This window comes from Dendropsophus ebraccatus, chromosome 10 (genome assembly GCF_027789765.1).
Source record: "Dendropsophus ebraccatus isolate aDenEbr1 chromosome 10, aDenEbr1.pat, whole genome shotgun sequence".
NCBI classification, from domain to species: Eukaryota; Metazoa; Chordata; class Amphibia; order Anura; family Hylidae; genus Dendropsophus; species Dendropsophus ebraccatus.
This window is the reverse complement of record NC_091463.1, coordinates 39,806,529-39,878,617: the sequence shown is the minus strand read 5'-3', so window position 1 is coordinate 39,878,617 and position 72,089 is coordinate 39,806,529. Positions and strand designations below refer to the sequence as shown.

At 44.5% G+C, this 72,089-nt stretch overlaps 1 protein-coding gene across 5 annotated transcripts; it reads right to left on the bottom strand.

Moving 5' to 3' along the window:
- Nucleotides 1-21,746: 21,746 nt before the first annotated feature.
- KIF4A (kinesin family member 4A) lies at nucleotides 21,747-59,179 on the bottom strand. 5 transcript variants are annotated; one of them, XM_069985865.1, is made up of 31 exons: nucleotides 58,849-59,179; nucleotides 57,057-57,186; nucleotides 56,864-56,978; nucleotides 55,603-55,793; nucleotides 53,734-53,826; nucleotides 53,492-53,658; nucleotides 52,691-52,785; nucleotides 51,099-51,218; nucleotides 49,999-50,174; nucleotides 49,847-49,908; nucleotides 49,356-49,488; nucleotides 48,737-48,795; nucleotides 48,546-48,651; nucleotides 48,134-48,205; nucleotides 47,378-47,557; nucleotides 47,017-47,120; nucleotides 44,690-44,834; nucleotides 40,474-40,584; nucleotides 40,312-40,395; nucleotides 40,118-40,231; nucleotides 39,219-39,374; nucleotides 38,862-38,956; nucleotides 38,640-38,772; nucleotides 38,137-38,307; nucleotides 37,840-37,959; nucleotides 35,425-35,502; nucleotides 34,421-34,525; nucleotides 34,189-34,338; nucleotides 33,911-34,027; nucleotides 26,739-26,861; nucleotides 21,747-22,967 (listed from the first exon to the last, which is right to left on the bottom strand). In XM_069985865.1, exons 2-31 carry the CDS (start codon nucleotides 57,171-57,173, stop codon nucleotides 22,776-22,778), a joined length of 3,684 nt encoding a protein of 1,227 aa, XP_069841966.1. In that variant the 5' UTR covers nucleotides 57,174-57,186; nucleotides 58,849-59,179; the 3' UTR covers nucleotides 21,747-22,775. The 5 variants fall into 5 exon arrangements, with proteins under 5 accessions (XP_069841966.1, XP_069841964.1, XP_069841963.1 ...); XM_069985863.1 differs by having other exon boundaries at nucleotides 58,853-59,179; XM_069985862.1 differs by lacking the exon at nucleotides 58,849-59,179 and adding an exon at nucleotides 58,644-58,840.
- Nucleotides 59,180-72,089: the final 12,910 nt, after the last annotated feature.

Genomic DNA, 72,089 nt, shown 5'->3' with positions numbered 1-72,089 from the left:
TGTGAAACTAGCCTTAAAGGGGTACTCTAGGCTGGGGTCATTTTCAGTGTACGGGGGAGGGGGTGGATAAAGAAGCCGACAGTCACTTACCTCTCCGGTTTCAGTGCCGGGTTCCCAATCGCGTAGGCACTGCCTACTTAACCTAGCAGCTGCCGGGCTTTACAAGCAGACACATTACCTGGCCATGCTCCGGCCTACTTTTCTGCCTCCCTGATGTCCTGTCTTGTTGCAGTAATTACACTTTAAGCTAGTTTCTTATACCTTTAAATAAACACTACAAAAAATAGAAAAAAAATTATCTTTTTCTATAGTCTTTTCTTTGCCTTTGATCCTATCTTGTCCCACATTGACATTAAAACCAAGAAAAATTTCCCAGGAAATTAGTGTCTGATACTTGGGTATACTCTGGTGTATACTGTGACACAGCCACGTGCAGCCATACGCTTTAATAGCCGGCCATACTACTACTACCAAACATCTACTGTGATTAGTTTATCATGAGTATATATTATTTATTTGGCTAGCATACTTATGAGTCCGCAATTAGAGGCACAATTGTGGACATGTGAATAAGGCCTAAGGAACACTGCTCTAATAGAACAAACTGCAAGATGCCTAGGACTTATACATTAGGGAAGCCTAAACGATTGACTTTTTTGTGTTTAGTTTTTTTGTTCTGGCCTGAAAAATACATGACACCATAGGATTTTGTATGTAGATAAGAATTTTAAAATGTAAGATACATTTTACCTCTGTCTTTTTAGTACATGGTGACATTCGATCTCCTAAAATGTAATCTAATCCTTCTATTGTATCACAATGCTGACTGCTTAGACTGTGCTTAAAACCACAATTGGCATAAATAACAGCATAAAATGAAACTCAGATGCTTTGTTTTTATATAATAGTCATTTTTATGGACAAACACTGGTAAAACTATAAATCAGTGTAATGATCTAGGATTCCAAAAAGGCAACTTTTTATTATGAGACTAGATGGACTTATTACTTCACTATTAGATAAGCTTGCTATAAGCTTCAGTAACACGCAAAGTAACAGCGAAACAACTATGCATATGTGGGTTTCTTCTGATACTTAACTATACTGGCACAAACATGTAAAGAGAGGAATCAATTATATAGCTGGCAATACTACAATGCATTCAAAAAAGTTAACTGGAAAGTAAGTGTAATGCCCCTATTCCACGAGTCGTTTGGAGGAGCAAACGAGCGCTATTAGCGCTCGTTTGCTCCTCGTTCCCCGCTCGCTGCCGCCACTATTCTACGCGGCTGCAGCGAGCGGGTGAGTGCGGGAGGGGCGGCGGGGAGCTGCGGGGGGGCTGCCCGGGGGATCGCTGATCGTCCGGGCAGCCCATAGGATATAGCAGCGTCTGCTGCCGATGCTCCTATTCAACGGAGCAACGGCAGCAGATCGCTGCTATATCAGTCGCTTGTTTTTCAACATGTTGAAAAACAAACGACTGCAACGATCAGCCGACATGAATGATGTCGGCTGATCGTTGCACTCTATTCCACGGGACGAATATCGTTCGTAGCGGCCGATATCGGCCGAATACGAACGATATTGCTCCTCTAAACGACCCGTGGAATAGGGCCTTAAGTGTGTGTGTTGTGTGTGTGTGTTGTGTGTGTCCATGTAAGAATTGGCCCGGATATAGCAATCTGTGTCAAACAAAAATATTTTCTCTATTATAGCCCTATGTTATACAGAGGCAGAATGGAGCTGTCATATGGGTGCATGTACATGTAATACGGCCATTAGTCAGAGGTTCTGTCCAATAAATATCATACACAAACTAGGCACCAAACTAACCACAATGGTTCATGTTTGATACATTTGCATCGGACTTCTCCCCCACCCGGGCAGCATCTGTGATAAGATGCTGGGAGCGAAGGAACTGTATTCATATGTGCCGTGCTGTAATGAAAGCGCCATGCGGCTGATTCATTACAGCGCAGCGCATATGCATACAGATCCCCTCTCCCAGCATCTTATCACAGATGCTGCCCGCGTGGGGGAGAAGTCTGTTACATGCATTTCACGTCCGTGGTTTGTGCAGAACACGGAATGTGTGAATGCGGCCTAAGAGCCCTATTACACAGAGCGATAATCGGCTGAATTGGTGCACCTGGTACTTAAGAAAGGCTCTTTAGCAATTAAAGGGGAAGTCCGGGCACAATTATTTTAACATATGTTATTGCCCAAAAAAAGTTATGAAAATTACTTATAGACACTTATTATGGGAAACACACCTGTAGTGTATTTTCCCTGCACTTAGTACACTATGGCGTGTTCAGGTCTCTGAAAAGTTGGTGATGTCACGTCATATAAACTGCCAACTCCTCCTGCTCAAGTCTGTCCCACCGCAGCAGCAGGTGTTGGCAGTTTATGTGACGTGACTTCACCAACTTTATAGAGACCTGAACATGCCATGGTGTACTAAGTGCAGAGGAATTGCACTACAGGTGTGTTTCCCATAATAAGTGTCTATTACTAATTTTTATAACTTTTGTTGGGCAATAACATGTTAAAATTATTTTGCCCGGACTTCCCTTTTAAGAGCTGAAACGCCTTGCCACAACAAAATTCTTTTTTTTTTTTTTTTGCACACCTATGCTGTGTTATATAGCGGTTTACATGCTTTTTTTTATGTAAAATCCTTTCACCTGCACTTTCCTGCGAAGAGGGTTCTCCCTGTCCTGCTTGTCTGAGTAGAATATTACTGGTTCTACGTGTGCTGATGCTAGAAGCTGTTTTTTTTTTTTTGTGAATCAGTGTGTTTTTTTTGTCCATGAGATTATTTAAAAACACCTGCAAAAACCACATTGCAAAACCAGATGATTTAACTGTAAAACCGCATGTTCTTGTGGCCTCACCTGATCTGCCTGTGCTGGGGGCACTCCTTCCCTGGCACTTTTACCCTTGGCACACATACATGAACTGCTGTGCTTGTGTGCCTACTTCAGTGTGAGCTCATTCATTGATACATGTTAAATCTTGTAGCACATGAAGCTTAATAAAAAGTATTTTACATATGTTGCTCAATTTTAATACACAAAGCGAATCATTGCTTTAGTTCACACACCCACACTCCACTCCCTCCGTGTTTATAAGCAATGGTTTTATAACTGCAATTTACTGTAAGGCTAAGTTCACGTATAGAGCACATTACTGAGAACTGGGAATTGAATAAATATGAAGCTTTTATAAGATATTTTTTTAAATCTACAAACATGTATTAAAACATAGGAGAGATTCTGCAATGACTATAACATGCACTTGGTGTGTTCACATGTTCAACAGTACTCACAACCCTCCTATACTGCTATATATCCCTTCATATAGGCAGGGCCGTATTTACCACTAGGCACCCGTGGTCCGGTGCCTAGGGCAGCACCTTGCAGGGGGGCAGTGCAGTGTCCCAGAACAGCCCTTCTTATGCTCACACTTTTATTATAACCAGTTCTGTTCTGGAAAGCTATGGTCCACTGCAAACTGCGTTTATTGTGTCACCCCTGCAGTATTCAGGTCTGCTATTTCATTCATTTATTGCATGTATATTCAGGTATCAGTGCCTAATGGTATTATGTCGCCTCCCAGTGTTCAAGTATGGTACTTCTCATGTATATTTCTCTGTATATGCCTAATGGTGTGATGATGCAATGGCTGGATGTCACGTGACTGTGCCCTGCTTCCATAGTAACTCCAATGGTCATCGAGCTTTTGGCTGGGGTTACCATGTGACTTCCTGTTCTACCTCAGTCTATCTCCTATCCCATAGGGAATAGGTTGTGTGTGTTTGTCCTCTCTCCCTGCTAAGAGAGAGGCCTGCGTGTGCTCTGCTGCTCCAGTCCACTGGCTGTGTTCCTGTCTCAAGTCTCAAGATTCTCATTTGGGTGTCGATTCTTCAGTCATTCTTCTCATCATCTTCTCTAATCATCAACAGCAAGTATTTCATTCAAGTCTCATTCCACCCAGCATCCCAACTTCAGTATCACTACTACTCCCATCATCCAGCACGCTACTCTCACAGCCTATTGCAGCATCACCCATTACTCTGCTTTATTCAAGATTGCCTTATTCCCGGTTGCAACCGGAGAGACTGTTGCTACTAGTTACCACCGTTACAATAAATATACAACTACCATTGTTTCTGAACCTTGGCATTGGTGTGATAATTGGTGCCCTGACTAAGGACAACGAAGAATCGCATGTCCAGTATTCCCGCATGGTCAGGAGCCCGGTTTCCAGCTGTATCACCCTCGTGCCTACACCGTGACCACATTATCCTACAGCTGCCCCAGGTCCTGCCTGTTAGCACCATCTATACTGCGGAGTGGCCCCTAGGGGCCAGGGCATCGCAGCAGCACCAGGGAGCAGGGGGACAGAAAAAAATAAAAAAAATTTAGTTTTTATTTTTTTAGTTTCCCTCCTCCCGTTCAGACTTGCCAGTAAATCTGGTGTCTTTTCCTGGGGGGTATGGTGGTATTGGTCAGGTCTGGTATCGCCAATAGGTGCGTGAAGATGGGGCGTCTTCAGGTTCAGTGCCTAGGGCAGCAGCAGCTGTTAATACAGCCCTGCATATAGGAGATACATAAAATAATGGAATCTAGTTCGCAGCTGCCAATATAAGTCTATGAAAAGAGGAAGGAAATGAGGGGGAGGATAGCTGTAGAGAGGCAGAAGCACTTGGGGAGGCTTCAGTGGATTGGTGTGTTATATTGTATTGACAAATTACACTGCTCATTGCTGCTCCATTATGTCCTTCATGCTACTGCTTCTAAGTGTAATGTTCTAAAATAATAGGGGAGCAGAATCCCTTCTTCAGTGTGAATTTATAGAACATATCCGACAATCTCACCACTTGCCAGCTCTTAGAAAACTAAAAATTTAAAATGTAACCCACAGATGTTAACATTTATTATGTTAATGTGTTTTTTGTGAGTCCTATTGGCAGCACAACAGATGGGGTGTCTCCACCCCTGTGTACCTATGGACAAGGGAATATTTTAATGAGGCAAAAATATAACTTCACCCCCTTTGCTATAATAGGCCCTCTAAGGCCCCCTCCCCCTGAGTAAATTCTAAAGTACATAATAGGGTGGGACTCTTGTGCTGCCAATAGGACTCAGGGAAAACACATTAACATAATAAATGTTAACTTCCCTATCGTCCATATTGGCAGCACAACAGATGGGGATGTAGCAAGCAAACACCCCTATAGGGAAGGCTCTTATGCTGTGACAGAACTTAATATTGCTCTAGCAAATATCGTTTGCCTAGAGAGTAGAGAGTCAACTCTATAATGTTTCACAAAGGTGAGTGGATTGGACCAAGTAGCCGAGTTGCATATGTGGTCCAAAGGAACAGAGCATCTTTCCGCCAAGATAGTGGAAACGGCTCTGGTCGAGTGCGCTTTAGTGAAGTCTGGAGCTTCTCTTCCTGCCAAGGTGTAAGACAAGTTAATGCAGTCGCAGATCCACCACGAAATGGATGGCTTAGATGCCTTCCTGCCCCTGTTCTTTCCATGAAACAGGACTAGTAAGTTCTCTTCTATCCTGAACGCAGAAGTTCTCTGAAGGTATATCTTTAATGCTCTGACCACATCCAGTGTGGAATAGTCCTCTCCTTCCTCCAGACCCTCTGGAGCAAAACCAGAAGCAGGATGGAGTGCTTTATATTTGCAAAAGAAGAAACCTTGGTTTGGAAACCTGGTAAGTACCTTAGTATGACTTTGTCCTCCAGGAAAGTAGCATAAGGTTCACCAGCTGCCAGGGCCTGAAGTTCACCTACCCTCTTGGCTGTAGTGACAGCCAAAAGAAAAGCCACCTTAAGAGTGAGAAACTTGGTTTCCACTGAATCTAGAGGCTCAAAGGGCTGTTTACAAATCTGTTTAAGGACCAAGGATAGGTCCCAGGGCGGTACAGGTTTAACAACCGTAGGTCTTAACCTATCAATAGCTCTAGTGAAATCCTTCACCTCCTTTTCTTGTAGGAGTCTTCTGTTTAGAAAAGAAGACAAGGCCGCAATCTGAACCCTGATTGAACTGGGCTTTAGGCCTTTGTCAAAACCTTTCTGTAGGAAGTCCAAAATCTGCGCCACAGATCTACTTTGTGGATTGATCTTGTGAGCAGTCGCCCAGGTCTGGAAGATCTTACCAATCCTATTATAAGAGCGATTGGTTGCAACACTCCTTGAGTGAGACAACGTCTCCAACACCTTTTGAGAGAGACCCCTATTGTTTAATATGGGCTGATCAGTCTCCAGTCTGTCAAGTTGAAGGCCTTGAGACTCCGACAGAGTTGATTGTCCTGAGACACCAGGTCTTTCAACATTGGTAATCTCCAATACATTCCCCTGCTCATGTTCAGCAGTTGTGAGAACCAACACCTCTTTGGCCAGAAGGGAACAATGGCTATTACATTCGCCTGGTCCTGTCGGATCTTTGCTAATACCCTCGGTATTAGAGGGACCGGTGGAAAAACATATGCCAGCTGGAAGTGCCACTTGATGGACAGGGCATCCACTGCTAGGGGATTGTCTTCCCTGTAAAGGGAACAAAAATTGGCCAGCTTGGCATTCTGTCTGGTTGCCATCAGATCCACCTGAGGAAGTCCCCAGCGATCTACTACCTGTTTGAACACCTCCTCGTTCAGTTTCCATTCTCCTGGGACCGTGAGTCCTCGACTCAACCGGTCTGCCATCACATTGTGGGTGCCCTTGATGTGAACAGCAGATAACTTTGTTATCCTCCCTTCTGCCCACAAAAAGATCCTCTCCACTTCTCTCAGAAGGGTCTGGGGCCTTGTACCTCCTTGTTTGTTGATGTAACAAAGGCACGCGATATTGTCTGTTTGGACCTTCACCGCCTTGCAGTAAAGTTCTCGCTCGAAGTGTTTTAGTGCCAGGAACACCGCTCTTAGCTCTTTTACGTTGGATGACAGATTTTCTTCTTCTTCGGTCCATAATCCTGAAACTTTCATCTGATGAAGATGGGCTCCCCAGCCTGTCCCTGAGGCATCTGTGGTAAACACCTCCCAGACTGGTTCTACAAGATCCATCCCGTCCTTCACTTCCTGCCACCATCTGAGAGATAGTCTGGTGTTTACAGACAGGACATGAGTATGGTCCAGGGTTGCTAGATCTCGGTTCCAAACCCTGAGAGTCTCTTGTTGTAGATGCCTGAGGTGCCACAGAGCCCATGGAACTGCTTCCGAGGTTGATGAAAGGTGCCCCAAGAACTTCATCAGAGTCCTCAATGAAACCTGTCGTGGCTTCATTAAGAACTGACATCCCATCTGAATCCTGTTCTTCCTCTGAGCGGATAGATAGAGTCTCATCTGGAGCGTGTCCAAGATGAATCCCAGGAAAGCTTTGGTTGTTGACGGCTCCAAGTCTGACTTTCCCTGATTCACCACCCAGCCTAGCTGATGTAGGAAATCTAGGACAATCCTGGTCTGCGTGCAAAGGAGGTCTGCTGTAGGCGACATGATTAACCAGTCGTCCAGATAAGGTACTATCCTTATCCCTTGTAGTCTCAACACAACTACCACTGCTGAGACTATTTTGGTGAAGACGAATGGCGCCGTACTTATGCCAAAAGGCAGCACCTTGAATTGGAGATGCCTGACTTCTCCCCCTAGAGGTACTGCTACCGTTAGATACTTCCTGTGGCAGGGATTGATTGGCACATGAAAATATGCGTCCTGGAGATCCAGGGACGCCATGAAGTCTCCAGGCAGGATTATTGATTTGACAGATTTTATTGTCTCCATGCGAAACCTTTTAGTGAGTATACATTTGTTCAAATATCTGAGATCTATTGTTAACCTCCATTTGCCAGACGTTTTTGGAACCAAAAAAATCGGGGAATAAACTCCTTTCCCTTTTTCTGCTGGAGGGACTTCCTCCAAGGCTGCGATTTTTTACTAGATGCAAGACCTGTTGCTCTAGAATGTTTCCTTTCTGGCTTTCTAACCCTTTTGAAATTAAAAACCTTTCTAAAGGAAGAGGGTTTAAAGGAAGAGAATAACCAAAACGGATGGTGTTTACGACCTAGGAGTCTTGAACTGCAGACGCCCAGGTCTCCCAAAAAGCGGTCAATCGACCGGCAAAACTGAGGAGTCAAAAATCATGCTTATTTCCTTCTTTGGCTACCTGTCTAGAGGTGCCTCTTCTACGGGAAAAGGTCCCCCTACCCCTGTTAGAGTATCTGGACTGCCTCCCTCTTGGTGGTGATCTTTGTTTCCTAAACTGTCTTCTGGCTGGAGGAATCTGAGGAAGGGACTTTCCCTTTTTATCAGATAGCTCTACCATTAGGTTATCTAACTCCGCACCAAACAACCTTCCGGGTTTATATTCCAGCTTGCAGAGATGATACTTGGACGGATTATCCCCTGTCCAAGGCTTCAGCCAGAGCACCCTTCTACTTGCAGTAGAAAGGGCCATTGTTTTGGATGCCAGTCTAATCTGCTGCGAAGAAGCATCGCACAGATAGTCAATAGCTAAGTTTATTTTCTTAAATTGGGCGAGTATATCATCCCTCTTTTCTCCTTTTTCTAGGTCATCCTGAGACTTCGCCAGCCACCTCCTAAGTGATCTGGCCACTCCGAAAGCAGAGACTGACACTGAAGTCTGAGCAGCAGCAGCAGCTGAGTAGGATCGTTTAAGGGCTACCTCTACCCTACGATCCATTGGGTCCTTCAGACTGGACCCATCCTCTGCTGGTACCAGAGTGCGTTTAGAAAGTTTGGCTATAGCCACATCTACTCTCGGTGGTACTATCCATTCTTTAGACTGATCCTCTCTTATGTTGTACATAAGTTTAAATCTCTTACTGAGAACAGCAGACTTCTCAGGTTTCTTCCATTCCTCCTTGATCATATCCAAAACCTTATCCTCCAGGTAAAAGGTTCTCCCCCTAGAGGTGGATGGACCTGAATCAGGAGCATCAGGAGGATGTAACTCTGACAGGACTGCCTTTACTAATTTTTGGATTCTGTCCACTGGGAAGTAACCTTTCTCTGGTCTTACTTCCTCTTCAGAAGAGGACGCTGAGGATGAGTGTGTTGCATTAGCCTCATCTATCACAGTAAATTCTTGATCAGAGTGGGAACCCAGTAGGGAAGATTGACTTCTCCTAGCCCTCTTCCTTGATTTATTTTTAATAGATTCCTTAAGTTCTCCAATGGACTGCTGCACAAAGTCTTTCACCCAGACTACAACGTCCTGGATGGAAGGTTCATCCCTATTCGGTAAGGAACTGCGACAGTCCTGACATAACATAGATTCACTTGCTTCGGCCAAAGATTTATCTGTAAACAAATGCAAGCAATCAAGACCCCTTAGGTCCAAAATAGAAAAAAAGAGTGCGAGGAACTATCCTCGACTTACCACACCGGATACAAGACAGGTTGTTTTGTTTAGAAGTGCTTTTGCGTCCGCGGGACCCCCTGCTGGAATCCATAGAAGACATCTGAAATAGACCATATATTAAAATATGCTAGCAAGCAATACTTCCTTATGTATACATGGAACAATACAGCTACCTTGAGCTGCAAACAGTCCTGTAACAGATAATCCACCTGGCAAACGTAACTCAGCTGGTTGCCTGAGAGATTCCCACCATGTGCTGTCCTGAACGCCAAACAGCACTGTGATGATGGTCTGGGTGTTTTAAATAGGCACCCTTGGCACCAAACATTAAGCCCCGCCTCCTAATTCATCTGGCTGTGGGTCCTACGGGCGATCCTAGATGCTGCCCATACTCCCCCTTCTAAGCCCGATAGGAGAGGTGTATCGTTAACAGGCGACTAAGCCTGTATCCTACCTTCAATCCGCCCGTTGCTGCCCCGCCATGAGCGTTCTCACCGCAGTGTCCGGGAACCCGGAAGTGACCTTCAGAGCTCTACGTCACTTCCGCCCCTTCCAAGATGGCGCCTCGGCGTCCTCCGCTCCACGGGAGTACACTAACAACAAAAAGGCGCCTCCGACTTCAAAACCGGACAAGAGATACCTCTGTCCGGTGTCACCTCCACCTCCGGTCGTGGATCAGAATCCTCCGGTACGTCTGCAGCCCGAGTCTTCTGTCCGGGAGTCACACAGGCTGACGGTGGGGGTAAGATGAAACTATGGTACAAAGAGTACTCAAAGAGCAAAAAAATGCCTCAAAGATTTATAACACAGCTAACAGGAACGCTAGCTGTGAGATCTCTATCCCATAGATAACAGGGACAAGAGAAAAAAACTCAAGGGGCCTTAGAGGGCCTATTATAGCAAAGGGGGTGGAGTTATATTTTCGCCTCATTAAAATATTCCCTTGTCCATAGGTACACAGGGGTGGAGACACCCCATTTGTTGTGCTGCCAATATGGACGATAGGGAAATACAAGTTATAAAATACCCAGAGATAGTGCTGATCCACACATAGATGGATGTTGGCATATCCTGATCATACATATCCGCATTACAGATTTTGAGATATATCTAGTTTTAGGGTAGCTTCACACTTACCGGTTTTGCAGCAGTATTCACACTGCGAGTTTGCAGCGAAATCCACTGTGAATCCTGGTAGTCACTTTAATGGGGTAACATACTCACAGCAGAATTTTCATTCCGTTGCGAGTATGTAACCCAGCCCCTTTAACCCCTTGCAGCATACATTACCTGCTTGGCGCTGCTGCATGCGAGGCTTCCGGCAGCCCCACCACAGTCACAGTCGCTGAGCAGCACGATTGGGAGCCGCGGCACAGAGCAGGTAATGTATGCTGCGTGCTGTGGGGAGGTTAAAGGGGCCGGGTTACATACTTGCTGTGGAATGAAAATTACGCTGTGGGTATGTAACCCCATTGAAGTGACAGCACCAGGTTACACTGGATTTCGCTGCAAACTCACAGCGTAAGCTACCCCTTAGGGTAGCTTCACACACACCGAATTACAGCGGATTTTATGCTGTGGATCTGCAACAGATTTGATCTAAATAACTAAACAGCATCAAATCTGCTGCAGATTCTGTACATGTGAATGCACCCTTAGGTAAATTAATTTTTCAGTGTTACGCTCTAAGTAGGATTGTTACATGTGATTTTTCCAGTGATAAGTCCACACAATGCATGGATGTAACTAGAATTGGAACTGGATTGAAAACTGTCTTAATAATCGTACCCAGAAAGTAGCGATCAATGATTCCTACTCTGAATAGTACCCAGTCATAAGTGGTGTACCCCAAGGGTCAGTAAAGGATCCCCTTCTGTTTAACTTGTTTATTAATGATAGTGAAGATGGAATTATGAGCAACGTTTCTATCTTTGCAGATGACACCAAGCTTTGTAGTACAGTACAGTCTATGGAGTATGTTACAGGCTGACTTAGTCACAATGGGGAGATTTATTAAACATGGTGTAAAGTGAAACTGGCTCAGTTGTCCCTAGCAACCAATCAGATTCCACCTTTTATTCCTCACATACTCTTTAGAAAATGAAAGGTGGAATCTAATTGGTTGCTAGGGGCAACTGGGCCAGTTTCACTTTACATCATGTTTGATAAATCTCCCCCATTGAGTGTTTGGGTGTCCATTTGTCAAATGAGGTTTAATGTGGATAAATGAAAAGTTATGCACCTGGGTACTAATAACCCGCATGCATCGTATGTCCTGGGGGGAGTTACACTGGAAGAGTCGCTGATAGAGAAGGATCTGGGTGTACTTGTAGATAATAGACTACAGAACAGCACACAATGTCAGTTAGCTGCTTCTAAGGCCAGCAGATAGTCATGCATTAAAACAGGGAAATATTACCGCTTTAGGGTAGCTTCACACACACACCTTATCGCAGCGGATTTTCTGCTGCAGATCTGCAGCAGATTTGATCTAAATAACTGAACACCGCATCAAATCTGCTGCGGATGCTGTGTGTGTGAAGGCACCCTTATAAAGCTTTGGTGAGATCTCATCTGGAGCATGCTGTTCAGTTCTGGGCACTGATTCATAGAAAGGATGTCCTACAGCTGGAAAAGTTACAAAGACAGGCAACTAAACTAATAAGGGAAATGGAGCATCTTAGTTATGAGGATAGATAAATAGAATTAAATTTGTTTAGTCTGAAGAAGAGACGCTTAAGGGGAGATATGATTCATTTATTTATTTAAATATACAAATGGCCCCTACAATATTGGGGGGAAAAAAATCTTCCAGGTAAAGCCCCCTTGAAAGACAAGGGAGCACTGCCTCCGCCTGGGGGAAAAAAAAACGTTTCAGTCTCCGGAGGCAACAAACTTTCTTTACCATGACAACAGTAAATCTGTGGAACAGTCTACCCCAGGATCTGGTCACAGCAAAATCAGTGGAAGGCTTCAAAACAGGCTTAGGGTACAAACCCACTTGACGTATTTGCTGCGTGAATCAGTCTTAAAAATAAGCAGGCAAAATGCAGGTTGGCTTTATACAAGCGCGAAGCTTGTTGTTAGCAAAGCATCAGTTGTTAACAACCTGTGCGAAAAACGCATGTAGCTTCACGCTTCAAAAATACGCAATTGCGTATTTTAACGCAGCACAATTGTATAAAGCCAACCTGCATTTTGCCTGCTTATTTTTAAGACTGATTCACGCAGCAAATACGTCAAGTGGGTTTGTACTCTTATGGTGCGTTTACACAGACAGATTTATCTGTCAGATTTTGGATGCCAAAGCCAGGAATGGATTTGAAGAGGAAAAAATCTTAGTCTTTCCTTTATGACATGTTCTCTGTTTATAGTCTGTTCCTGGCTTTGGCTTCAAAAATCTGTCAGATAAATCTCTCTGTGTAAACACACCATTAGACAAGTTCTTAGAACAAAATAATATTAATGCATATGTATAGAATCTTCCCAATCATCCCTCCCCATTCCCTCCTTGGTTCAAATTTATGGGCATGTGTCTTATTTTCAACCGTACTATGTAATTATGTAGGAATGACTGGGCCCCAACGGCCAACCAACCACTAAACTGTCAAGTTTAGACATGACCTTATATGATTATGAATAATGTTTAATAAATACATTATGAAGCAGAGGTTTCAGTGCCATTACACACATTTATATATATATATATATATATATATATATATATATATATATATATATATATATATATATATATATATAATTAATTGAACCTGAACTTTTGGCATTTGATTAGCGGTGGCTGCTGAAGTTGGATAAAGCCCTAAGGCTATGTGGAAAACATGGATATAGTCATTGGCTGTATCCAAGTTTTCCAGACAACCTTAGGGCTTTATCCAAGTTTAGCAGCCCCAGCTAATTAAATACCGAACGTTCGGGTTCGGATGGACTGTAACCCAATTCACTCACCTCTAATAAATTATATATATATATATATATATATATATATATATATATATATATATATATATACATATACATATATATATATATATATATATATATATATACATATATTTACATATATATATATATATATATATACACACACACACATTTTTCCGTATGTAGGCAACCAAACCTGTGGAAGGGAGACTGGAGCATGCATACACACAAGATCCCTCCAACTCCATAGGTGCTGTATACAGTGTGTGAAATATAGATAATTAATAAGCTGCATGTTTAGCACGCACACCGATATCCAATAATCACCCCTTCTTCCACCCTCTTCTCTGGGCAAGGACAACTCCAGGCAAAACATTTTTAATAAGTTATTACTTATGGAAAGTTCCACAAATTCCGAATGTACATTAATTATGGGAAATGCACATATAGTGCTATTTCCCTTAATTTAGTAGATCAGGGAGTCTTCAAATTCTCTCAAAAAACGTGACATCACAAATCAGTTGTAATTCCTATGGAGTGTCCAGAAGGTGGCACACTATATATGGACATCAATGGTACTGTATTGTTTTTATGGATGTGTATGTAAAAAGTAAATGTAATGTACAGTATGTTTTGATTGAATACATTTATGGAATACTTTGGGGAGCAAGTGTCCTTGCTCCCCAAAGTATTCCATACATGTATTCAATCAATACATTTGGAGGACACCGAGCAGGGAGGGAGAGAGGTGCCTGTGCACCTAACTACCTCCCCGCTTGGTGCTGGACACACATACACGGTACTACTCCTCCCATCATGTGCTCATGGTATGAGCAGATAAGGGAGTTGTACCAGGGCTAACCCCATCATCTGCACATCCCGGATGCACTGCCGTTCACATGCCCAGCTGGGGACTGACTGTAGAGCTCACCGGCGCATCAGCCTCGTGCTGACTAGTTTCCTGATGTCACCCGAGCTTCTGGGGGTGACATCAGGGAACGAGTTGGCAGGAGCGGCGGAGACCTCTGCAGTCAGTCCCAGACAGGGCATGTGAACAGAAGTGCATCAGCGGTGGCAATGTCGGCGGCAGGAATGTGCAGGTGATGGGGATAGCCCTGGTACTACTCCCCCATCATCTGCACATACCATGAGCACATAAGAGTAGTACAGTGTATATGTGGTGGCAGCAAAGGGGGGACTGTTTGATTGGGATGGCCCTGGTGCTGCTCCCCCCATCATCTGCTCATACTATGAGCAGATGATGGGAGGAGTAGTACAGTGTATGTGTCCAGCACTGAGCAGGGAGGGAGGGGGAGGTAGATGCACAGGCACGTCTCTCCCTCCCTGCTCGGTGCCAACAAATGTATTGATTGAATACCTTTATGGAATACTTTGGGGAGCAAGGACACTTGCTCCCCAAAGTATTCCATAAATGTATTCAATCAATGAAACATACTGTACACTACATTACTTTTTACATAGACATCCATAAAGACAATACAGTACCACCTGACGTCACAGATTCGTGAAGTCACAGTTTGAGAGAATTTGAAGATTCCCTGATCTACTAAATTTAGGGAAATAGCAGTATATGTGCATTTACCATAATTAAAGTTCATTAAGAATTTGTCTATTAGTAATAACATATTTAAAAAAAAAAACACTTTTGGCCTAACATCTCCTTTAAGTAGCCAACCACCCATAATGGTGTCTGTCCCCCAAGAAATTCAGACACAAAACATTGTCAACAGTGGACCTAGTTGGACTAGAGTACCTCGGAATACAATTTTTGGGGCCCACCACAGTTCTCTACATAGACAGACAATTTTTCATGCATGAATACAATAGGGATCCAGATGACAAATAATCACCACTATACATATTACCACCATACGGTTACTGACCAAATCCTGTATACTAAGGCAATTACCAATACCAGTATACAAGGGGCAACTATTACCACCATACTGTTGGTCTTCCTGTCTAAATCCAGTATACTAACTATTGATGAGAAAACTTGAACCACCAATTGAGTTCGTGCATGAACCCACGTGTTTGTGCACACTAATCAGAACAAACAAAACCCAAAAAAAAAACAACATTACAGAATCAAGACATCTGTTTTAAACCCAGGTCACAATGAAGCCTCCTCCTCACTGTGCGGGAAAAATATTTTGATATTTTAATAGATCAGACAGTTCTGCACTCTACAATGTTTTTTTGTTTTTTTTTTATAAATGGGCAAGGAGGTCATTTAAACTTTTATTGGGGATTTAAAAAGTGTTTAATATCGTTAACGTTTTAATTTTTTACACTTTTCCTTTTACAGTTAAAACGTGCAGTCATTAGATTGCATATACTGAACTATGCTATGCCATAGCATAGCAAAGATTAGTACTATGGGTAATCTGTACATAGTCTGCTCTGAGGCAGACTCTCTACAGACCTGTCAATCTGACAGGACGAAGGTAAGTTGCATAAGTAAGGTGCTTAACCTGTCACGGACTTCCTTAAAAGGGAATCTGTCAGCACCCAGGCCTACCTAAGGTGCTGACAGTGAACTATAGCTGGCAGTCGCCTAGCGAGTATGGTGCCTTTTGGTAATTTGTCTGTGCAGTGAATTATGCACAATCTTACTGTAATGAAGTGTTTGTGCCACACCATGTGCAGTAGGAATATTATATTACCGAGGTGAAGGTAGGGCTTGGCAATAGACAAAAAATTAAATTTCTTTTTTTAAACTTTGAACAATTCACAATTTTAATTTAGATTTTTTCTTTTTGCTAAATAAAAACCATTTTTCGCGAGATACTATTCTAATGACATTTAAGACAACTGTATTGCTTTCCACTGTAACAGTGCTCCCATGTAGTAAACAAGCCCCCTCTGGCACATATTTGGCAAACCTACTTATATGGGGCACACTCTGTGCCCCCATATAGTACAGGTTATTTTCTTAGTGCCTCCATCTAGGTAGAGAGAAGGAGGAAAAAAAGAGGCAAGAGGCAGCGCCTCGTGTGATACCGTAAGGAGTGGTGTCGTGGGCGAAGGATAGTGATTAAAGGCTCACCTTTTCGCCCCTTGGGCTTTGTGCATATCACCCCTTGTGTGGGGTATTCGATGGTTTTTTGGACGGTGATACTGTATTCTTTGCCGGAGCTGCAAGCTAGTCCTAGGATAGGTTCACCGGGATACTCCCAAAGAAAATGGGGCCCGTGGGAAGAATGCAAGTGGAGGAGGAAAAATACCAAAAAGTCCTTTTGGGGACCAGCGCTGTTCCGGAGAATTCACAGCCACGATGCAGATGTAGGAAAAGTGGAGTTTATTGCAAAAGCACAGGTATTACGCGTTTCAGAAGACACAGCTTCCTTCATCAGAAAAAGTGCATACAGATAAGAGACAAACAATGCGGTTTATAAAGGGTACATAGTATCAAAAAAACAGTCAGAAAAGGCGCCAGGACTGCCCACATAGGTTGCTGGGCGGCGCTATCAGAGACATGTAAACAACCACATGATTCAGACTAGGATCGATGTTGGTTTGATAGCTTGTATCTATCAAAAGGGGTATATAGTGTGCAGAGCGTACGTGGTTCTGTTAGGGGGAATGCCGATCGCTGCAAGCGATCGCTGCGGTTGCCGGCAGAGAAAAGAAAAGTGTTATGTAGCTCAGGCCGCCGGAGCCAGACCCGGTCACGTGGGGACGCGCGGGCCAATCGGATTGGAGGTGTGGTGCCGCTGGGCCAATGGGAGAGCGGCAGTGACACAGGAGTAGCCGGCAGCAGGAGTGATAATGGGTGACTCGGAGCGCCGGAGCTGGACCCGATCACGTGGGGACGTGCGGGCCAATCGGAGTGGAGGTGTGGCGCTGTTGGGCCAATGAGCGAGCGGCAAACTCACTGGAGGTATTTGGTCAGGACTCGCATACAGCTGTCATACTGTGCGGTGTAGGATGAAGACTTGAGTCGTTCCTTATGTGTTACGGTAAGGGAATCGCTCGATTGACATATTACGTTGGGGGAGAAGGAGTTTGGGACATGGCTGACAGATATTATAAGAAAGACTGTGTGCACATAGTGACAATCCTAATATAACTAGGTGTGTAAGTAAGTAAATAGATGCGCAGATAGGAAAATGTATGGGATACCAATACTTTTTCCTGGGACATACCATCATGTCAACAGGAGCAAGCCCCATCCACCAGCCATATTGCCCCCTCCTCAGGTTCCAACAAACCTACACCTCCTATCCCCCAAGAACTACTGGATGCCCTACCAGAATTAAATACCTCCTCCCCCCCACTCTCCCTTCTGGAAGGTTCAGTGAGACCTCCAACTCAGACGACTCACTTATCACCATACACCCCGCTACCCTTACCCCTATCCACAAACCGCCTTCCCCTGAGCCAGTCTTCTATACCCCTCTCAATATCTCAACTCACAGTACACTCGATCCATCACCTGACCACCCTGACCAGGAGTCTTTTTTAGGGCTTCCTCCACAGTTCCACCCCACTCCCCCACTTCCTCCAGTGGTGAAACTGCTCACCTCCGAGCGGGTCCATCTAGCACCACCACTAGGCCAAAAAAGAAAAGGAAGAGAGGGTCCAGAGGAGGCCGACTCGCCAAACGGATACGACAAAAGAAACAAAATCACCCCGGTAAGCCCTCCAACACCAAGGCAGTAGAAAAAGTCAAAATCTTCAACCTTTCCACCTACAAACTCAACCATATAGAAGAAAGCATCCTAGAAAGAGGACTCACATTCTGCCCCACAAGTAGAAGTAAAGACTTTGAACTATTTCTTGATCTGAACTCCTTCATTCGCAAACTTACCCTCAAACGGCATTTCAATATAAAGGACTCTGATCCATCCCACTCCAAAATCCCCGACGCGGTCACATCGGACATCATCCCACCACCTATCAACAGCGGTCTTAAACCAAAGTCCGTCTTCTACCCGATCCAGAGCAGAGGTAACTATCTAGAGACCTTTTGTACTCTAGTTTCAGCTGATTTTGAACACCTCACTTCCAGGCCGCCCCAACATAAACCAAATCTGTCAACCACAGAAAGGAACACCTTACAGACCCTTTCCAACAACACTTCCATTGTCATCAAACCAGCGGACAAGGGTGGGGGGATAGTCATTCTGGACAGAGCAGACTACATCACAGAAGCCCACCGTCTACTCTCTGATAATAAATTCTACCTACCCCTTTCATCCAACCCCCTCGCTGTCTACCAAACCGAGTACCATCAGCTTATTACTAAAGGCCATGCCTCGGGAATCCTCAGCAAACAAGAATTCAACTATCTTACCATTACCGAACCATCCATGTCTCTCTTCTACTATCTGCCTAAGGTTCACAAAAACCTTCAAAAACCCCCGGGTAGACCCATCATCTCTGGGATCAACTCTCTAACAAGCAATCTCTCACATTATGTGGACACACATTTACAAAAACATGTGAGATCTCTAACATCCTTTACCAGAGATACAGCACATTTCATTGACATTATCACAGCTATTCCATGGGAGAACCACTACACCTTCCTCACCATGGACATCTCTTCCCTCTATACTGTGATTGACCACGATCTGGGCATCAACGCCACCTCCCATTTCCTTCATAGAGACACAGAAATGCCAAGCTTACAAGCGGATTTCCTTCTGGAAAGCATCGCCTTCATATTAAAACACAATGCTTTCCAATTTAACGATTGCATCTTCAAACAGCAATGCGGGACCGCTATGGGCAGTAAATTCGCACCTAGCTTCGCTAATCTCTTCGTTGGCCTCTTTGAGCTACAAATTATCTACAAGCACCCCCTCTTCTGCAAATGCATCACATATCTGAGATACATCGATGACATCTTCATCATCTGGAGCGGAACAAGCCAGGAGCTCAGTCAGTTTCTTCAGGACCTCAACACCAATACCTGGGGCTTGGACTTCACTCATAACATTTTCCCAAACCACGCAGAATTCCTGGATATTGTCGTGTTCCACGAAAATGGAAATATCCTAACCAAGACTTTTTTCAAAACCGTCGATAGCAATAGTTATCTACATTTCCATAGTGCTCACTACAAAAAATGGATTACGAACATTCCTTTCGGGCAATTCAGACGCATCCGACGCAACTGCTCACACACAATCGACTATAAACGTCAAAGTAAGGTTCTGACTAAAAGATTCCTGGCCAAGAAATATCCACCATCTCTAGTCAAACAGTCAGCTCTAAGAGCCGAGACTCTAAGCCAGAGAGAATGCCTCCAGCCAGGCAAACCTAAGGACAACCTGTCAGCGTTTGGCCTTAATTTTATCACCACCTACACCTCAGACCATAAAGCCATCAGGAATATCCTAAACCAACATTGGAATATCCTCAGACAGGATCCGTTTCTCTGTGACACAGTACCACAGAGACCTCTGGTTACTTATAGAAGAGCATGTTCCCTTAAAAATATCCTCGCCCCTAGCAAATTGAGGAAAATCAAACCTACCAACTCAAATGGAAACTCCACCAGCTCTTTCCTACCCCCGCTACTGGGCAGCTACAGATGCGGAACAAAAACTTGCAAATGCTGCCAGAATATCACCAATAGAACCACACATTTCAAGTCCCGTACTACAGGTGAAACCTTTCCCATTAAGTCCTTTCTCAACTGTGGGTCCTCATACGTCATCTATCTACTGGAATGTGGCTGTGGGGTACAATACGTTGGTCGTACCACTCGAAACCTCCGCACCAGGATGAACCAACACAGAGCAAACGTGGAAAAAGGTTTCATCCTACATAGTGTGTCTAGACATGCGACCGAATGCACCAAATCAAGCTTCAGCCCCTTCCGCATTACACCAATCGAACAAATCCCTGCGGGCGGCCAGCGTTTCCAATCGCTGCGCAAGAGAGAGAACTTTTGGATCTACAAACTGAAAACCTTAGTACCAAAAGGGCTTAACGAATATATTGAGAATGTCTACTAGCTTCGTCCCTTTCTTTATTCTCTCAACCATACGAGCTCCCACCAAACCTAACCCCCCCCCCCCCCCGATACACCCCAGCCCATCATCATTCACATCCTTCATTACCACCATATTTATATCCTTCATAACTACCTTATGTACATCTTTGCATATATATATATGTATATATTTTTTTATTATGTTCATTTTTTTTATTATGTTCATCCGAATCTATCATTATTACTATTGTCCTTCATTTTTCTCTGTTCCTCACTGACATGCTTGCCCATTAATGTCTCTATATAGTTTACTCTATACATAAACTATATGTATTTTAATATGTATTTTAATTTGTATGTGATTTTACCCATATACATCATTCACTTTATGTTTCCTGTAAAATCAGTTATCCCATACATTTTCCTATCTGCGCATCTATTTACTTACTTACACACCTAGTTATATTAGGATTGTCACTATGTGCACAGTCTTTCTTATAATATCTGTCAGCCATGTCCCAAACTCCTTCTCCCCCAACGTAATATGTCAATCGAGCGATTCCCTTACCGTAACACATAAGGAACGACTCAAGTCTTCATCCTACACCGCACAGTATGACAGCTGTATGCGAGTCCTGACCAAATACCTCCAGTGAGTTTGCCGCTCGCTCATTGGCCCAACAGCGCCACACCTCCACTCCGATTGGCCCGCACGTCCCCACGTGATCGGGTCCAGCTCCGGCGCTCCGAGTCACCCATTATCACTCCTGCTGCCGGCTACTCCTGTGTCACTGCCGCTCTCCCATTGGCCCAGCGGCACCACACCTCCAATCCGATTGGCCCGCGCGTCCCCACGTGACCGGGTCTGGCTCCGGCGGCCTGAGCTACATAACACTTTTCTTTTCTCTGCCGGCAACCGCAGCGATCGCTTGCAGCGATCGGCATTCCCCCTAACAGAACCACGTACGCTCTGCACACTATATACCCCTTTTGATAGATACAAGCTATCAAACCAACATCGATCCTAGTCTGAATCATGTGGTTGTTTACATGTCTCTGATAGCGCCGCCCAGCAACCTATGTGGGCAGTCCTGGCGCCTCTTCTGACTGTTTTTTTGATACTATGTACCCTTTATAAACCGCATTGTTTGTCTCTTATCTGTATGCACTTTTTCTGATGAAGGAAGCTGTGTCTTCTGAAACGCGTAATACCTGTGCTTTTGCAATAAACTCCACTTTTCCTACATCTGCATCGTGGCTGTGAATTCTCCGGAACAGCGCTGGTCCCCAAAAGGACTTTTTGGTATTTTTCCTCCTCCACTTCCATCTAGGTAGGGTGTATAAATTCCGCCTATCATTTACCATACACCTACAAACATTTGTAAATAGTCTTTATTAAATACTACATGTAAACAGAATTTCTATTTAACAGGAAGTTTATTAAAATTCATAGCAGGAAGTTAGGAATAACAAATTAAAACTATTTTGCATAAAAATTGGGGCATCAGAAAAGATTAGAAAGCAGTAAAATACATAGCTTCAACACTGTAGAATCTAAAAAAGGCTTAGCATTACAGAATATGCATAAACAGTCATGCTGATAGTATAAGACTTCAATAGCTTAACACAGTTTTCTGCTAGTAACCTTCCATGCATGTGAATTAGGTTACAGTGTCTGCAAGGAGCCCATCAATCAGAATCCAGAGGGGTCAGGATAATATATTAACGCAGCATGGCCCCTATACACTGTATGGACATGACCGCTTCCAGCTCCTCTCTGTATACAAGTGCCATGGCTCATGCAAAACATCCGATTGGCAGAGTGCTTAGTGTAAGTACACCACTGATCAGATACCATTTAAAGGGGTTATCTGGAACTAGGACATTTATATAATGTTGCCCTGTCGCAAGTGGCAGTGGCGGCAGTCAGAGGGGGAGACCAGAGACACCGCAGCATGACACTTGGGGAGCACAGAGAAGCATAAGAGGTTTATATTCACCAACAGGGCAGCATTATATAAAAGAAATGTTCCTAACGCCGGATAGCCCCTTTAATTGTCCAAGAGAACCAGACCCACACTGATCACATACCCAACTTGCATAGAGGAGTCTTAGAGAAAAATCTTTAAATAACCTAATAGCTACCAGCAATACACGTTATTTTGCACATTAGATGTCACTGCTGGCCAATGCCACCATTGCATCGTGTGAAGTTGCAGAATGACTATACAGCCACAGAAACTAACAGGTTTTGGCATTTAAAATTTCTGTGCCCCACTATTACGCCCGTACAGACAAACAGATACAAACAAATATTTACAAGTTTTGTTGCTCGACTCAGTTATCCATAAAATTAATGTTAAGAGTCCACCTTTATCTAAAGCTACTGATTTTATTCTACACAAAGGATTCATCTATAGAACTGTACAGACTGCTGTATAGGGCGGGACGGAATCAAGTTTCTTCACTCATCCTCTGCGATTGGAGCGTATCCAGAGAAGAAGCTGGTATTACTGTTACAAAGTGCTTTCTTCTTTTTTTTCAGTATGGACACTTGACTGTCCTGTGAGTCGGTGGGCTGCAGAGTTCCAGTGCTTGGTTTGCGCTGAAGCTTCATGGATAGCACTTGGCCTATGTCACTGATTTCCCGCAGAACCTGTGGAAGCAGGCAATATGTTACCACCATTATAATAACTACACAATCCTGCCAAGGATGTAATACAGAGGCACTTTATGGCCAAGAATGTATCATATGTCTAGCTCAAGCTAGATTGCAGCAAGTCTGGGCTGGACTTTGTTAAAGTGCATATACAGGAAATCATGTACAGATTAGCAAATAACCTCGACAACCTGGATCCTGACTTTGTTGCCAGATAATTTGCACCAAAACCCAGTAAAAACGTTTACATTTTGCACTGTCGTTCCCAGTGGTAGTTGGTGCATTCCTGTGTGTTAGAAGTTTGGCACTCATCCGTGAGCAGAGATAATGTGGTATGTATGAATATCAGTGTTTTGTACTGTACTTTTGCCTCAGTTATGAGCAAAAATTGCACTTGTAACCAATACACGGTGCAAATCCTTACTGAAGGTGGAGATTCATATAAATTTGTACTTTTAGGGTACATTCACATATATTATTTCTATAGCTCCAACAGATGCAACATCACCTTAATCAGGGCTCCAGACTAAAAAATTTACCTAGGAGCCATTGGCTCCTAACCTGAAAAATTTAGGCGCCAAATAGAATATTTGGTCGCCAACATTTGAAACCATGTAAAATTAATGTTATGGTAAATGGGACTTACTGTGTGCAGAGGCCGCGGCAGCCTCCTCCTCCCTTACTGTGTGCAGAGGCCGCAGCAGCCTCCTCCTCCTCCTCCTTTAGATTCTCTCTTTTCTTAGTTTGAAAACGTTCAACATGGAAACTTGCAACTTGACAACCATATCCAGTCTGACAACCATATCCAGTCTGACTCAGTACTTCAGCTTCACTTGGCTAGCCTATTAATGAGGCTTACTCTTCTGAACTTGAACTTAAAGGGAACCTGTCGACCCCCGTGCCGGGGTGACAGGCTCCCAACCCCCCGTTAGAGACCCCTATACTCACCTCATCGCGCCGGGTCCCGCTTCTGAAGATGGTCGGGTCACGGAGATCTCAGCCGCTGCAGCCTGACGCGCACACTGAGAGATGAGTCCAACCCTCATAGAGAATGATGGAGCGCTGGACTCTCCCGTCATTCTCTATGAGCGTTGGACTCATCTCTCAGCGCGCGCCGGGCTGCAGCGGCTGAGATCTCCGTGACCCGACCATCTTCAGAAGCGGGACCCGGCGCGATGAGGTGAGTATAGGGGGTTCTAACGGGGTGTTGGGAGCCTGTCACCCCGGCACCGGGGGTGACAGGTTCCCTTTAAAAGCTTGCAACAGTCTATACATACTGAGCTAGACTTCTGACTGCAGCCATAGTGACCCCCCACAAGATGTGTATATAGATAGATATATCTCTCACCTAGTGACTAATGCAAGTGACCCCCTACAATACAGACACCTGAGGGGCCCTGATAATAATAATTGTGCATATATCTATCTCCCAGTGTCTGCAGCCAGTTTGCCCTACACTTATAGATGGCCCCCTCCCCTTATAGATGACCCCCTCTACCCCCATTATAGATGCCCCCTCCTCCCATTATAGATACCCCCTCTTCTCCCCCCCTTATAGATGCCCCCTCTTCTCCCCCCCATTATAGATGCCCCCTCTTCTCCCCCCCCATTATAGATGCCCCCTCTTCTCCCCCCCATTATAGATGGCCCCCTGTCCTTATAGATGACCCCCTCTACCCCCATTATAGATGCCCCCTCCTCCCCCCATTATAGATACCCCCTCTTCTCCCCCCCATTATAGATGCCCCCTCTTCTCCCCCCCATTATAGATGCCCCCTCTTCTCCCCCCCATTATAGATGCCCCCTCTTCTCCCCCCCATTATAGATGCCCCCTCTTCTCCCCCCCATTATAGATGCCCCCTCTTCTCCCCCCCATTATAGATGCCCCCTCTTCTCCCCCCCCCATTATAGATGCCCCCTCTTCTCCCCCCCCATTATAGATGCCCCCTCTTCTCCCCCCCCCATTATAGATGCCCCCTCTTCTCCCCCCCCCATTATAGATGCCCCCTCTTCTCCCCCCCCCATTATAGATGCCCCCTCTTCTCCCCCCCCCCATTATAGATGCCCCCTCTTCTCCCCCCCATTATAGATGCCCCCTTTCCCCCCCATTATAGATGCCCCCTCTTCTCCCCCCCTTCCCTTATAGATGCCCCCTCTTCTCCCCCCCATTATAGATGCCCCCTCTTCTCCCCCCCATTATAGATGCCCCCTTTCCCCCCCATTATAGATGCCCCCTCCTCCCCCCCATTATAGATGCCCCCTCTCCCCCCATTATAGATGCCCCCCTTCTCTTCCCCCCATTATAGATGCCCCCCCCTTCTCTTCCCCCCATTATAGATGCCCCCCTTCTCTTCCCCCCATTATAGATGCCCCCCCTTCTCTTCTCCCCCCCATTATAGATGCCCCCCCCCCTTTCCTCTATGCTAAGCAATATTTAAAAAAAACAAACACACAAACTCACCTGACAACCCGCTCCCCCGGCGATCCTCTTCTTCTTCAGCCGCTGTTCCCGGCTGATGCGCGGCTGCCGGGGGTGTCCCGTCCTATCCCCGGCAGCGCGGCGCGTCAGTGAGCTCCCTGTACGCCGGGGCTGTGACTTCTGACACAGGAAGCGTCTCTGACGTGCGCTTCCTGTGCCGGAAGTCAGGGCCCCAGGCAGCTCACTGATGCGCCGCGCTGCCGGGGATAGGACGGGACACCCCCGGCAGCCGCGCATCAGCCGGGGATACTTAAAGAGACAGCGCGCCGCCGCCAGGGCCAGTCGCAAATGGCGCCCAGATTAATAAATCTGGTCGCCATTTGCAAAATGTCGGTCGCATTGGCGACCATTTTGGTCGCCATCTGGAGCCCTGACCTTAATTCTGTGTTTTCAGCATGAAGCATACAAAGCGTACAGCAATAAAAGCCAAAAACATGCAGCACACAGTAAGAATCTTCGTTTATATGACATTGTGCGCCCTCTGCTCTGCTGAATGATGCCCGTTTATATGACATTGTGCGCCCTCTGCTCTGCTGAATGATGCCCGCTTAGCTATCACTTCACTGTCCCACCGCAGTGATTGGCTGAGAGAGCTGTCATTCATCAGGGAACCTGGAGACACAAGAAGAAACTCACTGGGGATGGGCTAATATTTTTAGCACCACAACAGCTAAGTAGTTAAAAGGTGGTTATGGCACTATATCTAGCAGCAGAATGAAAATCTCCTGGGAAAATGGGGTGCCATAGACTTTAATGGTACTCTGTATTGTAACGTTAAATTCATTCAAATTAGTTAGAGTGAATCCACACTTAGGGTGCGTGCACGCTACAGATTGGCGACGGAAAATACGTTGCGCATTCTGAAGCTCACACCCGCCAGCGGATTATTGCAGGCGCGCACGTCTTTGCCCGTGTCATAGACTCCATTCTATGCACGGGCGGATTTCCTTCAACTGTCCAAAGAATGAACACGTTGGATGAGGGAATCCGCCCGTGCATAAAATGGAGTCTATGACACTGGCAGAGACATGCGCGCCCGCATTAATCTGCCGGCGGGTGTGAACTTCGGAATGTGCAACGGATTTTCCTTAGCCATTCTGTAGTGTGCACGCACCCTTAGGGTAGCTTCACACGTAAAGGATCCGCAGCAGATTTGATGGTGCAGATCCACAGCAGATCTGACTAAATAACTGAACACATCATCAAATCTGCTGCGGATAGTGTACGTGTGAACACACCCTGTACGTGTAATTTAAAAGCATCAGAAGAACACCAAGACACTGTCATACCTTTTTGGTGGGTGTGACGCAAGGTGGTGTAAAAAATGAGCCTCCAGCTGTTACATCTCCAACATAGTCAATCTTCATTGAGTTTTCAGACTCCAGTGATTGATCCTCACTATTGACATCATCCTGTTTGTGAAATAAAGTTTTTGAATAGGTGTGTTGAGTGACAAAAAGGGAGAAAAATAAAATTATACAAAGAAAATAGGTTTCTTAAATGCCGTACAAAACAAAAATACACATCAAACCAAGAACAAAACAAGAACTGTAGTACATAACTTCTTGCAAATTCCAACAAGTAAATGTTGAGGCAAACAGTCAAGCATTTAGGTGGCTGAAAGGAGGACCCCCAACATAATTTAAAGGTGTTATTTAGGATAAAAAACCACAGCTACTGCTTGCAAAAACAGCTATATACCTGTCCATAGGTTGTGTGCGGTAACACAAATAGCTCCATTCACTTTTATGGAACAGAGCTGCAAAACTCAAAACTGTGGACAGGAGTGGTAAGGTTTCTGGAAGAGAGCCTAGATAACACCTTTAAGGGTCTATTTACACACAGGATGGGAAGCAAATTTGAGGCTGCAGACAGTGTAACTTAGGGTCCTATTCCACGGGCCGAGGAGGGCCCGATCAATGATGTAAACGAGCGGCGATCTGCTAGATCGGCGCTCGTTTACTGGGCCTATTCCACGGCCCGATGATCGTTGAGCGAGGGCTGCAAGGACATAGTTACCGATGTCCTTGCAGCATCATACATTACCTGCCCAGGCTTCTTCTCCGCGCTGTTTTCATCCCCCATGATTGGCCGGTCAGCTGACGGAGCGCTCAGCCAATCATAGGCCGGGACCGCCGCGGCCTGTGACTGGCTGAGTGTGGCCTGTCAGCTGACCGGCCATTCAGAAGATAGAGCGCGCGGGACCCGGGGATGAAGACAGCGCGGAGAAGAAGCCTGGACAGATAATGTTTGACAAGCCGCAGCATCATCAAATAGTCGCCTGCCGCGCACCACTATTCAACCGTAGCGATGCGCAGTGGGGAAACGATGATTTTAGGTCTGGCCCTAAGGGCCCTATTCCACAGTAACGATAGTCGGCTGGATTGGCCCGATTCGGCCGATTATCGTTCGGTGAAATAGAGATCACGATCAGCCGATGGTCATCGGCTGATCGTTCATTTAGGGCCATACCTAAAATAATCATTCCCCCACCGCGCATCGATACGGTTGAATAGCGGTGCGCGGCGGGCAACCGACGATTTGACAAGCAGCAGCATCATCAATTACCTGTCCAGGCTTCTTATCCGCGCTGTCTTTATCCCCGAGTCCTGTGCGCTCTATCTTCAGAATGACTGGTCAGTTGACGGAGCTCTCAGCCAATCACAGGCCGGGACCACCGCGGCCTGTGATTGGCTGAGCGTGGCCTGTCAGCTGACCGGCCATTCTGAAGATAGAGCGCGTGGGACCCGGGGATGAAGACAGCACGGAGAAGAAGCCTGGACAGGTAATGTATGATGCTGCAAGGACATTGGTAACGATGTCCTTGCAGCCCTCGCTCAACGATCGGGGCGTGGAATAGGCCCAGTAAACGAGCGGCGATCTAGCAGATCGCCGCTCGTTTACATTGTTGATCAGGCCCTCCTCGGCCCGTGAAATAGGACCCTAAATGAACGATCAGCCGATGACACGATCGGCTGATCGTTCTCTCTATTTCACCGAACGATAATCGGCCGAATGGGGCCAAATGGGGCCGGTCCGGCCAATTATCGTTACTGTGGAATAGGGCCCTTAGTGACTGAACTGAGCTCTAAATCTGCAACACAGAATCTGCTGCAGATCCTGTATGTGCGAGTGGACCCTAAAATTGAATAGTTAGTTAAAAAGGGGAGAGGGTCTGGTTGTCTTTTGCACTTTTTGGGTTACGGCCCAAACGCCTCTGCTTCAATTCCCAGTTGTCTCACTCCTTGACAGGCAGCACTACGATTGTGATACAGATCCTTCAAATCCAATGCATGAATTGCATTGCGCAGCCTCATTTAATCACCACACCAGGGCTAGGTGATATCACAAAAAAATTAAATCTTGATATATTTTTTTTTTTTATTTCTTTTTTGCTAGTTATGATGGTATAGTAGTAGAGGCATAGTGGATGCCGGGTGTTCTAACAGTAGAGGTATAGAAGGGGCGCTGTGCCGAGTCCTCACCCACTGCTCCTGGTTCTGATGAGAGCAGGCGGGTAGCAGCTGTGATCTTCTGGGTGTGGGGGCATGCGATCCCACTCTGACCTGCAGGAGGAGCAGCTTGCCCAGAGCACTACTACACCCCTTATAGATTGCACCCCCCCCCCCCCCATTTTTGAAAATCGAATTTACGATTTTCAAACGAATTGATTCTTAAAAGCTAGGCAAATTAACTGAATTAATTCTAATATCACCCAGCCCTAAACCACACTGTAAATTAATTGCACAAGCCACGACACACGACCTATTAATATCTGACCATGCTCAAGTCTCTCTACTCCTTAGGGACGCTTACCCTAAAGGTACTGACATCTTATGGAGATTCCCAAGGCCTTGACATCAGACCATCTCAGACAATGGTGGCAAAAATTCCTCACAGATAATGCCCAACACGTAGATTCAACCATATTATGGGAAACTGCGAAAGCGGTACTTAGAGGTAATATTTCTTATATGTTAGCCCGGAAAAAAAGCAGCTAAACTCTCACCAATACTCTACGTTCTACTTACACAACTTTTTTATCGTGCCCTACTCCTGAGAACAAATGGTGTACTGCTATAAAAGAATTTGACATTTTCCAAGAACTAAACCTTCTGTACAAAAATCAATACTTCTCTAAACTATATAGATTTGGTAATAAATCTGGTAAATTACTAGCAAATCTGTCTAAAGGTAGACGGCCAACTTGTCATATAACATCACTGATGGACAAAGACGGCCTTTTACAGACTGACCCTAAATCCATCTCCTCTGTATTACATCACTACTATAAGTCATTATACTCCCCTGATCCCATGGACCATCAGAAAGCTAAAGAATTCTTAGCGTCCTTTAATCTTCCTAAATTAGACCAAGACTCCCTAAATCTCCTCAATGCCCCTGTCACTTCTGATGACATCTCACGGACTCTCTCTTCCTTACACAATCACAAAACCCCTGGCCCTGACTGCTTTGGTGCCGAATTCTATAAGTGCCTGACTACTGAAATTACACCAACACACCAATCTGTATTCCACATCATGATTAATGACAACCATATGCTTCCCTCCGGTGATGTAGCCTATGTAAAAGTCATACACAAACCGGGCAAAGACCCTCTTAACCCTGCCTCATACCGCCCGATCTCCTTGATCAATCAAGACCTGAAAATCCTGACAAAAATAATAGCTGATAGTCTTGCTACCTTTCTACCCAAAGTCATAGGTATCCATCAGGCTGGATTCATCAAGGGCAGATCGGCTATAATAAATATACGTATCGTATTAGCCATCCAAGAAGCCGTCCGTAAGACTTCACCCCACTCATTCACCTGGGCTGCTCACTATTGACGCAGAGAAGGCTTTTGACCACCTTAATTGGGAATGGTTAAACATGGCCTTAACCAGTTTCGGTATTGTAGGACCTTTCCGCACTCTCCTTTCTAATATTTACAGACACCCTAAAGCCCGTATACACACTCCTGGCTTTCTTTCAGAATTCTTCCCCATTTGTAAAGGCACACGGCAGGGATGCCCCATGTCACCCTTCTTATTCAATCTAGCACTAGAGCCCCTTATCAGATTTCTTCGAACTTCTCCAGAATTCAATGGTATTAGAGTGGGAGATGTGGAATCAAAAAGGTATTATGTTTTCCTGATGACACTAATATTCTTAGAACATCCACATCTAGACATTCCCAAAATGTTAAAATTTCTTTGATTTTATAAATCATTCACTGGCTTTAGAATCAATGCTTCAAAATGTGAACTTCTGCCTTTGCTCCCACATCTAGCCCAAGACAACTACCCTGAAGGAGTCACTGTAGCCAGGCATTACCTCACTTATCTTGGCATTAAGATTAGACAGAAGAGGAAGAGTGGCCATTCTCTTAACTACTTCCCTCTCTTTAAAAAAATTGAAAATGAATAAAAAAAATAAAAAAGAGACCTACCCCTATCTTGGGACGCATACAATTAAGATTATGTCTTTCGCTAAACTGCTCTACCCTATGCAAATGATCCCACTTCTCATTACACATAAAGTCACAAAACTCAGATCCCTCTTTACTAACTTCATATGGAGATCTATACGACCCCGTATAGCCTATGATACTTTATGTATGTCATCAATCAAGGGTGGCGCCCAATTGCCTAATATAAGTCTGATATGTCTGCACATGGCAGCTAGGTTATACAGAGACTGGCTCCGTCAGACCTCAAATTTCTCTAACTACACCTTAGAATCCTCCCTAGTCCATCCCTGGTCCCTATCCGCTCTCTTACATTCTACAATTTGAGTTACCTCCTCACCTGAAACAAAACATCCTCCTCAGAGACACTATAGCATCCTGGAAACATATAAGTAAATTATACAATCTGCCTATTCGCTTATCTAAGTTCTTCCCTTTATGGTCTTCCCCCAAGGATCTATCACCTCTGACTTCTCCATATGGAAGCATAAACAGATCCACGATCTAGGTCACTTATTAGACCTCGAAAACGGAACATTTCTGTCTTGGTCCGAGACCCAGGTAAAATACGACCTGCCCTCAGATCAACTTAGAAATTACACCCGAATACGAAAATTCATTCTGAATCGTGTTTCCACTATTGCATCCGCTGAAAAACATGGACAATTCCATAATCTTAGTATTTCCCTACCTACACCCTTACCCCTATCACAACTCTACCACCTCCTTTGCTCTGTTTCCATTAATAATTCTTCTCCTTTTCTGAAGAAATGGTCCTCTCTGCTGACTTCAGAAGATTTGGAAAATAAACTACTTCAGGGATTCATTCAGTCCGTACAGCCACTCCCAGTGTAAAGCTTACTCTCTGGAACACTATCTGAAAAAATGTCCCAAATGTGATAAGCCGCAGGCGGACCTCTTCTATTGTTTGTGGCAATGTAAATCAGTACAATCCTATTGGCTCCTAGTGAAATCCTTTATATGTGACGTGAGGTCGCTTACAGTTCCTTTAGATCTGATTACTTATATATTCCATGGTGACACTAGACCTGTGGATGATCCCATGTCGCACCATCCGATCCCCCCCACTGTACATCTCACCTTATTACTAGCCCTTAAGTATTTATTAAACCATTGGCTACAGCCTAGCCTACCGACTATTTCAGAATTGACCTCTATTCTAAAGGTAACCTTACACTCGGAGATGCTGGACACTATACGCAATAAGGAGGCCATTACAGCTTCCTTCTTTAAGAAATGGAAACTATTCCTACTACATGGTTACTCACAGGTAGAAAGACGTCCTATCATGTCTCACGTTACCTCAACCACCTGGTATTATAAGATGTCGGTTGCCGGCACCCTAGAACCACTATTGTAGACTTTGAATTGTACTGTATATTCTTATGATAAATAGCACCATATTTCTACATTCTATGTATAAGTGGAGTAAGGTTAGTTATTGTTATCGGCCTTGTTTTATTAGCTACTTTTCTTCTGTACCAATGTTATATTATGTGAAAACTCAAAATGTTTGAACATAAATTAATGGCACAAGCAAAGGACAGTGCATCAGACCACAATGCATGCCTCTGACACATAAGTGTACCACGCCATGGAATAAAAACAGACATACGATACAAGATATTCTCTGTATCCTTTTCTTGCATACTTCAAGACTAGAGATGAGTAAACCTCGAGCATGCTCGAGTCCATCCGAACCCAAACTTTCGGCATTTGATTAGCGGTGGCTGCTGAACTTTGATAAAGCCCTAAGGCTATGTGGAAGACATGATATAGTCATTGGCTGTATCCAAGTTTTCCAGACAACCTTAGAGCTTTATCCAACTTCAGCAGCCCCCGCTAATCAAATGCCGATCGTTCGGGTTCGGATGGACTTGAATCCGGTTCGCTCATCTCTATTCAGGACGTTGATAGATTTTTCACATGACAGATTAACTTGACAATATGGCTCATCTGTAGTAAAATACGGCAAATTGCAAGTGTGAACCACACTTGGGTGCCGCAAAATCCTAAGTGCACCGGTCACAGGGCAGCCTTTGAAATTTCTGCATGCAGATGGGGGAAATTCAGGTTGCCATGGGAAGCCTTGTGTCAGAATTCTGTACACAAGCCCTTTTAAAGTGACTCTGTACCCACAATCTGCCCCACAAAACTGCTTGTACCTTTGCATAACTGCTTTTAATCCAAGATCTGTCCTAGGGTCCATTCAGCAGGTGATGCAGTTATTGTCCTAAACAAAAAAAAAAAAAAAAAAAAAAAAAAAAAAAAAAAAAAAAAACTTTTAAACTTGCAGCCCTGTGTCAAATTGGTTTTGCCTAGAGTACCCATGCCCTAGGATTGCTTCATGCCTCCGTCCCTCCCCGCCCTCTTCACCATTAGGAATGCCCCAGGCAGGATTTCTTCTATTCATCACCTATGTGAACACTGCACATGCTGGATCGTTAAGGCACCTGTGCAGTGTTCACTCAGGTGATGAATAGGAGAAATGCTGCCTCGGGGCGTTCCTAATGGTGAGGTGGGTGGGGAGGAGAGACGGGGGGGGGGGGGGGGGGGGGTTCAGTGCAAGCCTAGGGCATAGACACTTTAGGCCACGCCAATTTGACACAGGGCTGCAAGTTTAAAAGCTGTTTAAGACAATAACTGCATCACTTGCTGAACGGATGCCAGAACAGTTCCTGGATTAGTAGCAGCTATCCAAAAGGTATAAGCTGTTTGGGGGGACAGATTGTCGGTACAGAGTCGCTTTAAGTCGGAAACGCATGGGACTCACTGCCACACTGGACCTTTCCACACAAACAGTCAGCAGGTCTGCACAGTGACCCACACAGAAGTGTTACCTATTGATTGAAAAAAATATGCATGTGCAGCTGTTATTCATAGTCTATTGTCTTGCCCATAGCTCGACACAGCCATATTCAATACAACAATCAAGGCCAGAACTATGAGGCTGCAAGTTTACAGACTTACCGAAAGGTTCTCTCTGTTACGGCACTTAGAAGAATCACAGCAGCAATCCTCTGAGCAGTTCTGCTTATTTTTCCTGCAGCGGCACAATTTATTTCCACAACGCCCCTTACAAGAGCACTATACCAGGAGGAAAGAGGGGCACACAATTCACTACTACAGATTGCCAGTAACCAAGGAACACACACACACACACACACAAAAACATTCTAGTTTGAATGCTCACTACAGCACACTGCTCCATCCAAAGGAGAGCAGTGCTGACAATCTTTTTTACTTACCCCACTTGCCACTTTCTTAGCCGGTTTGACATCTTGGCCAGGGATCCAGTTCTTGTCACTTAAATCATCTTCAGACTCTTCAGATTCAGATAATAAGTCTTCTAAGATGACAGCGGCTGATTTTGCAGTTGTTCTGCGCAGATTTTTAGGCTGAAATTAACAAATTTTAGTGTACAATTACTTTCACTGACAAACTGGGAAGCAGTCCAATGCACCAGAACAAAGTACTTACCTTTGGGGGAACAAATTCAAAGGGAGAATCTGGGGAAGCGATTGCAGTTCTCTCAGATGCACTGTACAGCTTCTTTCCACTTGCAACTTGAAGTAGTGCCAATTTCTTAGGAGGAGAACATTAAAAAAAAAAAAAATACAAAAAAGAATCACACTGGTGAGAAGCAACATGCTAATATCTGCTTTAGAATAAACTGTCCAAAAAAGATGCAAATATGTTATGAAGTGTGTGAAGCTGAGCCGCAGTACCATGCTGGGACACATGGGACAGACGCAGCAATGTCTGATGAAACATGTGGTCTCTTTACCATGAGCAATAGGGATGCTAGGGGCAGACCTTCAAAAAGGTATAATAGCAATATATTCCTGGAAAACCTTTGTAATGTACTGGAGGAGAAATAAAATGTAACTATCCTTTTAAAATTTAAAAAGGAAAAACACTTAGGGGTGAAATGTATCTGCATTTTTTGAGAAGGTGGTACTTTTATGGGCTACGCAAAATATTAAGGTTGTTGAGCAAACATTAGGCACAAGTACCGACTAAAACAGCTTGGCTAAAAAAACTATGCTTTTGTAGCAGTGGAATACTGCAGTGCAATTTTGAACAAAAGTCGCACATGATCAATCAGCTCAAAAAGGTAGCTTATCTGAAACCAGGCACAAAAACTGAGGAAGGGTGGATGTGGTTAGAGAAATCGACCTAATTTGTCTCAATAAATATTGCACAAAAAGGCAGTATTAGCCAAAAAAAAAAAAGAAATTAAAAAAAAAAAAAGTGAAATCACGTTGATACATTTGCCCCCAAGTGTCTGCATACATAAGGGAATTAGGCCATTACTAGTACAATGAGTGCACAAGTTCCCAGTTTAACCCCATTAGGCCAGCTGGACAAGATCCTGGGATTTAGTCCCTATCCAATTGGAAACAAATACGACTGCTATCCAAATGTCTGTGCCTGACGGATAGTGTAAATAAGGAGTCCATGTCTGCCTTATCTTCACTTACTTGCTTGTATAAGTCATTTTCTTGCATGAGTTGTTGGTTTTTCTCGCACAGCTCCTTCATTTTTTCAATTTCTTCATCCTAAAGAAAAAACAGAATTGTTGGTAACAATTACAGTTTGCAAGGAAATTTGGAGGCCAAAACCTGCAAGTGCCATTTCCTTCTTTGTTCAAATGTTATTGTGAATCAGAAAATGGAAGTAGATAAATATAAAATTAAAAGTGTGAAACTGGATGCAGAGTGGAATTTACAACTGAACAGGTCAGCGGACATGCTGACAGGTACACTTTAGACAAGTCATGTCTGCAGGTGAGAAGAGTCCTTTCATTCCAAACAAGTCCAGGTAGCTTATAATGAGTCTACCCTACCCATATCATCCTTTAACAATTCTGATATAGGTGGGAGTAGGGCTGGGCGATATGGCCAAAAAATAAAATCTTGATTTTCTTTTTAATTTTGGACGATTCTCGATTTAAATCTCAATTTTTTTCTTCTTTTTGCTAAATGAACAGAACATTTTCTCCCTGCAGCGTCAGATACAATTTTAATGATGTTTGAGACAACTATATTGCTTTCCACTATAACAGTGCTCCCCCTGTGCCCCCATGTAGTAGACAAGCCCATTGTGTGCCCCATATAAGTAGTTTTCCCAAATATGGGCTCTATGTACTCTGTGCCCCATATTGTATAGGAGATCTTCTTTGTGCCTCCATCCAGGTAGGGTGTAGTAGTGGAGGTATAGAAGAGGGGTGTAGTAGTAGTAGTAGTACAGGTATAGAAGAGGGGTGTAGTAGTAGTAGTAGTACAGGTATAGAAGAGGGGTGTAGTAGTAGTAGTAGTACAGGTATAGAAGAGGGGTGTAGTAGTAGTAGTACAGGTATAGAAGAGGGGTGTAGTAGTAGTAGTAGTACAGGTATAGAAGAGGGGTGTAGTAGTAGTAGTACAGGTATAGAAGAGGGGTGAAGTAGTAGTAGTAGTACAGGTGTAGTAGTAGTAGTAGTAGTAGTAGTAGTACAGGTATAGAAGAGGGGTGTAGTAGTAGTAGTAGTACAGGTAAAGATGATGTTTGTAGTAGTAGTACAGGTAAAGATGATGTTTGTAGTAGTAGTACAGGTAAAGATGATGTTTGTAGTAGTAGTACAGGTAAAGATGATGTTTGTAGTAGTAGTACAGGTAAAGATGAGGGGTGCAGTAGTAGTACAGGTAAAGATGAGGGGTGTAGGAGTAGTACGGGTGTAGTAGTAGTACAGGTAAAGATGAGCGTCAGGGATCAGGGACATAGCTAAGAGCATGGGGCCCCATGAAACCTTTGACTGGGGAGAGCATGGGGCAGATCAGGGGGAGAATAGGGCAGACCTGGGGGAGCACGGGGAAGATCGGCGGGAGCATGGGGCAGACCGGGGCAGGAGGGAACATACCTGGTGTACCCGCTCTGCGCGCACACCACCGGCAATAGATTCTCAAATTCTGGGCGAATTAATTTGATTAATCACCAAGCCCTAGGTGGGGGATCCAAGACTTCTATTGTCCCAAAAAAAAAACAAAAAAAAAAAAAACCTACAAGTGCTTACCATACTTACGCACCCCGGTGTTCACACTATGGGGGAGATTTATTAAACATGGTGTAAAGTGAAACTGGCTCAGTCGCCCCTAGCAACCAGATTCCACCTTTCATTCCTTACAGACTCTTTGGAAAATGAAAGGTGGAATCTGATTGGTTGCTAGGGGCAACTGAGCCAGTTTCACTTTACACCATGTTTGATAAATCTCTCCGTATATGCCTATTTGTTTTTTTTTTCTATTGTCTCAAAAGCTTTTGGTTTTGGGACACTTCCACCATAGGATTATAGGATTATAGCTGGGCAACAATCCTGTAAACCAGGGGTGTAAATGCAGGGTTGCACTGTGGGAGAATAGGCCTTACATCTGTCAACCCACAGGACAGAGGACAAAGCTATGAGTGAATGAGTTTCCAACCTAACCTGCTGGTTAGAGGAGTGAGTCAAGTAGTCAATAATATGCAGGCAAACAGCCCCTTGAGGAAATCTTGGAGCACCTCCACTTCCCCTTACGTAAAGTCCTCCTCTTAACTCTCATCTCATCCACAATAAGAGCTGATGAGGAGAAGACCATTTATAGAATTCCACCACAATATGAACAAGACTAGAAAAAAAATGCCCATAGAGGCCAGTACTTTGGGGACAAATATTGCCTGAGATGAAGGGTGCAAAGGATCTTCCACACTCTTTACAGAGTATGCTTTTGATCCATAGGAGCACACAAACGCACCCCAGCACCCAACAAACCAGCCTGAATATTGGAAGACTGGAAGCTCTGTTTTTTCAAGGTCTTTGATCAGTGTGGTAGAACTGCACTAAGATTAGCAGATCGTACAGACTGAAGTCAGCCTCAGATTACCTGAAACTTCAGCCTCTCCAACAGCTGCTTCTCCCTCTCAGTCACTTTGTCCTCAGCAGGTTCTTCTACTTCTGGGGCTATTGGCTGCTTCTGCTGTAACTGGCTCAGCAAGTAAAGTATCTAAGAAAGCAACAGAAAGGATACAGCTAAAATTACCAAAGGGAAAAACGCATTTCCTACAGTCACTTGTATACAGTAAATATTAAAAGATGAATAAAAACAAGGGTTTATATATGGTATACTGAACATACCACAAGATATACAGTCTTGGCATAGCTATCATACAAGTCTATGTACCTTCTCCTGGTGCTGCTGCTCGAGCTCAACTAGCTGACTTTGGTGCTCGGTCTCCATTTCAGCCATCTGGTTTCGTTCTTCAAATATTGTCTTCTGCAGATCAGCGGCATGAGCCTTGACTTGTTTCAGATTGCTTTCGAGCTTAGCATTTTGAACTTTGGCAGAAACCAGCTAAAAATATTGTTAAGTGAGGGGACAAAATAAAAAGCACAGAACACATGAATTCATTAAATTAAAAGATACATAATGAAATAGAAGTCACGGCCTATGACGCATAAAAATGCTCGCCTAATATTGATCAAGACCCAAACATTTACACTGCTAAGGACAAAGGAACAGGGCTTAGCGAGATGGAGCATGGCCTCACTTGAATCAGTTCAGAAAATTGGTTAAAAAGCATAGTAGAAAGTAATTTAAAAAAAAGTTATCAATGAAGATCAGGATCGGCAAGCACTTAATAACCAAAGGTCTTAGGTACATTACTGGCACAGTGAATAACCTACCTCCCCCATTAGGTATTTCAGGGCACACTTTGCTTCCATGATTGTAGTGATTGTTTCCCATCTCTGCTTCACTCGCTCTTCCTCACTGTTAGCATCCAACAACTTTTGTTGAAGATCAGCAATCTGAGCACTCCTGTAAGGCACAATTTATCGACAAGTTAATGGAACAGTCATAAAATACCCTCAAGTATTTAATTATTATGCATCATCTATAAAATGTACCTGAGCTCCATCTCAGTCTCCAAGCTCTCAATCTGCCGGGTGACTGAAGCCTCCTCTTCCATGTTCTCAAGCTCTGCAACTGTGTATGTCCGCCTCTTAAAGAGCAAGACAAAAAGAGGTTTAATCACTTCTCCAAGACTGACTGCAGGTCAGATAACCCCATATAAAACATCCCATAGACCAAGATAAACCAGCAGGTGACAGTGTCTGCAGTCTCTGGTTTGTCACATGTAACCACAAATTCTTTACCTATAAACATGTGTATACGTGCTTTTAATACCCACACCCCCCAACTCCATAACTGTATTATATGTAAAGTATTAACATTATATTTAGGACAAATGCTAATTTACTTACACGGATTTTAGCAGGTATACGCTCCCCAGCATCTCTTTTCTGCTTCAGTTGCGCAATATCATGTGCTAGTATTTTTCTGTCTTCAAGAAGATCATTAAGATGTCCTTGAGCTTCATCTATACTCACAAGGACTTCCACTTCATTGGCCAGCCAATTCTACGTAAATATCAAACATTGCATGCCATCACACCAAGATTGGTTTCCAACAGAATTTGTAAAAGCACAAAATCCACACTGATCATGACAAATTGATAGTATTACCCTACAACCCCCCCCCCCCATTAACATCTACCCTTGAAAAACAGTGGTGACCCAATCTCCAGCAAAGGTAAGTGAGCACTTATAGCTGCTTATATATATTCTCTATGCTATGTCAGAGTGCATTTACTATTGAACAGTATTAATATTCTATGTATATAATACCTGATGTATGTAGGCATGATGTGTCCGACCCTCACCCACATTTTAAATGTGTAAAAGCATTAAACTTGATTACAGATCCGACTACCCAGCCCTTCTACATTCCTCCTGCAAATCCTCAAGGGGTTTCTTAATGTCCACTGGACTCTTGAAAAATATTTATTGATAGATTCCTAGAAGTGGGGCACCAAATATTTCCCCTAGTATAGGAAAGCTGTTTCATAGCATTTTGTCTTCTGGATTAATATAGTTACAGGTTGGATTAGAGGAACTATTTTTCAGTGTGCGTACTTTTTAGCACTGCTGTATTTTCCCTTTCATATGTTGTCCATAACTGAGGACAGTACAGGACCCATTGACTTCTTTTGACCAATACACGTTTAGTTTGCAGACAATGAATCCATAGTTTTGCGATCCACAAACAATATTGTGCAGTAGGCCAAGACCTAAGGTGAACTACTGACGCCTACTTCACATACCTTGACCCTAACAGATGCTCCCTCCATGCCTTTGTTCTGACTATCTTTACGCCGATCCATAGCTTCCTTCTGTCTCTGTAAAGCTTCTTTTAATCTTTTGTTTGAAGTTGCTGCCTGAAAAACACATTGTGTTATATTGTTAAATACACACTACAGAAATCCTTAGAGATGGATGCTAAAGGAAGAACACAGACCTCTTCTGTTTTCCTACGAAGTACGTTGGCTTGCTTCTGGAAGTCCCTTTCCAATTTCAGTAGTTCGTATTGTCGCTTACGATCCTTAGAAAATGATAAGCAAGGTTTAACAAAAGGAAATAAAATGTATTACTTGTGTTATGCGACATGACTCCAACTTACTCTCTCCTTCAACTGTATAACTTCCTTAGTCTTCTGTTGTTTAAAGGAGCGGAACTTTTCGGCATCTTCTTTCATCTGCCTCATAAGCTGTACTCTCTGTGATTTCATTGCCTTTAAAAACAAAGTATAAAACTTCATAAAATTCACTGTTGAAGTGAATTTAGCAGTTTAAACAAGTTTGATATACTAATAGATGCCTTTATTTCAAAAGGTCCACTGCACTTTATATGTTTATAGGCAGTTCAGTGCACTGGGATTGGTCCTCCTGCAGCACGCCTCCTCTGAATATTTATCATTGTTCTCTGAAGGGACGTTATAGAAGCCAGCTATGAATACTCATTAGGTGTGCTGCAGAAGCCAGCGGGCAGGTGGAGGTGTACACTGAGGGCTACAGGACCACCCCCACCGCACCAAACTGTCTTCTTTAAATGTTAAGTCTTATCAGCAACAGAAAAGCAAACCTTCAAATAGAGGTGTGGCTGTACCCCTACTGTGCGTGAATGTCTTCCCCCCCCCCAATATTTTATAATTTTTTTTTTTTTTTAAAATACATACAGTATCGATAAAAATAATGGATATGTGGAGTATCCAGATGGAATAACTATATAAGCAGTAGGACAGTGTACAAAGTTAATGAAACTGAAGTACATACTTAAAGGGGTATTCCAGGGAAAATCAATAATTTAGCAAAGGAAAGGGTTAACCAAGGTTAACACTTTCCTAGTATACTTACCTGTTGTTTTTTGGCCCCCCCAAGGAGATCTCCGGTCCGGTCACGTGATCTTGCAGCTTGTGGCTCGGATCCTCTTCTCCTTCCGGTTCGGTGACGTCAACCAGTCAACCAGCCGGCGTCGCTCTCCGTCTCATTAGCAGCAGAGCACTGAACCCTGACTGGCTTGGTAGCGTGCAGCCAATCAGGGTTCAGTGCTCTGCATCCCCACACGCTTCAGAGTGGGGGTCCCCTGAGGGTGCAGTAAGTTATCAGGGGTCGTCGGGCTCAGTGCCGAGACCAGTGCAGAGATCAGGGCCAGCAGCACGCTCCGGGGGTGAGCGATCTCTGACAGGGACACGGAGGGGGGGGCCGGGGGGGGGGGGGGGGGGGGGGGGGGCGCAGCAGCAAATACATATTACTTTGCAGGACTTCCCCCCTCCTCCCCGTGTCCCTGTCAGATCACTCACCCCCACCCCCCGCAGCGTGCTGCTGGCCCCGATCTCGGCACTGGTCTCAGGCACCTGTACTCAGTAGCTGACAGGCGCTGTGTGACTGAGGCAGGAGAGATTTGTTGCTCTGTACACAGCGCCTGTCAGCTGAGTACAGGTGCTTCAGACCAGTGCAGAGATCGGGGCCAGCAGCACGCTCCGGGGGTGAGTGATCTGACAGGGACACAGGGAGGGGGGGCCGGGGGGAGATCAGCAGCCGATACACATTACTTCCCCACCGATGCCGACCCCGAGTCCCTGGGGGGAAGGGATGCGGCGGGCAGCCGGGTGTCTGGTAGCTATGAATGAAGTAATGCCGCCCGCCGCATCCCCTCCCGGGACTCGGTCGGCATCGCTGACAAGGTGGGGGGGGGGTTGCGGAGTGATCACCTGCTGTAGTGCAGTGCCGGCCCATGTAACTGGTGACCGGCACTGAGCCCGACGACCCCTGATAACTTACTGCAGCCTCAGGGGACCCCCACTCTGAAGCGTGTGGGGATGCAGAGCACTGAACCCTGATTGGCTGCACGCTACCAAGCCAGTCAGGGTTCAGTGCTCTGCTGCTAATGAGACGGAGAGCGGCGCCGGCCGGGTGACGTCACCGAACCGGAAGGAGAAGAGGATCCGAGCCACAAGCTGCAAGATCACGTGACCGGACCGGAGATCTCCTTGGGGGGCCAAAAAACAACAGGTAAGTATATTAGGAAAGGGTTAACCTTGGTTAACCCTTTCCTTTGCTAAATTATTGATTTTCCCTGGAATACCCCTTTAACAACTGTTACAGGAAATAAGGCAACCCATATATTTATGTAAACAAAGTTAATGGGAAAAAAAAAAAAAAAAGTATAATGCAACAATGAAACAAATGGTATGACCTACTGAGCAGGGATTTCACGGATGAGTAACACAAAACCGCCAGAGCAGCAGTTAACCCCTTAAGGTCAAAGCAAATTTTCGTTTTTGCGTTTTCCATTTTATGTTTAAAAGTCCATAGCGCTGCATTTTTTCACCTAGAGACTTATTTGAGCACTTATTTTTTGTGAAACCAATTGTACTTTGCAATGACAGGCATTATTTTTCCATAAAAAAAAAAAATCATTTGCGCTGTCAAATTGAAAAAAAAAAAAAAAAAGATTTGTTTTAATTTCGGGGAGTTTTGCATTTACGCCGTTCGCCCTATGGTAAAACTGACTGGTTATGCATGTTCTTCAAGTTGTTACGATTACAACGATATATAAAACTTTTATATTTGATGGCTTTTAAAAAATTCAAACCATTGTTAACAAATATACCTTCCTGAAAATCGCTCTATTCCCAGGCTTATAGCACTTTTATCCTTTGGTCTATGGGGCTGTGTGAGGTGTCATTTTTTTGCGCCATGATGTGTTCTTTCTATTGGTACCTTAATTGCGCATTTACGACTTTTTGATCACTTTTTATTACATTTTTTCTGGATTTGATGCGACCAAAAATGCGCAATTTTGCACTTTGGAATTTTTTCGCGCCGACGCCATTTACAGTGTGAGATCAGGAATGTGATTAATTAATAGTTTGGGCGATTACGTGCGCGTCAATACCAAATTTGTTTATTTAAGAACTTATATATTTATAAAATGGGAAAAGGGGGGGTGATTTGGGACTTTTATTAGGGGAGTGGATTTTTTTATTAATAAAAACACTTTACTTTTATTTTTACATAAACTAGAAGCCCCCCTGGGGGACTTGTATATAAACAGCAGTGATCTCTCATAGAGATCAATGCTGTGTATATACACAATTTACACCAAAAAGAAAAAAATGCTGGACTTGCGTAGCAAGAGAATTCAATCTTATTAAATACATGTATTTTAAAACGATTCATAAAAGAGAAAAAACCTAACATTAAAAAGAACGGTGGCTATCCCGGAGGTATTTATTGATATGTTAACTCGTATTATTTGCTGTAGTCCCTGACCCACAACACAAGTCTTTCTTACAGATGGATAAAGTACAATATACAATAAACACTGAATAAATATTAAATTACAGTACCAAAAGTGCTAGTGCATAAAGTTCATTAGATTCACGTATATCATAACATTAATTCCATAATCCACCTATATTATCATTATTAACCCAATAATTCTGGGATACAGCAAGTATACTACCTTACAGGTCTATTTGTTATGTAGCTCCTCCGGGATGCCACAATTTTGGTGTAAATTGTAAGTAAAGCTGTAGTAGCAGCAGAAAGGCGGCATGCAAATAGTTGACCACAAGGTATATGATAGGATATAGGATATTGCATTAAGACAAAAAAAGTGTGTATAATATGCTGTGTATATACACAGCAATGATCCATCATATCGGTGATAGCAATCTATTGCCGAGCCGGGATCAACGTCATTCCGACGGGGGGGTGGGGGGGGGGGTGGGGGGGTGGGGGGGGGGATCGAAAGAGATCCGTGCCACTAGACACCAGGGATGTGCAATACAAAGCGCTTCAATGCAGCTGTCAGGTTTGACAGCTGCATTGAAGTGCTTAATTAGCCGGCGCGGCAACGGGACCTGCGTAGGCTAATAGAGGCACTGCCCGGCTGCAGATTGCAGCCGGGATCGGTGCCGTTCAGAGCGGGGTCCCGGCGGGACCCCGCTCTGAACACCCCCCGCGGCACCATGACGTACCAGGTACATCATGGGTCGCTAAGGGGGTTAATGATGAAAGGTGAGATATAATAGATGGACATGAAAAGAGAGGGTAACTGAAATACATATAATGTATAGTAACCAGATTATGTAATGTCTCACAACGTGCGTGAATGTTTTCCAGAGTCTTCTCCCCAAAATATTCCTACAAATCACTCAACACAGCAGGAAGAGATGGGTATGGGAAACCCAGTTATGATGACTGGCAAGTCAGTTACAGCCATGAAATATGGGAGTCCACCCTGATACTAATGATGTGGTCCTGGAAATCCCCCATAACATAAAATGTGGAGAATGCCTTCTACAGAAAGGCTGCCAAAGCCCAACTCACTTGTATCTCTTGATTGAGTTTAGTGACAGTCTTTTCAGTGGACTCTCTTAACTTCAGAAGCTTCGATTGCTCACACAGCTTTTTCTTCAAGTCGGCCATCTGACCCTCTAGTTCTTGCAACCTCTTACGTCGCCTTTCACTTAACCTGCAAAAATTTTCATTTAGCAATTAAACTTCTTTGTTACTACCTGAACTCCCTTATTCCAGCTATGCACCAATACATTGTGACAAAATTTAAGGCTTTACATGATCTACGGAATAGTAGTATTCCATTCGAACACAATTATTATTTTTTTTTTTTTAAATCAGATTTTTTATTAACTCACATTGCAGTACAATTGCACATACAGTACATATCATTTGCATGTTTCAGATTAATGCCTTCTGTTCAGCAACACTGTACAGAAACACATAGCATGAAATACAAAAAGTGCCGTATATAGGTTTGACGTCTACGGCTGTGCCTGCAGTGAGTTCGCCATTTTCTAACTTTTCCTCCAAAACAAGCAAGAAATCAAGATCATTGCACCTACATATTCTTCAACAGTTATACTATATCGCACGAATCTCACGACACCCTGTGTCAGTATTGCCATATAATACTAGTAAAAATAACTATAATGAACAAACTAGAAAAACAGGTCGCAGAGTCTCTGTATCCCTCACTGTGTTAGTCCAGGATTTTCTGTGTTGCCCTGAAGGGAGATCTCACATAAGTATACATAGCTAATAAGCACCCCAGTTCCAATGCTCGGCATTCAGAGTGAAGAGGGGGAACGCACCACTACATTCATTGTTCTTAGTTGTAACTCCCCTACCTAGCCATCGCACTGAGAAATTGCTGAAAGGGGTTCCTACATGTCTGCAACAATATCCGAGTCGGGATACCTGGCGTGTCCAGCCATATTTGTTCAAACTTGTGGAGACATTTCCTTTTAATATATACCCCTCTTTCCAGTCTAATAATAATTGTTCATTCTATTTAAGAATCCTGCTATGGTGGGTGGTTCTTTGTGAATTTGTCCATTTGGAAGCTATACACTTGCGTGCCTGAAACAGTATCCTCTGTATTCCCAGTACAGTATAGTCGTCTAATTGCAAGAGACCCAACATTCCCAAAACATAATGACATGGTGATAGTGTGATAGAGATGCCAAAGGCCTGTTGGATAGTGTCCTTCACCCCCCTCCAGTAGGTGTCTAGCACCCGGCAGTCCCAGAACATATGAATTATGTAAGTCTTCAGCCTCACACCTAGGGCATTTAGATATTGGCCGGTACCCTTTTTATAGACTCTGTGCAACAAAAATAACTGTGGCATCCGCTGGGCTTCACATAGGGACAACAATGGAACCATTTCCAACACCTCCCGCCACCGAGTCCTCTATAGGCCCAATGTCCTGAACCCACTTGTCTTTAGTCATTAAGGGAGCCGCAGTGAGTTTGGATTGCAACATCGAACACAACTTTTAATATGTTGCTGCCCATGGTGAAACGAACAATTCATTCCATACTTATTATCTATTCAGTCTTCTATTCAGTCTTCTTCCAACAAGTTCTGAGCTGCTTCTTAGGCTGCATTTAAAAGTCCCGTGGTCTGTGAAACATGTACGTTGAATGCAAGTCCGGGACTGTTTCGCCATGCACGATGGATCATGCTGGCAGTGGGAAAACTCTGAATTGCCCAGACTGTCATTACAGAGAGTTTCCTTACGGCCGGCATTACGTTGATACATTATGCTGTCCAGGGAAACAGTCCAGGACTTGGATTCAACATCTGTGTTGTCAGTGTTTCACTGCTGAAGACTAAACTGTGCGTGAGCTTTTCTCTGTCTCCTCCGACTCTCCCTTCCCTTTGGGAATGGCTCGTGTAAAAAAGTCTCTATCTGCAACTTTGTAATGCCAGAAGGATAATAATCAGCAACTTGATCTCAGATTTTACCACCTATGTAATGCTGGGAGGGCCAAAGCTGCAGACACAGCCTGCCAGGGACTTGTTTACACCAGCCGTCTAGTCGTGTGTGTGTGTGTGTGTGTGTGTGTGTGTGTGTGTGTGTGTGTGTGTGTGTATAGAATACCCCTTTAAGGTGGTTGAACCTTCTACAGAACACACCAATATTGCTGAACTATTAAACAAGGACAGTGGGACTAGTGCAAAGTGGTCAAGGAAGAAGCCAACAACAGCGGGATTTGGCACAAAATTACTCAATCTAGGAGAGGCCGGCAATCTTACAAACATGGTTAGTTTTGTCTATTTGGAAATCTTTATTTCTGCTGCAAATTATAAATGTATTTAAATACAAGTAAACTAGAATCATATCTACTCACTTAGCCTGATTGGTGTCCTTCTTGGCTGAATGAAGAGCAAGTACTAGGTCTTCCTTCTCCTTCTGTAGAGCTGCCACCTCTGTTTCCAAGGTCTTTATATTATTCTGCACACAAGAGTTAATATAAATAAAAGTTGCAGCCAGAAGCGAAATAGCTTAAGGCAGAGAATAAGGGTGATGGTCCCGAAAAAATGTAAACCGTTTCCACCAACACACACACTTTTCCTGCTTTATTCAATGCTTGTAAGTCTCGTATCTTTATTTGTATGGCTTTTAGAATACATCACACACAAATGCTAAGAAAAAACACCTTCACCCTCCTTGCTTGTGGTACCGCATTGCATCAAACGGAAAATACTTACCACATATTCACCCTGCATTGGTTCCAGCTGGCTATCATTCTGGGCCATCTTTTTGGCCAGAGCTTCCTTCAGGGCCAATGCTTTATTCAACTCAATCAGCTCTTTGGAAAGATGTGCTTGTCTAAGGGCATGGCTAGTGGTAAATCCGTCAGAAGAACGCTTTTCTCCAGTGTCTTTATTCTGCAAAGCAAACAGAAAATAAAACTGAACAGGCCACCTCAGCGAGGTACAGTAAAGATATTAATGTAGATTAAGGTCATTCAGGGGGCCTTGCAAGTTATGTCAGGAGAACTGACTGCGGTAACCCACACCTTTCGAATGGTAGACCACCACCTAAGTAAGAGTAGATTGGATAGCAGATTGTAAAGTGACAATTCTGATTCTGACAGACTCCTTCCTTTCACCTGATTAAGCATCTACAAACTCTTGTCATTCTAACAGAACAACTTAACTCATCTCCACAGCAATTACAATGACAAGGCTTAATCAATCGTGGGACTTTTTAACATCATATTCTATAATAATTAGTTGTTTGCACATTCTTGTTTACTTGAGAGGACGTGTGGCCGACTGAATGATTTAAATTCTAAAGACTATGATGAAGCCAATAAGATTTAACGGCCTGCACCGATTTTATGTTGACATCTGGTCTAACTAACTTAGTCTAAGATATTACAATATAGTAAGGCTCAACAAAATGACCATATTCGTTTTCTCTAGTCACATAAATCCCTTTCTATTACATATCAGTCCTACCTCTAGAGAAGGAGAGTGTGAAACGTCATCAACCAAAGCTTCAATAGAGGCAGCAATTCCTGAAGTTTCATCCTGGGAAAAGGAAAGATTCAAGACGGATAAGACTCGGTCATGCTGAACAATTGACAGCACCAGGAAGAAAACAAAAACTCTTGTGTAACAAACTAAAAAAAAACAACAAACTGCAATATTACCCTTCTATTGCAATAAAGAGACCCAAGATATCTTTTCCTATGAACAAATCGCACAAACTGGATGATTCAATGAAGCCAATCACCAGGCGGGCACTAAACTTCTTTAAAGGATCTGTCTCCTGTCACAGTTGTGTGTCTAAACAATTCATTTTCAAGTTATGTAATATAGTCTGGAATTGATCTATTATTAATTTTTTTGGGAAAGATAGATAACTTACCTGAAGATGGACAATGACCTGCTGCAAATTGCGAATAACTTCCACGTTTTCTTTCAGCTCCTGATCTTCTAGTATTTCAACTACCTTCTGTAGATCCACCTTACAGCTGTGGGTGGGATCAAATCCATTTATTAAGACAGGAAAAACAGATTAAGGGGAAAAAAAAAAAAAAAAAACACACGTCGACTCACGCTGCATGTTGTTTAAGTTCTCCCATCTTTGCATTCAGTTTCTCATTTTCCTGCTCGGTCTACAAGTGGCAGTGAAAAAAAGAATACACGGGTATTTGTTACATTTTCTACCACTGATCTATTACTATGAATGTAGGATGAAAGCAGGGATGGTACAAGCTTTAGCGGTCCAAATAATGCCCCATGGAAGTGATAGCAAAGCAAACAGAAAGAAGGAGAAAGCAGAATAAAGTCTGAAAGGCAAGGTGGTAGCTGATCAGTAGCAGAAGGCTAGACTAGGGGTGACGGCAACGTATAGAAGGAAATAATGTGATAGACAATCAGATAGGAGGGCAGAATTTAAGGGGGTGCAGCTTTAAAGTTATGCCCACATGTGGCAGATTTGTTGCAGAAATCCATTCTATCCATCCAAATAGGGAGGTTTCTGCTGCACGTACAGAAAATATTTACATACAGATGTAAGCCACACATATCCGAAACAAAATCGGCCACATGTAAACATATCCTAAGGCAGTTTTCCCTGCAGTAGACAAAACCGGATTGCAACAAGTTTACTTTTTATGTTTTACTGAAAATTTAACTATGATATATGGCAACAGGGATGGAGTATTTAGCTCACTAGAATGATTCTCTCAAGAACATGGGCAGTCTGTTCGGCAGCCTCACTCAGCTCTCTGCTCAGTTTGCCATTTTCTTCCTCCAAGGTTTTAGCCTTCACCATAAGAGACTGTAAGTTTTCGGATGGTTCCATCCTAAAAGATGTAAACTGCAATAAAATAGCAGGCCAATACAGAGGCTTCTGTATGTGTTAACTCTCTAGGTTGGCGAGAATAAAATGTACTTGTGACCTACCAAGGCTTCAAGGACAAGACCTTGAGAGAACGCTGAACATCCTTTGCGCTCAAATGTATTACTGATAATCATACTGGCTTGAATGATCTTTCTGCGGTCAATAGATCTATTTCTAAAGTGTACAATCCATTTAATTTATAAAAACAGGAGCAGGAAATTTTATACTATAGGTTATTCAATGGTTGACTGCCTATACCCCCAAATGTAGAAGCTTTTTTTTACCATTTCTTTTTAGCTGCAGAAATCTGATTCTCTTACCTTGTTAGGTCAGGTAGAGTCCCCCCATGCGCCTGTAGTAACAATACCTGCAGATCTTGCACCTGTTCAGAATAAGAGACACATTGTGACATCCTCTTAATACTAGACAGGGCCCTGTTCTCATTTTCCTCCAGCTAAGACCATACAAGTACCTGCTGTTTAAGTTTCTGAAGTTCTGCAGCCTGAGGATCTGTGTTCACTATAGGTTTATTTTTGATTTTCCGGGCCCTGTCTGCATATCTGAGCGTATTGATGGTCTCCTCCATGTTTGAGTCAGCAGGGCTAACACAAGCAATCATCAGAGTATGGCTGTTACCACCGAGGGAATCTGTAAGAACATATATCATTTTTATTTCTTCAACTTAAAGATTACACTATAGAAAAAAAAAAATTCCAGAAGTAACAAAAGCTGTTTAGCATTCAACTAGCTGCACATCAAAGAAGCACATATCAAGTTTTGAGGCTGGTGCAGTGACAAACTTTACAGAGCAAGTTGCCACAACTTTGTCATCTTTAAAATGGGAGGAAAAAGGTACTTCTAGCACCTGTTATGTATGCTCGCCACTTTTACAAGGTGGTTCAGTGTATACTTTTACACATTTTAGACAAAAAGGACATTCTCATAGGAATTTAACTAACCTTTTAGTATATTTTTCAAGGGTTTCATTGTCAGTAATGAGCCCTTCTACAATCCACTGACAGATTTATGGGACACATGACAAGTTTTAGAGCAGGAGCCAGGTGGTAAGAGGCTGGGGAAAGCCAGTCAAACGGCAGAGTGACCACCTCTACCTTACTGCTCCTTTCCTTTTTGTCTGGTTTTTAATGTACAAAGCCCAGAACCTGTTTTTATGAAAGGAAGGGGTCCCCAAAGGAATATCCACAGCATATCCAGTTCTATTTTTCAAAGATCGAGGAACTGCACGTTATTTTTTCACCTCCATTAAAAGAGATGGCTTGTTGAGGGGTCTTTTCTTGAGATGTGCCCAAGGAGCACGTGCTTTACATTAAAGTACACTTCCCTGGCTCCTGACAGCACTCCCACTGTGTGGTCGCTTCCAGGTTCTGGAGCTATGACGCTAACCTTACTTTTGCTCACAGTGACCATCGTCTGCAAACTGATCAGGATTGATGCCCTTTACTGGTAGATGTTAAACTGATCGCAGCTAAGTTAAAGCCTTTTCTGAATTTGACATCATATGCCAGGTAAAAAACAAAGAAATAGGAAATAAGTAAAAATACAGAAACTTGCCTTGTAGAAGACGGGTCAACTTGGAATCTCTGTATGGCACGAAGCCACCTTTCTTAGATTCATCTCCCAAAGCACTAATAACATTGCCCAGACACAACAAGCCACGGTTAATGCTGATACCTACGAGTTCAAAAGTTCACAATGTATTTTTTTAAATCAATCACAAATCAGTAGGTAATACATTGTATATATTATTGGTCCATTAGTCAAAACAGAACCTGACAAATCATAAAAAAGGTATGTGTCATAAAGAGAGGAATAAGCAGAGAGAGAAAGTGCCCCATAGAGTTTTATTATTCAGTTGTCTCCTTGTAATGTAACAGTGCTTGGATAAAAGTGCGATGAGTGCAACTTATTTTAGCTCTTTCTCTGGATCGGTTGCAGTCTGAACACTCTGACCTAAACATGTCAAAACTTTGACATGTTTTGGCGACAGTGCCTCTTTCAGAAGTTAAAGAGAACCAATCATGGATAAAAATCAATTAGCCCCCCTAATTAGATTTAATTATTTTATTAATAATTGTAAATATATTTGATTATTTTTTTTGCCGCGTTTTTAAAATATTTACTTTTTACTTTCCGGTCTCGCTCCGGCTCTTATCAAAAGAGCCGGCGTGAGACAGGAAGCTCCCGTCATGCAGAGCGTCAAGGCCGGGCGCCGCCATCTCGATGATGACGCTTGCGTTCCACCGCAGGAATGCAAGAGACTAAATCAAGATGGCGGCGCCCGACCATGCTACAGCGGACCAGAGGATCAGGTAAAGTATAAGATACAGACTGCAAAGGCAGTCTGTCTTCATAAACAGACAAAATGAAGATACAGACTGCCTTTGCAGTCTGTATCTTATACTTTACCTGATCCTCTTGTTCGGTGCAGGAAGGCCAGGCGCCGCCATCTTGATTACGTCACTTGCGTTCCAGCAGTGGAACGCAAGTAGCGTAATCAAGATGGCGGCGCCGGCCTTCCTGCACCGAACAAGAGGATCAGGTAAAGTACAAGATACAGACTTCCTTTGCAGTCTGTATCTTTATAAATAGACAAAATGAAGATACAGACTGCATCTAATACTTTACTTGCTCCTTTGTTCTGGTGCAGTAATGCCGGCCGCCGCCATCTTGATGACGTCACGTGCGTTCCAGTGTGATGTCAACAAGATGGCAGCGGCCGGCATTACTGCACCGGAACAAAGGAGCAGGTAAAGTATAAGATACAGACTGCATTTGCAGTCTGTATCTTCATAAATAGACTTCATTAAGATACAGACTGCCTTTGCAGTCTGTATCTTATACTTTACCTGCTCCTTTGTTCCGGTGCAGTAATGCCGGCCGTCGCCATCTTAATGACGTCAATTGCATTCCATCGGTGCGTTCCAGTGTGCCGTCATCAAGATGGCGGCGCCCGGCATTACTGCACAGAAGAGGAGGAATTAGGTAAAGAATAAGATACAGACTGCAAAGGCAGTCTGTATCTTCATAGATAGACTTAGGGAGAGAAGACCTTTGATAATAGGGATAGTAAATTTTAGGTGATTGGTTCTCTTTAAGCCTTGTCCTTTATTCCTGACAAACTTTAAACACATGTATACACTTACCTTCCTTCAGGCGATCACCTTCGGCTTTGGTCTTCTTCTGCCTTTCTGACCCAGCAAGATCAACTAGGTGGAGTTTGGAACGAAAACTGTTGTTTCTACGAAGAATGAAGTAACAGTTCAGATTCCTTGAAGGAGGAGTCCCGTTTGGGAGGGGACATGAAGAACATATACTTACCCATCCCCGTGCCTCCTCAGTGCTTGCCTTGCTGATCTCTGACAGCCACTGACCTCCTGCAGAGTCTCATACCAGGCTGATGGCTTGCTCACTCAACAAGTGAGGCGGTACACTGCTGCAATCACTGGCCGAACAGGAAAGCTGTTAGCAAGGCTGTGACATTCAGCAGCAGGAGGACGCACCAGGAAGGCGGGAGCTGTCCGAGAGCAGTTAAAGTGGCACCACAGGGACAGGAAAGTATAAATTCTTTATTATGTTTCTGCAACCCCCTGCCAGCAATTTTTCATTTTCACAGGACTTCTCCTTTAATGTAACCATTTATAACTATAGACAAGCAGTAATCCAATTTACGGATTAAAAGACATCTCGGGAAACTATGGTTTATAGTAAGCATTTCCCATTGTAATCCTAAAAGTACAGGGGACTTGGTGGTCCTGTCCATTATATCACTGAGCTTAGTAGTCCTCTAATGTATGAGCTTTCCTGGCTTGCAGGATTATAAGCAAGTAGAAAGATAGAAGTTAAATTTATAAACAGCATCTTATTTACTTAACCACCACAGTTGGAAGAAGTGGGTTTATGACAGTAATCCTTACTAGACGATAGACATCCAGCTATTTACTTACTTGTCTCCAATTTTTCTCTGCTCTATTGAGACAGTGAAGATGGCATGAGACCGAGATGACTGGGAATTCATAGCTGTAGAGGCAACAGTGCGAGAGCTATTGCCCTGCTCCAGGCAAGCGATTGTATCCACAGCAGTCTTCACATCCCGTTCTGTTAGGCCGCAAATCTGAGGAAAAGAAGAAAGGTTAGCTCCACATATTAAACAGTTGCTGGACAAAGAAAATGCCTTGGTTCAACAAACCTTAATGCCTTCCTTAGGGTCTTCCCGGATGCTGATAGGAGAGGCTTTGTCCCGGGGAGAATACAGCAAGTCAAGGATTTCCTCATTATAGATCTTTACAAGAAAGTAAATTTACAAATAAGTGAAAGAACAAAAAAAAACAAAAAAAAAAACAAAAAAAAAAAAAACACAACAACGACAAAACTGTAGTTTGTGTTGCTTCCAAGAAGAACAGAAGCGTAGAGATTAAAATTTAACTATAGAAGACAGAAATGGGCCTAAAGTTGGCTCCAACTAAGTCCATAAAAATGTAACTTATTTGTCTCTTGCTTGTTAAAAGGTAATACATAGATGTTGCCCCACACCACTTATGTCCAAAATAAGTCACATGTTGATACCTATTTGGGTATAGTATAGTCATACCTAGCTGCAAACCAACTGTAGTAGTAGGGTGATATGTAAATGAAATGCTGCATAGTCCCTCAACTAGTTTCACCCAATCATGGGCGTCATCAGGACGGGCGGCTTATGATAAACTGTAACTATCATTTAAAAAAACTTTCGCCATGTCATAGAGACATGTCAGAAGTTATTTATCTTAATAGAAGTTGGATCAACGCAGAAGTAATGGAATGTGTACGCAGCGGTACAAACCAAAATCCTCAACCCATGGAGGGTTCAATCCAACCACGGAAGAAGTAGTAAACAAACTTATTGCAACGCGTTTCGGCCTTAATGTATATAAGGCCTTTCTCAAGCATCAGAGAAATGCCTTTATTATATACGATAAGGCCGAAACGCGTTGCAATAAAAAGTTTATGTTTACTACATCTTCCGCTGCGTACACATTTCAATACTTCTGCACCGATCCAAGTTGTGTGGGGACTTTGCTCTGGTCCTGTAATCAGCTGATTATGTAGTCTGCAGTAAAAGCAGAGATGAAAGGGCACAGCGCTCCTGCCCCTTACTTCTAGCGATCGGCAGGGGACCCAGCACCCAGACACCCACAGAAACGAATTTCTGACATGTTGCCATTACATGTCAGACTTTTTTTTAAATGATAGTTGCACTTTAAATTTCACTTGTACATTTAAAAAGTGGGCAGGGACTGAAAGGTTTGCCTGCAAGCGGTGACTCAGGATCCCCATGGACTTTCCTTAGATAGCAGTTTTAACAGAGTTGAGTGACTAGTAATTATTTTGTTACATGTGTGTAACTTAAGAGTTATTCTAAACTTACAAAATTATAGCACATCCTAGAGCGGCATATAGGTGTCCTGCGTGGGACTACTGTAAAGTAAGTGACACAGACTGTAGTATATCTGTATATCTATTTGTCATGCGCAGTAGGACACAACCATCAATTACAATAGAGAAAACTGCTATAGTCTGCTCATTTTATCAAAGTAGCTTTGCTGTTAGAGCCAGAATAGTGTTGTTAGACTGGGGGCCATATTTCCTAGTTCAACATTAGTCATTTTATCCTGCCCTTTGAGCATAGCATCTGGATTATACATTACCTACAAATTTCACACACAGGGGCACCATAGACCCTTTTCAGACTAGGACATTGTGGCACCTCATTCAACCACTAGATTTTTTTATGAACATCAGGATTCAACCTCTAATGCCCATCTGATCCCCACAATACAGAGGGTAGAAAAATAGCTTTAGTGCTGTATTCCTCATTCTCCAAGTTTCCCCAAGAATAGCAGCTTCTGGGCCACTCAATATGTAGAGAGCAACCAGAGGGGGGAATGCAGCACTGTGACCCCTTCAGACCATAACAGATCATGACATGGTGGCACATGCTAGTGATATTCTAGCACTTATATAAAAGATGGCAATAACCCTTTGGATTACCCCCAAGGAATGCAACTTCAAAGTTTACCTCCAAGTAAGAAATTTTAAGAAGAAACTCCCAGTCTTTCCTTTGTTCAATTTCCCTAAACAAAGCCTTGACAACTCTTGGGATGACGCCAACAGTTGGTTCGTTCTCTTGGTCATGGGTGTAAGCGCCTCCCATTGAGAAGGTCTTTCCAGATCCAGTCTGTCCATAAGCGAGAACAGTTGCATTGTATCCTGAGGAAATTCACATGAGTGTAATATTTGCTTAGTAAAAAGTTTAATTTTCAAGTACATACTGTAAAAGGTGCTTCATATGAAGCCAAGACATTTACTAAAATGTTCCTTAAAGAGGACCTGTCACCCCCCGTGCCGGGGCGACAGGCTCCCGACCCCCCGTTACAGCCCTCTATACTCACCTAATCCCGCTTTTGGATCCGGTCAGGTCACGGAGATATCAGCTCCCGAAGCCCGGCGCACGCGCTGACAGGAGAGTCCGGCGCGCATATAGAATGGGGAGTCAGATCCTCCGTCATTCTCTATGGGCATCGGACCCTCCTGTCAGCGCGCGAGCCGGGTTCAGGAGCTGATATCTCCGTGACCCGACCGGCTCAAGAAGCGGAACCTGGCGGGATCAGGTGAGTATAGGGGGCTGTAACCCCGGCACGGGGGGGTTACAGGTCTCCTTTAACATCATCCTTAAAATACTGTAAGGGTAAATTCACACGGGCGGATCCGCCGGGAGTCTCACGCACGAAATCCGCAGCTAATCCGCAATACACATATTATTCTTATTATTAATACGTGTATTGCGGATTAGCTGCGGATTTCGTGCGTGAGATTCCCGGATCTAAGACTGACTACTGGCATAGAACTTTAGACCGCCTATATTACGCCAGCATAGTTCCCACTTCCACTCGTCACAATATATTTCTTGCCAAGGGTAGGTCCACCCTTGGCATCAGAGACACGGTCCAGAGCCTCTGTTGCAGATTCAGCTCAGAAGCGTCAAAGTTGGTTGGTCCACTGCAAGATGGACATCAAAGCCCCACTAGCTTTAATGAGATATGTCTAGTGTCCTTTATGTCACTGGACTTTAAACGCAGTCTATGGCATAGGCCCAGAACAAAGCCTCCGACCAACAAGGCAATCTAGCCTAAATACTGACTTTCCTTAGAGAAAAGCAAAGAAGCCTTCCTGCTTTCTGGGATAGAACTATGCCTTTACCCAGTAGAGGGTCCTCTCATGGACCACCAGATGCCTCATCCTAACCTTTGTTTTTTAGTTCTATATGCTTGTAGACTTACCTTTGAACAGGCCTTTAATAAGAGGAGCTACTGCCGAGTTATACACTTCCTCCTGCTCCGCTGACGGATCGAACACATAGTCATATGTAAATGACTTTTCATTACCAACTATCACCTGCGTATTAGAAACACTGTCAGCATGTACACATAGCAGCATAACCCAAGGAGAACAAACGTCGTGCAATTCACTCACCTGAGGTTCCCCAGGTACAAAAGTAAGACACGTCTTACAGCCATCATTGACCTCTTTTGTTACTAAAGGACGACACCTTAGAGCAACCCTCACTGGGATACCCTCATCTTTTCCCATGTTGCAAACAAACCTGCAAGATAAAAAAAAATTCACTGAAATTGTCCTGGTCACTTTTCATAAGTCAATGTGATTTGTCAAAACTTGGGTTCTTTCAGGGTCTGTGTACAGAAACCCAGCGATCGTAGGATAGAGCCAGGAGAAGCACATGGCTGAGCTATTTCTCTCCCCGGCCACCTACAGGAGCCTAGCTCCATTGTTGTTTCCTGCAGAGATGGAGTGAGGGGCTCTTCTATCAGCTCTAATCATCAGTAGGGGTCTAAGCACCCAGTCTGCAGCCAATCAAAAATGTTGACATCATTTGGCCATCACATAAGTGGAGACCATACTATAAAAATCTGTATGATGGAAAAACAGGGTAAAATGCTGTCTATCACTGACAAGGAAAGTATTCCATCTACTCCATTTACACCATAGAGCCTGTCACAGTGAGTGCCAAGCCAGACTCTTCCCCCAGTTACATCTGAAGATAAGTCAGGGTCACCTGACCAATCAAAATATTTGAGCCAACCTCATGACATTTCTTGATTTTTTTTTTTCAAGTGACAATTAAGTTTTAAAGCAAGTCTGTAAACCACCCAGGGACCCCCTTAACTGCCGGTACCACTCTGTAGCTTGCATCGATTCATACCTGGTCCCAGGGTCCTCCTCTTTCCGGGTGCCGGTATTTTGGGAAAAAGATTTTATGCCAGGGGGTCAAAGAGGCGGGGCCTAGAGAATCCATGCCCTATGCCGACAACACCTCTTTCTCAATGGATCATAGCTTAGAAGGTGGCAGGCAATGAAGAGGTGCTGCAAGCTTAGGGGAAGAACCTAACCTGCCGATATCTCCATACTGCACATGAGGTGTTAAGGATGAAGGCAATTCCCTTACCTTCATCCTCAAAAGCATCTTTACATTTTGCTGGGGATGGTGCAAAAATAAAATAAAATAAAAAGAAAGGAGTGATACCCAACCACCCGTTTCAGTACCATATGCCCCCCATCTCAGCAGGGCCCACAATCACATGATTGGCTGAGCCTGCACATCCAGCTGAAAGGTCTTAGAAGAAACAAACAGTGAAGAAGCTTTGATGACAGCTGCAGGTACCTGTCATAGGTGTCACTTATCTTTACAGACAATTTTAAGCCAATCACATTAGGATCCATCATACACACCACAGTCTTTGCCCATGGACACAGCACAGTACCAGCTACAGGAGGTAACAGCACTACATAATAACATCAGGAGGCACTGCCACCCTGACAGCACTGTGCCCCTTCTGCTCACGCTGGAACTGCTGACTAATGCCACAACACAATGAACAACCGGTGGCAGAACTACAACTCCCAGCATGCAGTGACAGCTACAGGCTGCTGGGAGTTGTAGTTCTGCACTGGCTGGAGAGCACTGGGCAGCGATGTGGCAGGACACTGGGCCCCTTTGTTGTGGCAATGAGTGGGGTCTTACTGCCCATACACATCACTGACCTCACATATACGACCACCGCACTAACACACACTACAGTCAGCCTGGAGGATGGGGTAACCTGGAGCTCTAGGCTGTGTCCAGCCCGCGTATCACAGACACAATAGACGGTGTGTATAACGGGCAGGAAACGGTTCCCGGGGCGACACAAGAGCAGCAGTCACGTCCCAAACACCTCACACAACCGTTAAGTGGCCGTGCTCTCACCCACCGGCTGTTGATCTCCGCGACCAGTACTGCCGCTCACGTCTCCCCCGTCCTGTGCGTCCGGCTCTAACTTCAGCAACCGCCAAGCTTTCAAAATGCCCAATGCCTTGAACCAACCAATCAGTCGCTGCGCACTTATATACGTCATCAGTTTTTCCGGAGAGTCAGCTCTCAGGCGCTGAACAGTTAACCGCCATTTTTGTTAGGGGCAATGTGCCCGAAAAGTGGCTAAAAGTAAGCCCCAGCAGAAAAAGAAGATGAGGTGACGCTCATATACACGTTCGGGACTGACTTCCAAATAGCTGTACGCAATTTTGGGAGCAATGTCGCTCGCGCACTCCGGAAAATTCACTAACAGTATTGCGCATGCGCCAAGTTTAAAGCCGTATGGGAAACGCCCATTATCGGCGTGTTTGCGCCTGCGCGTTGTACGTGTGACGGACGGACGTGATGCTTCTTCATGTGCCGGGAGTTTTTAATAAGTGATGGAAACCAAGCGGTGCCCGGATGGCTCCACATTCTCTAATACTTATCACTTTCACTATTCAGGAATATTTAGCAAATTAAACGTGAAGAACAGCTGGGTCACACGGTTTTAAAGTCGTTTTTTTATTCACATATTTTACTTATAGTGTATAATCAAACTTATTTGATTAAAAAGTTTCTCCTGTGTGTCCTGCGTCCCGTCACTCCTGAATGCTCTGTGCTGCTGTGGATTCTGCACTTTCCACTGTGTAATCCTCAGGGCAGACTTCATAATTTTCTATGTCAGTGTAGAGTTGTAGAATTGCACAGGATTTGGGGGTCCTTCCATTCTCGGTTTGTGATCTCCGCCTTGTCGTCATTCGCATCCACACATTATGACACTACACTGGTTACATGCAGCCGTCCCCTCACTAATATGCCCACTCTCTGCCCTCACAAGATCTGTCTGCAGGATGGTTCATGGTTTCTTCTGTCTTGTCCAGTAGAATGAGTGTCCTTCTCCTTCCCCTTGTGTGTCTATTAGAGATGAGCGAACCTCGAACATGCTCGAGTCGATCCGAACCCAAACTTTCGTCCACTCACCTTTCCGGTCCCAGCGGCGGGTCCAGCATCGCGGCGCTCCGGTGCCCGGCTCCCTTGCCGGCGCTCTGGTGCCGCTTCCGGGTGTCTGGCGCGGGCCCAAGACGTCACGTCTCAGGTCCGCTCAGCCAGTCAGTGAAGGAGGCGGGATCCCCCTTTAAGCTCCATTTACTTCCATGGAACTGAGTTTGAAAACCCCACCCAAACTGGAGACAACAGTAGGGGGAAAGTGGCCATGTTTTTGTAGCGCTGGATACCCCCTTTAAAAATAACAAAACAATATTGCTAATGCAAATCAAAGTATCACCAGTCAGAAACAGACGGCTGGAAGTGGGAGAACCCCGATACACTACATGTTCAGTCACAAAAACATGGAAGACTGTCAACAGAAAAAGACCACTGGGTTAAAGGGGTAGTGCGGCAGTAAAGAATTATTGACAGAATAACACACATTACAAAGTTATACAACTTTGTAATGTATGTTATGTCTGTGAATGGCCCCCTTCCCCGTGTCCCACCACCCACACCCGTGTACCCGGAAGTGTGGTGCGCTATACATACCTGTCACGTGCCGACTCGTCTGCGATCTTCAGTCTGCGATGTAGCCTTCGGACGGCCGGGCCGAATCCCTCCGAGAGTCCTGAGTGCCGGCCGCCCTCTTCAGCGTCATCAGATGCTCAGCCGCGATTGGCTGAGCACAGTTATGCTCAGCCAATCGCGGCTGAGCAGCCGATGACGCGGCAAAGGGCGGCCGGCACTCAGGACTCTCGGAGGGATTCGGCCCGGCCGTCCGAAGACGACATCGCAGACTGAAGATCGCAGACGAGTCGGCACGTGACAGGTATGTATAGCGCACCACACTTCCGGGTACACGGGTGGGGGTGGTGGGACACGGGGAAGGGGGCCATTCACAGACATAACATATATTACAAAGTTGTATAACTTTGTAATGTGTGTTATTCTGTCAATAATTCTTTACCTCCGCACTACCCCTTTAACCCAGGCAGGTTTACATTCAGTTCAGTTATTGTAGATCTACCAACTACATCTGCTGGAAGTTTGTTCCAAGCATCTACTACTCTTTCAGTAAAGTGCAAAAGGGAGAAAAAACAGGCAGAGGGCGGCGCCTCGTGTGATACCGCAAATGTTGGTGGTGATAAGAAAAGGAAAGTTGCAAGGCTCACCTTGTTGCCCCTTGGGCTTAGTGCGTATCACCCTGATGTTAGGGTAGGTAAGTAAAATGGTGATCCAAATGTAGGTCCAGGCGAGGATCCTTCTGATGCGGTGTCAGGCTGCATAAGCTAGTTGAGGGTACATGAATGGGATGCTCCCAAAAAGAGGGGCCCGTGTGGACGAGAAGCAAAAGTAAAAACAGGAGATGGCTGGAAACAGCCGTACCCGAATGATAACCAGCGCTGCCCAACAAAGTATTCAGGAGTAGAGTGAGAGTAAAAAATTTAAACATTTATTAAATAATGCACATATTACACGTTTCAAGAGTACTAGGCTCTCTTCATCAGATTGAGTGCATGGTACAGGTAGTAACAACAAGGTTTAAATACATAAAAGGGCGCCAATCACGCCCACTAGCTGAGAGAGAAAAGAAGAAAAAAAAAAAAAAGTGTAAACAATAACACACTGGACACACATGTGAAAGCAGAATAGCGGGATGGAACTGTATAGTGATCATATGGATACTGGTGATTGTATAGTCTGGGGAGCGGATAGCCACTATATGATATGGATAGAAGGATCATCAGATCTTTAATGTGCCGTGGCTTAGGCAGCGCAAAGAATGATATAAATCTCGGGCCGCTATCTCAGGCTGCTATCGGGGCTGACAGCGGTCACGTGACCAGAGAAGACCAATGGCAGATGGAGGAGTGTCCGTACGGCAGCCATTGGGGGCCGGGGGATTACGCTGTCTAGGATGACAGGAGTCATGTGACCTGAGGCGACCAATAGTCTGTAGGGGAGTGTCCGCGCGGTGGCCAATGAACGCTGGGGAATAACGGAGATGCGGTTAAGCCGGGCGGCTACAGAATCGTCACTGGGCTGGGTAAATAGAATGATAGTAAAGCGGTAATGTATGTTAGAATCGGTTGGGATTATATGTTATGATTAGACCGGAGACCCATGTCGGCAGACACCACATCTCGCAGATAGCTGTCAGAGCTAGTGGGGACACGTGACAATAGGAATCCAATAGCTAAAAAGGAAAACATCCAAATGGCCAATAGGAGTGGAGGGGCCCGGAGCTGTTGCATGGATGAAGGGATAGAAAGTAGCAAAGAGTGAGATAATGAGTATATAGATACTAGTAGCGCATAGAAGCTAAATAATAGCGCATAGAAGCTAAATAATAGCGGACATACAAATACTCAGGAATACATCATGATTCATATAAGTATATACCTGCAAAGGGAACACAACATAAATATAAAAACTAAAGAGTAGTAAATATAAATAAAGGTATATATATATTGATATACCTGAAGCTAAAAGGACCATAATATGCCTAAAAAAATGCCTAAAAAATATATAATTAAATGCCTAGATAAACGAATACATGCATATATATATAAATAGGTATATGTGAAGAAAAAAAGGAAAGCATAGGTGCACAACCGGATGGATACATGAGTACGCACAAGTGAATATCTAAATATAGAGCTCAATATCCTTTGTAACAAAGATGCCAGTAATGTAAAAAGAGGATGGATTAATACACATTTTCAATGTATTCGTTTAAACCCTGGGGAATGAGTGTTTTTAATTTAAATATCCAGAAATTTTCCCTTTTTCTCAGGATCTGGAATCTCTGACCACCCATAGGGATATGTTCAATGGGTGTGATGGAGAAAGGGGTGAAGCATTCTGTTGCGTGTCTGGAGACACTATGCAGGACAAAACTTTTTTCTACATTAGCCCTATGTTGGTTGATTCTGCTGCGTAACTGTTGAGTAGTGCGCCCAACATATTGTGTCCCACATTGACATTCCAGAAGGTATATAACGAAGGAGGAGGCGCAGTTCATACGGGATTTAATGGAAAAACGCTCACCTAGATTGGAAGCTTATGGATCTGTGTTTAATATTGAGACAGCATTTGCAGGTTTTGCTGCCACATTTATAACTCCCTACCTGGTTGTTCAGAATGGACGTGGAGGGGATGACGCTGACAGAGTTAGCTTTGCGAAGTTTGCTGGGAGCCAGGATATTTTTTAGAGAAGAAGCTCTTCTGTAGGTGACAGATGGTCTGTCAGGAAGGATATCCTTAAGATAGGGATCATGTTTCAGGATTGTCCAATGTTTTGTAAGAATGGATCTGATGGATTTGTAATCAGATGAGAAGGTGGTAATGAAATTGAGACCGAACTCTTCAGGGCCGTCGGGTTTTGTTTTTCTGCCTGGTTGAAGACACTGTTGTGGGCTGAGGGATTTGGCTCTAGCAGATGAGTTTTTAATTAGAGATAGTGGATATTGTTTAGCGCGAAATCTTTGAGTAAGAATTTTGCTCTGTTTGGTATAGTCCTTTGTGTTTGAGCAGTTGCGGCGTATGCGTCTAAATTGTCCATAGGGGATGTTGGTGATCCATTTCTTATAGTGGCCGCTTTTGAAATGTAAATAACTATTCCCATCAACTGCTTTGAAGTAGGTTTTAGTGAGGATCTTGTTCTCCTGATGGAACACAATGATGTCCAAGAATTCTGCATTGTCCATGAATATGTTGTGGGTGAATTCAAGGCCCCAGGAGTTTTTATTGATGTCTTTTACGAATTCTTCCAATTCAACCATGGAGCCCTCCCAAATGATGAATATGTCATCTATGTAACGTTGGTATGAGACGCATTTATTGAAAAGATGATGTTCAAATAGTATTTCTTTTTCAAATAGGCCTACGAAGAGATTTGCGTAGCTTGGCGCAAATTTACTGCCCATCGCGGTACCACGTTCTTGTTTATAGATGTGACTGTCAAATTGGAAGAAATTGTGTTTGAGGATGAAATCTATGCAAACCAGAATGTATTGGGCTTGAATGGAGGGCATGGTGGTGTCGTTTAGGAGGAAATGAGAAACTGCCCTGATGCCCAAACTGTGATCGATAACGGTGTACAATGAGGAGATATCCATGGTAAGAAAGATGTACTTATCTCTCCATGGAATAGCCGTGATCTTCTCAATGAAATGGGAAGTGTCACGTGTATATGAGATGAGAGATTTGACATGTTTCTGGAGATGTGTGTCCACATATTGTGATAAGTTACTAGTAAGGGAGTTTATACCTGAGATCAGTGGCGTAGCCACCGTGGTCGCGGGGGTCGCCGCCGCGACCGGGCCCGCCACAAGGGGGGCCCGCGGGGCCCCCCGATCAATCACTCTTGTGACCGCAAGCATTGTTTTGCTTGCGGTCACAAGAGTCTGGCTCCGTCTTTCCCGCGGCTGCCGGGGGTGTCGCGTCTTACCTCCGGCAGCGCGCGCATCCCAGAACTCCCTGCGCGCCTTGGGCCCTGACTTCCGGTTTCCGGCGCGCAGGGAGTTCTGGGATGCGCGCGCTGCCGGGGATAAGACGCGACACCCCCGGCAGCCGCGCAGCAGCCGGGGACAGACCAGGAGGAGAGAGGATCAACGTGGGAGCGCGATGTCAGGTGAGTTAAGTTTTGTTTTTTTATCAGCCTGTACGGGTGGGGGGAAAGGAGGGGGCCATCTATGAGGGTGGGGGGAAAGGAGGGGGCCATCTATGAGGGTGGGGGGAAAGGAGGGGGCCATCTATGAGGGTGGGGGGGAAGGAGGGGGGCATCTATGAGGGTGGGGGGAAAGGAGGGGGCCATCTATGAGGGTGGGGGGAAAGGAGGGGGCCATCTATGAGGGTGGGGGGGAAGGAGGGGGGCATCTATGAGGGTGGGGGGGAAGGAGGGGGGGCATCTATGAGGGTGGGGGGGAAGGAGGGGGGCATCTATGAGGGTGGGGGGAAAGGAGGGGGCCATCTATGAGGGTGGGGGGAAAGGAGGGGGCCATCTATGAGGGTGGGGGGAAAGGAGGGGGCCATCTATGAGGGTGGGGGGAAAGGAGGGGGCCATCTATGAGGGTGGGGGGAAGGAGGGGGCCATCTATGAGGGTGGGGGGAAGGAGGGGGCCATCTATGAGGGTGGGGGGAAGGAGGGGGCCATCTATGAGGGTGGGGGGAAGGAGGGGGCCGTCTATGAGGGTGGGGGGAAAGAGGGGGCCATCTATGAGGGTGGGGGGAAAGAGGAGGCCATCTATGAGGGTGGGGGGAAAGAGGAGCAATCTATGAGGGTGGGGGGAAAGAGGGGCCATCTATGAGGGTGGGGGGAAAGAGGGGCCATCTATGAGGGTGGGGGGGAAAGAGGGGGGCCATCTATGAGGGTGGGGGGGGGGGGGAAGGGGGCCATCTATGAGGGTGGGGGGGGGGGGAAGGGGGCCATCTATGAGGGTGGGGGGGGGGAAGGGGACCATCTATAAGGGAGGGAGGAAGGGGACCATCTATAAAGGGGGGGAAAGGGGACCATCTATAAGGGAGGGGGGGGGAAGGGGACCATCTATAAAAAGGGGGGAAAGGGGACCATCTATAAGGGAGGGGGGGAAGGGGACCATCTATAAGGGAGGGGGGGGAAGGGGACCATCTATAAGGGAGGGGGGGGAAGGGGACCATCTTTAAGGGAGGGGGGGGGGAAGGGGACCATCTGTAAGGGAGGGGGGGGGAAGGGGACCATCTATAAGGGAGGGGGGGGGGGGGAAGGGGACCATCTATAAGGGAGGGTGGGGGGAGAGGGGGCCATCTATAAGGGAGGGTGGGGGGAGAGGAGACCATCCATAAGGGAGGGTGAGGAGAGAGGGGGCCATCTATAAGGGAGGGGGTATAGGGGGCCATCTATAACGGAGGGGGTAGAGGGGGCCATCTATAAGGGAGGGGGCCATCTATTTGGGGGGGCAACATAGGGGGAGAGGGAATACACAGAGGGGGGCATATATTATTAGGAGGTCACAGAGTCAGGGCTACCCACTAAATGAGGGTGTAAAGGGGACAGTACAGATGTGCAGATGTGTAGAGAGATGGAGATGGTGTCAGAGTGAGGAGCCTAATATGTCTGTCTGGCAGATTCTGTGGATTTGTGGCTCGGAGAAGTTCTCATAACGGCCCAGGACAGATGGAGAAGAAGATGAAAAGGAAAGAACTCCGATCAGAAAAGACGTCTCCTGTGAGTCACCTGATATAACTGCACAGTAATGTATATGGTGTACAGGACCTGTGTGGAGCTGGGGCCACCTCTATATGACTGGATGAGGTGATTTAGTATACTGGATTTGGTCAGTAACAATATGGTGGTGATGGTAGTGGTTGTGGTGTGGCGGTAATGTTTCCTCCCTATATACTGGTATTACTGGTAATATTGGTCTCAGTATACAGGATTTGGTCGGTAACAGTATGGCGGTAATAGGTAATATCTGTCTTGGTGTGTGTGTGTGTATATATATATATATATATATATATATATATATATATATATATATATACAGTGGTACCTTGGTTTAAGAGTAACTTCGTTTAAGAGCGTTTTGGTTTAACTTGGACTTGGTTTAAGAACATTGCTTTGGTTTAAGAACTTCCTGTATTGGGTGGGAGCGCGAGTGGAGAAGGGGCATGGCCTGCATAGCGGGGTCTACAGCACTGTACTCTAAACACCTTCCAAATCATAGCAGATCCCCTTCAGGCTGGGGCTTACATCAGGGGACAGGACTGTGTGGGGGGGGGTAATCTCTCCATAGCTGTAACCCCTCTCTCCCCGGACAGAGAGTGCTGCATGTATGTGCCCACATCTGTACTGCTCATTCCTTCATGCTCCCTGCAGTCTCTGTCAGCCCTTGTGTTTCCCATCCTCTCCATTACTGTACAGTACAGAATAATAAATATATTTGGGGTGCGGAACCAATTGTCTGCATTTACATGATTTCTTATAGGAAAATTTGCTTTGGTTTAAGAGTGGATTTGGATTACAAGCACGGTCCTGGAACGAATTATGCTCATAATCCAAGGCACCACTGTGTGTGTATATATATATATATATATACACACACACACACACACACACACACACACACACACACACACAACAATAGCATCACTTGGTCGTGAAAGGAGGGGGGGGGGGGGCCCAAGTTGGCCTCTCGCACCAGGGCCCAGGAGACATTAGCTACGCCCCTGCCTGAGATGATAGGTCTGCCAGGAGGTTTAAGTGGGTTTTTGTGGACTTTGGGGAGGTAATAAAATAGCGAAACAGCGGGTTCAGTGATGTTAAGGAAGTTGAATTCTTGTTTGCACAGGACCCCTGTGGTGTGGCCTGCTGAAATAAGTTGCATAGATTTCATCCTCAAACACAATTTCTTCCAATTTGACAGTCACATCTATAAACAGGAACGTGGTACCGCGATGGGCAGTAAATTTGCGCCAAGCTACGCAAATCTCTTCGTAGGCCTATTTGAAAAAGAAATACTATTTGAACATCATCTTTTCAATAAATGCGTTTCATACCAACGTTACATAGATGACATATTCATCATTTGGGAGGGCTCCATGGTTGAATTGGAAGAATTCGTAAAAGACATCAATAAAAACCTGGGGCCTTGAATTCACCCACAACATATTCATGGACAATGCAGAATTCTTGGACATCATTGTGTTCCATCACTAAAACCTACTTCAAAGCAGTTGATGGGAATAGTTATTTACATTTCAAAAGCGGCCATTATAAGAAATGGATCACCAACATCCCCTATGGACAATTTAGACGCATACGCCGCAACTGCTCAAACACAAAGGACTATACCAAACAGAGCAAAATTCTTACTCAAAGATTTCGCGCTAAACAATATCCACTATCTCTAATTAAAAACTCATCTGCTAGAGCCAAATCCCTCAGCCCACAACAGTGTCTTCAACCAGGCAGAAAAACAAAACCCGACGGCCCTGAAGAGTTCGGTCTCAATTTCATTACCACCTTCTCATCTGATTACAAATCCATCAGATCTGTTCTTACAAAACATTGGACAATCCTGAAACATGATCCCTATCTTAAGGATATCCTTCCTGACAGACCATCTGTCACCTACAGAAGAGCTTCTTCTCTAAAAAATATCCTTGCTCCCAGCAAACTTCGCAAAGCTAACTCTGTCAGCGTCATCCCCTCCACGTCCATTCTGAACAACCAGGTAGGGAGTTATAAATGTGGCAGCAAAACCTGCAAATGCTGTCTCAATATTAAACACAGATCCATAAGCTTCCAATCTAGGTGAGCGTTTTTCCATTAAATCCCGTATGAACTGCGCCTCCTCCTTCGTTATATACCTTCTGGAATGTCAATGTGGGACACAATATGTTGGGCGCACTACTCAACAGTTACGCAGCAGAATCAACCAACATAGGGCTAATGTAGAAAAAAGTTTTGTCCTGCATAGTGTCTCCAGACACGCAACAGAATGCTTCACCCCTTTCTCCATCACACCCATTGAACATATCCCTATGGGTGGTCAGAGATTCCAGATCCTGAGAAAAAGGGAAAATTTCTGGATATTTAAATTAAAAACACTCATTCCCCAGGGTTTAAACGAATACATTGAAAATGTGTATTAATCCATCCTCTTTTTACATTACTGGCATCTTTGTTACAAAGGATATTGAGCTCTATATTTAGATATTCACTTGTGCGTACTCATGTATCCATCCGGTTGCGCACCTATGCTTTCCTTTTTTTCGTCACATATACCTATTTATATATATACTAGAAAATGTACCCGGCGCTGCCAGGGTATAAAGTGTCAGTGTGTTAATTAGATTTGTTCTAAGGTGCCCAGGAGGCCAAGCTAAAGGTATTGTTTCATCTGAGTTAATCAGTGGAATTAGTGTATACCTGTAGTGCATAGTTGGAGGGGTTCTGTATACCCACAATGTATAGTTTTTAGCGGTCTCGCATATCTGTAGTGCATAGTTGGGGGGGCTGTATACCTATAGTGTATAGTTGAGGGAGGTCCTGTATACCTGCAGTGTACAGTTGGTGAAGGTCCTGTATACCTGTACTGTATAGTTCGGGGGTCCTGTATACCTGTAGTATATAGTTGGTGCTGTATACCTGTAATGTATAGTTGGTGGAGGTCTTGTATACCTGTAGTTTATAGTTTGAGGGTCCTGGATACCTGTAGTGTATAATTGGTGGAGGTCTTGTATACCTGTAGTATATAGTTCGGGGGTCCTGTATACCTGTAGTAAATAGTTTGAGGGTCCTGTATAACTATAGTATAGAGTTGGTGGAGGTCCTGTATACCTGTAGTGTATAGTTTGGGGTCCTATATACCTGTAGTATATAGCTGGTGGAGTTCCTGTATACCTGTAGTATATTTGGGGTTCTGTATACTTGTAGTACAGAGTTGGTGAAGGTGCTGTATACCTGTATTATAGAGTTGGTGTAGGTCCTGTATACCTGTAGTTTATGGTTTTGAGGTCCTGCATACCTGTAGTGTATAGTTTGGGGTCCTATATACCTGTAGTATATAGTTGGTGGAGTTCCTGTATACCTGTAGTGTATAGTTTTGGGGTCCTGTATACCTGTAGTGTATAGTTTGGGGTCCTGTATACCTGTAGTATATAGTTGGTGGAGGCCCTGTATACCTGAAGTATATAGTTGGTGGAGGTCCTGTATACCTGTAGTATATAGTTTTGGGGTCCTGTATACCTGTAGTGTAAAGTTTGGGGTCCTGTATACCTGTAGTATATAGTTTTATGGAGGTCCCGTGCACTTGTAGTGTATAGTTTTGGGGTCCTGTATACCTGTAGTGTCCTGTATACCTGCAGGGTTGTATTTACCCGTATGGCAGTGTTATTCAGTCACAGTGTGTCGGTATTGGTCATGTCTGGTATGGGGGTGTTATCCAGTCACAGTATGGTGGTATTGGTCAGGTCTGGTGTGGCGGTGTTATCCAGTCACGGTATGGTGGTATTGGTCAGGTCTGGTGTGGCGGTGTTATCCAGTCACGGTATGGTGGTATTGGTCAGGTCTGGTGTGGCGGTGTTATCCAGTCACGGTATGGTGGTATTGGTCAGGTCTGGTATAGCGGTGTTATCCAGTCACAGTATGGTGGTATTGGTCAGGACTGGTGTGGCGGTGTTACCCAGTCACAGTTTGCCGGTATTGGTCAGGTCTGGTATGGCAGTGTTATCCAGTCACAGTATGGCGGTATTGGTCAGGTCTGGTATGACAGTGTTATCCAGCACAGTATGGCGGTATTGGTCAGGTCTGGTATGGCAGTGTTATCCAGTCACAGTATGGCGGTATTGGTCAGGTCTGGTGTGGCGGTGTTATCCATTCACAGTATGGCGGTACTGGTCAGGTCTTATATGAAAGTGTTATCCAGTCACAGTATGGCGGTATTGGTCAGGTCTGGTATGACAGTGTTATCCAGTCACAGTATGGCAGTATTGGTCAGGTCTGGTGTGGCAGTGTTATCCAGTCACAGTATGGCGGTATTGGTCAGGTCTGGTGTGGCAGTGTTATCCAGTCACAGTATGGCGGTATTGGTCAGGTCTGGTGTGGCGGTGTTACCCAGTCATAGTATGGCTGTATTGGTCAGGTCTGGTATGGAGGTGTTATCCAGTCACAGTATGGCGGTATTGGTCAGGTCTGGTATGGAGGTGTTATCCAGTCACAGTATGGCGGTATTGGTCAGGTCTGGCAGTGTTATCCAGTCACAGTATGGCGGTATTGGTCAGGTCTGGTGTGACAGTGTTATCCAGCACATTATGGCGGTATTGGTCAGGTCTGGTGTAGCAGTGTTACCCAGTCACAGTTTGGTATACCTCTTGTGCCCTGTATATACATGTACTGTATAGATGGAGTAGGGGGTCCTGTATATACATTTACTGTATAGATGGAGTAGGGGGCCCTGTATATACATGTACTGTATAGATGGAGTAGGGGGTCCTGTATATACATGTACTGTATAGATGGAGTAGTGGGCCCTGTATATACATGTACTGTATGGATGGAGTAGGGGGTCCTGTATATACATGTACTGTATAGATGGAGTAGGGGGTCCTGTATATACATGTACTGTATAGATGGAGTAGGGGGCCCTGTATATACATGTACTGTATAGATGGAGTAGGGGGTCCTGTATATACATGTACTGTATGGATGGAGTAGGGGGCCCTGTATATACATGTACTGTATAGATGGAGTAGGGGGTCTACCAGTTATTACTGTGGATGTTATGAGGCAGCTTCCCTAGCAACCATTGCTCCCTGTGAAAATGAAAGCAGTAATCCTATTGGTTGCTAAGGCTCCAACTGCCGTGTCTGCTGCAGCTAATTATATCACCTGTGTTTGCAGTGAGGAGATTTTCCCATTCATCTCTATGGGGCGCCGCTCTTCCCCCTCCCCCTCCCCTCCTGTACATCTGGCGGGGACGGGACCTTCGCAATAACCTTCCCGGGTACCCAATGTATCTGTGTGCCAAATTTGGGGTCAAACGGTTCAGGCGTTTGGAAGTCTATAGAGGACAGACAGACAGACAGACAGAAGGACAGACAGACAGACTTTGATTTTTATGATATAGACTAGAAAATGTACCCGGCGCTGCCCGGGTATAAAGTGTCAGAGTGTTAATTAGATTTGTTCTAAGGTGCCCACGAGGCCAAGCTAAAGGTATTGTTTCATTTGAGTTAATCAGTGGAATTAGTGTATACCTGTAGTGCATAGTTGGAGGGGTTCTGTATACCCACAATGTATAGTTTTTAGGGGTCTTGCATATCTGTAGTGCATAGTTGGGGGGGCTGTATACCTATAGTGTATAGTTGGGGGGGGTCCTGTATACCTGTAGTGTGTAGTTGGGGGGGCTGTATACCTGTAGTGTATAGTTGAGGGAGGTCCTGTATACCTGCAGTGTACAGTTGGTGAAGGTCCTGTATACCTGTACTGTATAGTTCGGGGGTCCTGTATACCTGTAGTATATAGTTGGTGCTGTATACCTGTAATGTATAGTTGGAGGAGGTCTTGTATACCTGTAGTTTATAGTTTGAGGGTCCTGGATACCTGTAGTGTATAATTGGTGGAGGTCTTGTATACCTGTAGTATATAGTTCGGGGGTCCTGTATACCTGTAGTAAATA

Coding starts and splice junctions, on each gene's coding strand:
- KIF4A (XM_069985865.1), bottom strand. CDS start 57,173: ATGGGAAAAGATGAGGGTATCCCAGTGAGGGTTGCTCTAAGGTGTCGT. Junction 47,558..48,133: donor CACACTCTCCTTCTCTAGAG/GTAGGACTGATA, acceptor TTTGCTTTGCAG/AATAAAGACACTGGAGAAAA. Junction 38,773..38,861: donor GAGACTGAGATGGAGCTCAG/GTACATTTTATA, acceptor TGTGCCTTACAG/GAGTGCTCAGATTGCTGATC.